The 72,089-nt window shown below is 36.4% G+C and overlaps 1 protein-coding gene across 1 annotated transcript; it reads left to right on the top strand.

Moving 5' to 3' along the window:
• The first annotated feature begins 12,730 nt into the window (after positions 1-12,730).
• On the top strand, positions 12,731-63,997 carry LOC124354296 (neprilysin-2-like). The gene is made up of 14 exons (XM_046804639.1): positions 12,731-12,827; positions 13,147-13,194; positions 14,252-14,358; positions 34,686-34,824; positions 35,018-35,223; positions 36,223-36,399; positions 38,006-38,223; positions 42,855-43,010; positions 43,253-43,396; positions 43,878-43,974; positions 49,914-50,082; positions 55,657-55,775; positions 57,344-57,475; positions 60,685-63,997. The coding sequence occupies exons 1-14, from the start codon at positions 12,776-12,778 to the stop codon at positions 60,928-60,930; spliced, it is 2,010 nt and encodes a 669-aa protein (XP_046660595.1). The 5' UTR covers positions 12,731-12,775; the 3' UTR covers positions 60,931-63,997.
• The last annotated feature ends 8,092 nt before the right edge of the window (positions 63,998-72,089 follow it).

Below are 72,089 nucleotides of genomic sequence, written 5' to 3'. Positions count from 1 at the left end.
CCTCTGACAGTCTCCCTCGTACTGGGATTGACCCTCGGCTGGACACAGGCTGCGGTGGGTAGACTCCTCCAACTAGACATCAAAGGAATTTTCGATATAAATATCATTTCAACTCGGAATTAACTTCTCCCCTCTTCCTTTAAAATGAGGCTAAAGAAGGAAAACAATAAGAAGGGGGAGATGCAGAAAAGTAAAGAAAAGTACTCCAGCACCGAGATACTACGAAATAAAATAGTAAGGTAAAGGTCAACCAGCGATGTATTCAGAAAAGGTCATAGGACACATTTACATTGGTTATTTTCACCTAACCTCTAAACTCTACACTTGGATACACCTTTGATGCAGCGGCACAATATGGTATGATTTTTGTATTATTTATATCAAGGTAGTTGTGTGATGCATACATTTGACTGTTTGGCTAGCTTATATTAATGTTATGAAATACGTGTTAATTATTACAAAAACATTTATAAAAATAAAATTAATAATATTTTAACATTTATCACCTGCTTGACTAGAAATTCTTAACTTAAATTTGTTTAGCTTTAACATAAATTTTCTTAGGTATTTTCAGAGTTTTTGAATTAGATATAATTACCACCAAAATCAAAGTTAACAGATAAGCGTACGTAGAAAAAAATTGATATTGTATAGCACAGAGAGCTGCTTGATATAAAATAGAAACGTTTTATATACAAATTATATAGGATATTAAGAGAAAAAGGAAAGTTTTGTTTAATGCACTTGTTCTATTTCATGAAGTCCACATTTGCCAAAACTATGTTCATTAAATATATAACTAGTACTTAACAAAGAAGTAAATGGCATTGAACACGCGGTTCCACACCTTCCAAAATAACATAAGAGATTTACGTTACCAAAGTAACTGAGACCGGGTGGCCAGAAGGGGACATTAGATAAGGAGTTGTAAAACAAAACGAGATGTGAGAAAATTATGTAAAAGTAATTAAATAATAAAAGTAAATATACAGTAGTAGAATACATAAGAGAGAAACAAAATCAGAACAAGGAAATAGCAACGAACGAAATAAAAAGATACTAAATTATGAAAAAGTTACCTAGGAAAAAATAACGAAATAACTATGGGGAAAATTTTACAGGAAAATGAAGATAATATTGACTAATAAAGTAGAAACGTACAGATTATTGATCCACAATTGGCAGTTGTCAAAAGAAAGACAGCAGATGTTGCAAAATGTTAATGCCATTTATATTTCCAAATGTAAATAATGTAAACAAAAGTAGTTTGACAGGTATTTGGTCTTCCGATCATGTGTTAGTTTAGTTATTTAATCGCATATGTGACAGATACGGCCAAATACAATATAATTGAATCGTAAAAAGTAAGGGCTCTGTGGTGTAATGGTAGCACATTCTCCCGGCAAGTGAGAGATCCCGATTCGAGTCCCGGCCGAGCAAGTACTTTTTGTGACAAAATAAGTATTTGAAGTACAATATTACATATATCCTATTCAACTGACACACCTTGGAACGACAGATTAACGTATTTTTAATATGAAGGCTTGTGTATTATAACGCATTATTGTACTCCTTTTTTCAATAGCCTACTTACAGGAGGTATAGATCCATCTTCCAGCCGCCTCGTGTTCCTGCTAGCCGCCATAGAGCCTTGGCAGGGCGCCGCCTCTTCTGTAAAAGAGATCGAAGGATTAGATATAACATTTAAATTTATATTTCAAATACAAATTTATAAACATCACGCCTTCAGTAATATAATGCAGAACCTTGCCGACTCAAACGTGTCAGAAAGCATTGACTTTTAGAAGGCGTCAATCTGCAACCTCTACATTGTAAAAATATTATGGAGTTGTTCAGACTGTTTTTGTAATGGTCAAAACAATTAACTTAAACGAGGTTCTAATAAAATAAACACAAAAATAAAAACATATATAATTAAAAAAAATTGTGAATTTTAATGTTATGTACGTAGTTTTTTATCTCAACCGAGCCTTATTACCTAATTACAGAGTGTGCCTGTATCTTCTAAACAAATTAACTACAAGTGAAAGGTGTTCCATCAGAATATTTAATTAAATAGTTATTATTCAAAAATATATAACTTATTTGAAACTATATAGTTTTTTGAATTATATGATTAAAAGCAAACTAATTGAAGAAAGAAAATTACATATTATATTCCTTATATTTACTAAATTAAATTTTCCTAAAAACTTATACCTTTACCATTATTTGTAAGAACTATAGGATCAGAATATCGTGGTATGCATGAAGCTTTGTCAATATTCGAACTAAATTAAAAAATCTTCCGGACGAACATTCAAAAACGCACTTAGAACGCATTTATCAAATATATTCTTCTCTAAAAGGAAGTTTATTACAACATTTTTAATGAAAAATATAGTTTTATTCCTATAAAGTAAAAAAATAAATATCACGAATAGGGAAATTTCATGGTTTTATTCATCAAGGTGTAGTTGAAGGTTGTCTACAGAAGTTGGAAACTTCGTCTTCCTCCGTTGACCCAACAATGGGCAAAATTTCAACATTACCATAAAATTTGCGAGTGTCACAATGATTGGACCGTAATGGATTTGGAAAATTAACGCCTTTTTAATCAGATAAATATATACTTCACAGTGAAAAATTGCTGATACGGTCCAAAAAGTACCCGAGAGTCATTGTGGAAGTTTTCACATTAGAATTGTCCTAGAAAATAAGATCAAAACAGTACCGTATTGCTATAATAATGAAGTAAATCTGATATATTAGATGAATTAAATAAACTTGAAACTTTGACGTATAAATAGAAGATGATTACACTGTCACAAAATGTAAGAAAATAACTAAAAATATTAATTCTAAAATTGTTCAAACTCATAGTGGATTGTATAGAATTGCTGCAAAATATTCAAAATGTAAGACAAACAAGAGTAAATTTATAAATCCTAGTGAAAAACCTGTTAAGAAAGAATTGAAGAATAAAGAATAGAAAGAGATTGAAGCTAAAGAAATTCATGCGGTAGTATGAAATAAATTTAAAAAGAGTAAAATTATAAACCCGTAATATATAAATTAATATATAAATAAATTATATTATGTACCCGTTGTAAAGAAATTAAGAATATTTCTAAATTTCCCAATGGGCATTATAGTAAGGATAAAAAGGAAGCATATTGTAAAGATTGTATAAGAGTAATTTTTTTAAACCCTTTGAATGTGAATGTGGAAGAACTATTCAAATTTTCAAAAACATTTACAAACAAAATATCATATTTCGAGAGTTAACAGATAATTTTTAAAGGAATTTTTTTATTTGATGGAAGGTATAATATCTTTTATTTAAACCATAATATTTTGTTATGTTCTTTTCAATAAATCCTATACAATAAGGAGAACTTTCACTAATATTTATTACAAAATTATCAGAATAAAAAACCACGTAAACCAATAAAATAATTTGATTCTTCACCTAAATGAACATAGTTTTCTAAGTTTAAAACTAATTTAGAGCTTTCTGAAGTCAATTTAAAACAGTTTCATTTTCGCTATCTAAATGGAGAAATTTTTAAAGCAAAAAGATCAGATAAAAAAGCTACAAACGTTTGAAGAAAATAAGAAAGATCAACCAATCATATTGTTAATTGTTGGTTCAAGTGGATGAAGAAAAAAACTTTATTATTGAATTTCATCTACAATAGGTTGATTCCTTATTAAAATTTTTTTGTAATTTAGTAAATATTTGGAACAAGACGCGTATAAAAATTTGCAAGAAAGATTTGAAAATATTGAGAAAAACCTAAGAAAAAAGGTATCTCATTTTTGTAATGCTTCGGAGGATATAGTTTCATTAAGCGAATGTAAACCAATTCTTTCATCCTTTTTGTTGACTGTAATTTAGAAAATCCAGACGTTATTAAGGAATATTTCATAATGTCTCGTCAAAAAATATCTCTTGTATGTATCTTTCTCAATGCTTTTCAAAGGTTGATAAACAAGTTATAAGAAATAATTTGAATATGTTGTGTGTTTTTAAACAAGATGATCACTATACTAGAAACATTTACAATAATTATGTTGGATCTGATATGCGTTTTGGTTACTTTAACGAGTTATGTGATGAAATTTGGAAAGAAGACTATGGATATTTAACAATTAATCTAACTTTGGTGCCTAAAAATGGTAAATATAAATGTTGTTCTGGTGTCTACTGGATAAAATACTTGTTATAATTATTTTTACATTATCTTTAATTTTTTATTTACATTATGAAATTAACAGAAAAACGACAAATCTGTGGTTAGTTGCAAGTTCATGTTTCACGTTTCACGTTCATGTTTTCACGTTCCATGTTCTCGTTTCAAAAATTTTCTAAATAAATGGCGAACGTAACTTCTGAATAAGGAAAAAAAACTTTATCAAATCAAAAAGAAATGAATCAAAGAATATAAAAAATAGATTAGAATTAATGAAAAGGAACAAGAATTTATTCAAAAAATTAATCAACCTGTAATTTCTGAAATTAAAAATGTTGAGGGTAAAACTGTAAACGTTTTAAGTGATAATCGAAATTTGATGATTTTGGTTGCAGTTGTACGACAATTAGCCGATATTTCAATTCTCGAATCTAAGGAAGAAGAGTTTGAACCATGTTCAAAACCATTTAGACCTCGAATCATTGAAGAATCTACTATAGTTGAACCCATAAGTCCGGGAACAATGGATATAATAATTGGTGAAATTGGTAAAAAAGTCCTTCCTAGAGCAAAGGATGAGAAATTTGGTTTGTATTGGGATAGAAAAAAAAGTTTTATGATTTGAAATTTACCCTTAATTTTGTACATAATGATATAGTTATTAATGAAAAAACGTCTGAAGGCACTCAAGGTTTATGGAGATTATCAACAGACAATGATGTTCCTAGAGATGATTTATATTCTGAAGAAGATTTGAAAAAGTATAATGAAATTTCATGGAAATCTGACTCAATTTATAAAAATAAAAAACCAAAATCAAGTAAATGTAAAAAATGTATGAATTTAATTAAACCAATTTGGGAAAAAACGAATCCAAGTTTCTGGTGTAAGAAAATACAGTGATGATAAGATTGAATACGGATATATAGACGATTTTACAAAATTTGATGGAATTATTAATAATATTTATGCTTAAAAAAATGCTAAAAAAAACAATGTTTTGAACCAAAAGAAAGCAATTAAAGATTTTATTACGAACAAACTTGATGAATTGAGTGAAAACCTGATGGAATTAAATAATTGAAACGAATCTAGCCTCAAATAAGTTCTTCATTATTGGGTAGTGGACTTTTAAACGATTTTATCAATCATTTACCTTTTGAATTACATGTTCCAGGCTCTCAATATTTGGGACCAGGCATAAAGCTTGAACAAATACTAAGAAGAGGAGATCTCGGTGTGAATAAATTAGATAAAGCTGCAATAGAACACGATATTTTTTTATGCAAAACATAGAGACACAAATTCTAGGCATATTGCAGATAACATTTTACAAGATAAGGAAATAGATCGATTGTTATCAATGCTAGTTTATGTGAGAGATTAGTCGCAATTCCAACAGCTGGAGCAATGTTTTTGAAAAGAAAACTAGGAATGGGAATCGAAGAGAACTTGAAATTTTAGCTATATAAATGGAGAAACAATCTGTGAACGTAAAATTTAGTACAATTCAGAAAGAAAAAAAATAAAATCTGCCTTTAAAATGAAAATGCCTGTTAGTATTCAATTTAAAATATATCAACTAAAGAATGGCGAGGATAAAATATTTTAAACTAATAAACAATACAATAAACTTGAAAAACACAAGAAAAACGATGAAAGCATCACAATAGAATTTTCGTAAAATCAATTAAAGAAATTAAAAATTGTGGATGTTGAAAGATTTATTAGATTTTGGAGAAAATATTCCAGTTGTTAAAAATGTTATTCCATATGTTAGAAAAGCTGATCCAATTGTAAAAAGTCGTGATTCCTATTGTTCGATACATTTAAAATTGGTTAGATAAAGAGTTAGAAGATGTTACAGGGTCGGGATTAGATGAAAAATTTTTGAATTATGTGAAATCAAACATGAAAAAAATTTGAGATCAAAACATTAACATTCGGAGAATTGGTAGAAGTATGTAAAAATATTAAAAATTTTAGAGGAATTTTTATGCGTGATACATTACCTGAAAAATTTAAGAAATTTGAATGTGGAATTGTGAATTTAGACTCGATTATGGGATGTGAAACGCATTGGATTTGTTTTTATAAAAATGATAAGAATACATATTATTTTGATTTATATGGAAGAATTTAGGACAAACCACCGAAAGAATTAATCATATATTTGAAAAAATCAAACGTCTACTTCAATGACTCTCAGATTCAAGACTGTAAAGATCCCCCAATTTGTGGTCATTTGTGTGTTTTTGTTTTGAATGAACTGGCTAATGGTAAAGATTTTAGAGAAGTTGGCAACAAATTATTACTTAATAAATATGGATTCGTAAAATATTTTTGATGTGTTTGGAACACAAATTAAAACATAAAGTATTCAAATTCTAGATAATAGTTTGAATTTTGATAGTTTCAGAAATGAGTTTGATAACAAGTTAGAAAATTTATTACAAAACCTTCCAGATTCAGATATGTTTGCTGTCTAGATTGAAGATTTTAAAGCAGAATATGATAACAAACTTGCAAATTTCATGAGTTCAAATGAAGTTGCTGATAAGATAAAAACATTGAAAAAAGAATTTGAAGATGATGCAAAAAAAATATTTACCAATTTAATGTCTCATATCGAAAAAGCTGATAAAATTACTGAAGCGATCAAAGTTGAAAAGAATTATGTTAGTTTGGCTAATAAAAAAAGAATTGTTGGAGTAAAACCTGGTATTGACAAGCATAATGTTGTTGTCAAAGAAAAAATTTTAAAACCTCTAACATTATCAGAAAATATCAATATTGTTGATTTAAATAGTCAAAATGTTGAAAATGCCATAGATTTTAAGGGAAGAGTAATTATCGGTGTTAGTAAAGGAATTTTTCCGTTTGATGTTATCGTAAAAGAGCAATTAGATGATCATATTAAAATGTTTGATAAACTAAACAAAAATTATGAGAATCATAAACAACATGTTAAAGGTTTTACAACAACAGAAGCATATGAAAAGTGAAATCCAGAAATATCTATAGAAAATTGTGATGAAATGAGTGAAATAATTTCAAAATTTGAGCAAGATTTCAATACACATAAAGACTATATTCGTGAAACCTTTCAAAATAATGGTAAAATTGTTGATCAAATCGGTGCTTATTATTCTGACCTAGTTGATAAATTAAATAAATTAACGGAGAATTTCAATAAAATTAAACAAGATGTTAATAAACTTTTTGAAAATATTGACAACAGATTTAATGGATTAGGCGGTTATGATGACTAAATTTCCTTATATAAATGGCACTCATATATTGTGTGAGGCAAAAATTACAACAAACAATATAAAATATTATGCAAAAATCAATGGAGTTAAGAGAATTTCTGGAAAATGTGCTGAATGTAAAACTAAATAGAGCCAATTTATAAAAACTTGAAATTGTTTTCTAATAAATAAAGATGGCTAGACATTACAGTTCTTTCGATTTTTTTATAATGCAACATGAACGAGATTTAAAAAAGGAACATTGGGATGATATTTCTGCAAAATACGAATTATCTGAGGATTATGATGCGATTATACATTAATAAGTTACATTGGTATAACATTGCAAAATATCAAAATTTGTCCTCAGAACTCATTAAAGAAAATATACATTATCTTTAATGTAGTTTTTCTACATTATCAATATTTTCTACAAATATCATTTAGAAAGAGCTGACTGTTATTTGCCTTTATCAACATTTGAGCACAGGAGATTTGGAAGAATTTAAAGATTCAGTTGATTGGAACACTATTATACATAGCGGTTACTTTCCTGTGCAAATTTTGTTGAAATATGTGGCAGATATTTGGGACAGTTCGGTCATAGTTCAGTGGTTTAAGCAGTGTGTTCAATTATTTAAATAGTGTTTTTAGATTTTCAGTGTAGTGAAGTATAGTGTAGCGTTGTCTCGTGTAGTGAAGTTTAGTGTAACGTAGTTTAGTTAAGTGTAGTGTAGTGTGTAGTATAAATTAATAGTGTAAACTATTAAGTCGTCATGGTACAGTTCAATGAACCTAGTGTAAATAACCCGAGGGAAATACCACGAACACGGAACACCGGTCAAGAGGAAATCGTCTGTCCAAGGAGTAACGATGAAATACCAGTTGAGAAAATTGTTATATAAAGTATAGGAATACTTTGAAAGTGAACAATCAAACAACGGCATGTTGCTCCCTGTAAGAAATGATTTACAACGAACTGCAGATGCGTTAAGAATTTATCCTAGTTCTGTAAACGTATTACTAAAGAGAAGTTTTCTGCAATCGAGTCATCTGGAGATATATCATTATTGAACAATCCTGAAAAGAAAGACCCGCAAAAGCCCGTTGACATATTTGGACAATTTTAAGAGGATGCTATATGTTGTCATATACATGAATATTGTATAAGAAAAGAGTATCCCACATTTAGACAAATGAAAACATCTTAAGGAAAGAATATTACGTATACTACTTGTATTTACTTCAAATAACTTTATATTTATATTTCATGAAAACTTACGGCCTCACCATTATAACCAAGAACTCATAAATGGATCAAATATTATAGTATGTTAATGTTTAAAATAAATTAACAAAACTGTAGGAAGTAGTAACCACATTAATTATTAACACATTTTAGAAAATTGATATGTCTTTAAAAAGATTTTACTATAAACTTTCCGTTTAAACATATGGTTTCATTGCTATAAAGCAAAATGTAATATCATCAGTACCGAATTTTAATGGTTTTTATTCGTCAAGATGTCGTTCGCGGTCGTATAGATGATGAATAGTCTATAGAGTTCACCCAACAGTAAGCAAAACCACTATAAGCTTTGCTAGTGTCAGAATGTAAATAAATTTAAAAAATAGTGCAAAATTTGTGTCGTTCTAAATAAATTAATAAATACTTCATTATATGAAATTGCTGATACGCTCTTTCAAAAAAGCATTAAGACTGCGCTCTAGAAGTTTTCACACTAGAAATGTATCTTTAATTTCGTATATAGAAGCAATCTGAAACATGGGGATATCCTAATAAGCACTTGTAAAGTATGTAACAATATTACAGACAGTTATACTGTGACATTACTCTATTATATGTAGTGCTACATCTAATATACAGGCAAAACTCAAATTACTTGAATGTTACATGTTCGGATAAGAAAACAACTCTGTGTGTGTGTGTGTGTGTGCATACTCTTTTGTACGAAAACATACTAGACAGATTATTCTAATGTTTGAGATATTATGAACAATATTTCGCATATAACTTTATTTTCGTTTGACAATTATTTACATTTCTTATCACAGATTTATCAAGAAGTATAAGTTACAATTGTTCAAAAATGGTCTTTTAAAGTTTGAGGTGTGTTATTATTTGATTTAACAAACACAAGTACCATTACAAAATAAAATATTAAATCTTAGAAGAAATATATTTATATTTTTCTGTATCAAAGTAACTGAAAGTGATGATACTTTTTCCCTTGAGTACCGTACCATTACACTATTACAAAAGTTGTAATTTTTTAATTTTTAAGATTTTAAACACAGATACTATAAAACTACTCTTTTCTGTAAATACCTGTTGTAAAAAAACTTTGTTTTTGATAAATGTTTTACCACCTTATAGAAAACACCTTGTGATAATAGTCACACTTTTAATTTTTATTGTATATTTGTAACAAATATTAGTAATATATACGAGTTCTCAGTAACCTTACTTCATATTAAGCGCGATGGTACTTCCAGAGTTACTGATTAGTACGAGTAATTCTGTGAACAGCACGTACTTATAATTTAATTTCTAGTCCAAACCTGTTAAGTATTGATCTGTTGTAATGATTATGTCCACGTTGAACTTAACACTAGCTTTCTCTGAAGGCCGAATAAGGTTAAGAACGGATCAAACCTTTAAACCTGTGCTTGAAGTTTGTTTGTTTGAATCGAGCTGCATTTGTATCAGAACTAGTAAAATAACATGCAGAACAGCCTTGAGTTGAACACTCATATAACGCAGGACTTGGAGTAGAAAGCTGTAATGAGGTGTAAGAAACGGTCGGACAGGATCAACACTGATATCATCATTGCACATTAGCGAAGAGAGGTTTTAGAAGAATAAACCCGCTCCAGCAGTGTGCAAGTAATCGCACATAGGTGTTATCTGAAGATGTACCAGAGATCAGTTAAACTAATAATGGACATTTAAGGTTCACGAACAATTGTTGTGCAGAGAAGACCGTAAGTGATGTATTTAAAGAGTGTGTATATACAGAAATAGCACAGTCCATACAGGACCATCAACCTTCGGCAATATTAGGTCCCAAACGTCAAAATCCCTTTGCAAAACCAGTCTAACCGATTCATTAAAATGACAATCGTATAACGTCTCAGTCATTTAGTGTAATGTGGACTTTCACGCGTATGTTACTTGCTTCAGAGAAGAAATGCCTTTTGTTTATTATAGGTTTTGGCCAGAAGTTTCCATTTTCATTGGTTTCATTTTGTACTTGAGTGAGATTGAGTTTCATTAAATATATATATTCTAAAACAGTGTTTAGGATCCTCTGATAAAATTTATTGATAAATGTGTTTTATTTAAAACATTTGAAATTAGCTAAGGAATTAAGAGTTTCTTAAAGGAAAAAGCAAATTTATTTTAATGAGTTAATGTACATTATTTCTTAGCAATACCCATACTCGTATACCTATCATGAAGAATATGATCTTGATTTATAAAGTAGAATATACTTTACGTTACATTTATGGCACTTGTGTGAAACGCCAAAAAATACAAGAACCTTGTCGAATAATATAATCAATATTAATAAATAAAGTTGTTATACGCCGATGGTTTTCATACTATGGAGATAATTATTTCTTTGTTTGAAGTTCGTTTTTACGATGGAAGAAGTGTGAAGTAAACAGGGTTTCTCTTCTATCAATCTAAATGGTTTAGTTTGAAATTTTTATTTTGGTATCTTGTAATATAAAATACTGAAGAAGTTAGATTTTAATACAAAATTTTCTCATACGGATAATTACGATCTGTCGGACGTACTTCTAAGATTATTCAGGTACAGTTTTCTTAAGTGGATTATACTATACTAGTTAATTATTAAAGTATTAATTTGAAGGCAAACATTGAATCTCCTGTTCGTTATATTTTCCGCTTCGTACAAGCTACTAAAAGTTTTAACTCAATGTTTGCAAACCGTTACTTATAAAGAGCTTTTTCTTAACCTTTGAGGTTAGACGGGCTAGACTAATTTGATTTTATCTCCTATTAGTTTAACCTAATGACATAGTGCCAATTCTTATTTCTTTATATTTAAATACGTTTGTAATGATATTCTGAAAAATGAGTTTGCAATATTTCGTAAATTTCTAAAATTTACTCAGAGAAATTACATAAAGAAAGTAGAAGTATGGAAAAATATATTAAAGTACACTGTACCTATACCATAAGACATAACTTTTAATTTAACTTTATTCGCCTATAGTTGGCAATGAGAAGAGATGCTTCTAAGTTTAGGCTTAGAGTAGAAACCTAATATTAACTAATAGGAGTTTTGCATTACTCAGCTTGTTCCTTTAACTCTCGATTTCATAGTAAGTTAATCTAATACGTACTGTATAAAATCAACTCTTTTAGACCTGAAGATATTCTTTAAAAGTTCAGTTAGTGCTTTAATTTTATGAATTTGATGAAGTTTTATTACAATAATATTTAAATTGTTAAAGTAATTAAATAACTTAGCCTTTAATCGAATTCCTTTGCTTGTCTTAACCTCATATATTTTTATGGGCAATGTTCACCCTGGACCAGTGTAAGTTTGGTGGTAATAAGGACAAAACTACTCTAATACTGAACTCATCCTGACCTACTCCACTTTAGCTTCATTCAGATGTACACGAATATTGCTCCAACAAATGATATTAATGAATTTAACCTGTTTGAAATCCTATAATTTATACAACACCAATGATCTAAATTAGTACAATTACGTATTATGCTACAAAATAAAATTTATGGAATTATTATAACTAATTATATTTTTCTAATTCAAAAATACTCTTATCACAAACGTCGAAGCGATTTTCTTTTGAATATAAATTTTGGTTTTATTTTCAAGCTATTTTTAACTCATAATTTCCGTAAATAGTTTTCTAACTCCCTACTGCTACGTTGTTCTTTTTATCTTTTTGAATACGAGTTAGTTCGTTGTTCCGAGTATGTGGAAAATTGCAGTTGGAACTAAAAGTCAAAGAAGTGCTAAGTATAGTCTTTCAATTTCACGGAGAGAGTGGCTGTAAATGTAATCAGTAAATTATGGCATTTTATTGAAAAACGTTAAATAAATGTACAATAAATAAATCAAAACTTTACATAATCAACAGCTGATGTGCAATATCTGTTTAATAATAAACAATTTAACTTGCAATTTCCACATTGGTTATAAATAACCAATGCCCATAACTGTATAGTCTTTCAGTGATGTGTCAGAGAGAATGCTAGCTGAGTGCTACATACAACAATAGTTGTCTTTGTACACTCGTAACATGTCACCCAAAGGTTGGACTTTCCTCGTAATATTATTTAGCTTTGGTTCATGTAAGTAAATTATTACATATTATTATTGTACGTTTTGTACTTATAATGTATACACAAAACAATTTATTAATACACAATAATATATATATATATATAATATATGTATATATATATAATATATATATTCCAAAAAATCAATTATTTACATTTTTAGTCAGTGATTTTTTTTAGTGACTGAATGTTTTAGCAATTGCGAGTAACGGTTGTTGGTTCATTTAAGTACATTAGGTTACTATGTAAAATATTTAATTGATAAAGATACTGATGATTAAATCAGAGAGAGTACAGAACTAGCTAGAGTAACCACCATATTTTTCAGGTAAATCAATACGACCCGTATGCAAAACAGATGACTGTAAGAAAACTGGTAAGTCAAACTTTATCTGCTGTATCAAAAGTTAAAAACTGTGCTGTTTAAGGAACCACTAATTACGAATTATTGAGCCTATATTTACGAAGCATATATTAGCAACCAATTGATCGTTAATTTACCATTTCTTTACGTTACACACACACACACACACACACACACACACACACACACACACACACACACACACACACACACACACACACACACACACACACACACACACACACACACACACACACACACACTTTTAAGTACAAATAAAATATATACAGGTAACCAATTATCGACCCATTTGTTCCGTATTTGTATGCTTTTGAATATAAATAAAATGTATATGAATATAACTGTGTGAGTATAAGGGTACTTTAAAAGGATATGTTAAGAATAAAAATTAGTAAAATATTTATTCAGAAATATGTGTATGTATCGAAACAAGAAATACGTAAAATATTGCGGAGTTTATTCATATGAACTTAACTGTAAAAACACCAATACCGATTTCTTTCTTAGACCAAGAGGAACTTATTTATAAAGTTTATACAATTTATAAAGTTTCCATAGGACCTTTATATCAAGATTTATCACAGGACTCGACATGATTTTAAGAAGGACCTGTTGGGTATTCAACAAGGAGGGCTTTTTGATGTCCAGTTTGCCATGAAAAGTAGACATAAAGCACAAAGGAGCTTTAAGTTATTGGTAAAGTTTAATAAGATTTAACACTAAAATTACATCATGAGGACATATGATTTTATTCTTTCATAGCTCTCTCCATGCTCATGAACTTGGTTTACAAATAAAGGCTGGAAAAAATATATACTATGTCAAGATTAAATAGTGACACAATTCTACTTAGGACAGAAACCATATATGATAAAATAACATAACATAAACAAAAAAATATATAATTCGTACAGGTTTTTAAGTAAGGTTTGCAAAAACAAGTTTATTTGGTTTATCTAAATTGTAACATTTATGTATCTAACTGTATATAATTTATAAATATATACAATACAATTATTATAACAAGCTTTTCATTGCTTTTTGCCAGCCGATAGAATCCTGAACTACATGGATCCGTCTGTTAGGCCCTGCGATGACTTCTACAAATTTACTTGCGGGAAATTCTTGGAATCTGCAGAAATCCGAGATGATATGGTACGTCCAGTTTGTAAGCTAATGTTAAAAAGTTTTAATACACAGTTTTATATGTTTTTTATTGAATTATTGTTAACTATTTTTGTTATAAACTGTTAAGCTAAAACCTACGTATGGCTATTATTTAGATTAAATTTAAATAAATTATACACATCAATCATTTTAAACTTTAATGTAAAAAATGTAAGTAGAACGGGCGCCACTTTGGCGCTAACATGGGCTCTTATGGAGTTATTCTGGACCAATGAGAAAGCAGCAATGGCGGCTAGGCCACGCCCCCTGCCCCCTCCCCTCCCCCCTCCAACACCCCCCGCCCCCTCCTAGACCCCCTGCGACGACCCCCCAGCCAATGGGAGAGCAGCAAGCCCCCCACCTTACGAGAGCGATGGCGGACGAGCGATGGCGGACGGTGTCATGGCGGATGAACAAAAATTTGTGTCTCCGGCGGCCGGTATCCGAACCTGGGCCCCTACGAATGCGAGACTGTCGCGCTGACCACTGGACCACGGAGACGAGTTGTGCGTGGCGGCGCGATATGGCTGTACGTGCGGCGCGGGGCGCCCGGCGTTATCGGCGATCAGCTGTAGTTTCTTAGCTTTGCGACTGCGGTGCTGCTATCTGGTAGAGACGGCTCACAACATACTGGTAGCGGCAAGTGAGGACGTAAAAAAAAAGTATGCCTACTGTAACACTATTGTTCTTAGCGTACGTGTGCGACTGCGGTGCTGCTATCTGGTAGAGACGGCTTACAACATAATGGTAACGGCAAGTGAGGCCGCAAAAAAAAAGTATGCCAAGCCATCCAGGATTTGAACCCTGGTCCCGCGGAACGTAAGACGAGCGCTTAGACCACTCGGTTGGCATACCTTAAGAGCTCTCTCGTGTAGGCGAGCATAACCTCGTTACAGCACATGGTGACAGAGCGGATACAGCTGTGCATTCCAATGACTACAACTACGCATGTGTGTACCAGACCATCTTACTCTGTAACATTGTGACAAAGCGAATGAAGCTACACAACACACATGTAGACACTTACGTAAATCCCACCCCGGACAGGGTTTGGGACTGTCCGGGTGCGTACACCCCCAGGTTAAGGCATCATATGGTGCACAAAGTCGGTCCAGAGATACTGGTTGTTACACTGCGTACCACATAATGCCTCCCTCCCTTTTTAGGTGGGATTCACTTACCTGTATTGACGTCCATCGTCTGCTTGTATATGGCGAGCCACTGTAGACAGAAAGAACAAAAACACATTGCCGACCGCGATGTAAAAATAGCCGGGAGGCGGGGGCGTTGCAGAAATAACACACGTGTTGACGACCGTACTACATTTATTAAAAGCGTTCTGATTACATACATTTCCAAATCTTAACATCTACCAAAAGTCCGTTAACACCCGTACATCTAACTTTATACCTTTTAGACGACGTCATTTCTTGTAGATCACTGTCATCTAAAGTCTTTTCAAATCTCACTGGTAGAAATGTGACGACTGTTTTGGTGCTGTCCACTTCTACGAGTAACATCACTGCCTTCCGGTCAAATTTAGTGTCCACCTTCTTTGCCTCCAGGATCCTGTAGCCAGCTTTCCGTGTCAACTCTTTTATCGCCATCTTTGGTGTGGGTTCACCATGCTTCTCCAGGGACGAAAGCTTTGTAGAAAGTTCCATTTTTCAATCTGTAAAGGAAAACCGACAATCTGTATAGCGAATAATCTTAACAACGAGTTCATCGTAAAACTGTTAACTTGGCTAGCGGATTGAGAATAACTATGCGTGAGCAACACACCGCAAATAGAGAGCGCAGTCGAATATCTTAAAGAAAACAGTTAAATGTGTAGTGTAGTCACTTACCTGTAATGAGAGCGTCGACACGTAGACGAAGAGTGACTGTGACGATCACCTTGCCACAGGTAGTATATATACCTTGGAATGAAAGTGGAGGTAGTCGCGGCTGTGGTCGTGGCAAACTGCCAAGCTGAATATAGACAGGAATGCAGCGTAGTTGACCCACGTTTCCATCACCACGGTAGGCTTTGAGCCAGGCCGTAGGGGTCTCGGCGCGTTTTTTATTATAGTGAGTTTCCCCAGGAGGCCTAATCTCACTTAACAAAGAACACTGAACACGTTCAAGTTCTCAACTCAATGCCGAACCTCTCCGTGTCACCTCTCTTTGCGAGTGGGCCCCAACCATCGCCCACTCTGTCGTGATGGCCACTCCATAACAAATTTGCCACCTCCGAAAAAGTAAACTTTTTTTTTTTGGTGTCCTTGCGAGACCGTTTAGCGAGTCCGTTAAAGTTCTCAACTAAATGCCGAACCTTTCCGTCTCACTGTCAAGTACTCGCAAAAACTTTTGTATTTTGCAAGTGTTTTTCTGCCCCACGTGAGCTTTGAAGTTTTCAACTTAATGCCAAACTCCTTAGCTCTCGCAAAGACATTTTTTCCAGGAGTAGTTCTCAACTCAATGCCGAACTCCTCCTCCTTCCGAGAAGGACATTTTTGTACTAATCTACATTATACTACTAGGCGGACGCGACAAGTCACTTTACTTGGTGAAGCCTTTCAATATGACTTGTCTCATCCAGGTGAAGCTGAAGCATCTCTCAGTCGGTTTCATACAAGCCACTTTACTTGGAGAAGCCTTTCAATGTGACTCGTTGTAACTTACAGAGGATGAGCGAGATCCGATTCTCAGCAAGATTCCTACAAGTCACTTTACTCAGAGAGGCCTTTCAATGTGACTCGTGAAACACAAGCAGAGAATCGGTTGTTGACCACTTTACTCGGTGAAGCCTTTCAATGTGGTCTATCGTAAAACTGGAGTTTTTCTACGGGACACATTACGCTTCATCACTATAATAATTACAATGGTCCTGAAGAAACTTTCCACTAAGGTTTTGGTACAATAGTATGTAATCCCAGTCCAGCTGTTCAGCAAAATCGTGTATAAACTGCTCCGATAGAACCTGGTGACGACTTATTACTATCCAACAGTAAGTGTCAAAGTTCGGCATCATTTCACGTAAAATGAATTCAGGAAGGCGAGCATTTTCCAAAATCGTGGTCCAAATTACTTTATGCTGAAATATTCTCAACATGTCAAACGAAAAAGTATAATTTGCCGATAAAAGCTTCCAATTCAGAAAGCGACTAAATTTCAAAATGAACGCATCAGTGAGCACACCGACAGGCACTTTGGGCTCTCGAGAAATGAGGTCCCATACAGCAGCGGTAGCAGCAGCAGCTGTACTCGCCATGCTGACACGATGTAATCTCAACAGTGACCGTGAACAGAATGACTACTAAGTGGACTGGTGAGTCTGTTTATTCAGGATTTCAAAACGACATCTAGCAGCGTGCATTGCACACCGTACATCTTCATCACGGCCGCTGTGTTGCGGTAGGGAGCAGGAAAACCGATGCGTTCCTTTACAACTGCATAATGTACTACTGTCATAACATGCCAGGTTGTCCAGCTCACAAACGTTAGAGTGAAACCGTCTTAAAAAATTCGCTTTCTCATGACCACGTGTATAAATTATGGTAAACGGCTTGCACAGGTTGCGAATGACACTTCCACTGTAAGGGAAATCGCCTTCTTCCCACAAGATCTTGTGGTAGTTCTTCTCTAACCACAGAGCTGTTGTACGCATTTTCTTGTTTAATCTCTCCCTAGGAAACGGAGGTTTGAAAACAATTTGACATTGAAATGAATTAGCCACAATGGCAAACTCTTTGATTATAAACGGTTTTTTGTTACCTTGAAAAGCTTGAAATTCAACTACTGCCACATTCATCGCCGCTGGAATGTGGCCAACGTTTGTAGCACTGGACGTCATCAAAAAGTCTGTCGCAAAGGTGACGTGGTAAAGCCTCAGGCGGATCAACGTAACCCTCGTCCGGACTTCCGTTGTTAGGCAATGCTAACACATCACTGACGTAAGATCTCAATAGATCCTCCGTTAAAAACAACTCGTTGATTTGACGTGTTACGCAGGGCAGACAGTTGGTGAACTGAGTCCACTCGTCTACGGACAGAGTTAATGTATTCTTTCCGTCGTACAGTACAACGTACTGCTGACCAAATACTCTACGTACCACCATATTCTCTCCACTTTCGCTTTTAGAACTACTGAATCTATGCACGCCTGTCGATTCCAAGAGTCCGGTGATTTGGTTCGCGCACCCTAATAGAATGTTGAACATTTCAGGTTTCCAAAACGCAAACGTTCCCCTTTTACCTTTCATCAAGATACCGACACCGTTGTCGTGATCAACAAACAATCCTACAATCAAGTATTTGGAACAATCAGGATTCAAAAAGTAAAGAGACTTTAGAAACACACCGGTAACTAGATTCGGGAGATTTCGTTTTGAGCTTTTACGGACTGATTTAACCTTGTCTATTTCCATTGGTTGACTCACCAGCTGGTCCTCCTCCTCCTCCTCTTCCTTGAACACAGCATCAGCGACAGTAGCCAGTATGTCTTCACTCTTTCGCTCCATGATCACGAATGACTCTGTACACCTTGAGCAAACCATTAAGTACCTGACGTATTAGTCACTGGCTTATACAATTACATACCTCCTCCTCCTCCTCTCCCTCTTCCATAGAGGATATCGTATAGTCACTATCATCTTCTATGACATCGTCGTCGTCGTTTTGCACAGTGTTATCGTAAATTTCATTTAACAGTCTGAATATTTCATCTTTCCGCCTGTCAATCATTACACATACACAAGTGTCTGGTACATCTTGACAATCCGGTGCGGTATACGCACATTCGCAATAATGCATGTAGCCATCACTCGTCCGTTTCATTGTTGTTAACTGGTGATTGCGGATTAGTCTACGGATTTCACCGACCAAATCAAGGACAATATTTATCTTCCGTGAACCTTCCATCGTGGCGTCCAATTTGAAACTGAAAGATTCTGTCATTTGCATCGTGTTTTATTCACGTTACATCATCTTCTTTACCGTGCCCTTGAGCATTGTGTAAACGAAATACGAGTCATGAAGCAGTAGACAGTAGGCTGTGGTGTTGGCCTTGAACGCTTCCGTAGCCTCAAATTCTAGCCGTACATCGACAGGTCCAGACTTGACCGAATCATTTTGGCGTGAACAATCAATCACATACAGAGGTGTTTTATTTTTAAACGTGTCCAGACTGACGTCAGGCCACCGACGACCACCTAAATCGCCATAATAGGAGTTTTGAAATCTTACAAACATTTCGTAGAATATAGCGGTGTCTCCGTGAATGTTGTCATAAGGGAAATATTGTGTATTTAAATACAGACGGATGTTCGATAACTTACAACTGTCAAAACATGACATGTCTTTCTTTAAGTTGTTTTTCCTTTCTGTCTGGAAAGCTACAATCACGTATCGTGGTTTCTCCAATTGAGAAGAAGTTTTTATAGTCCATGATTGACGTTCAGTTTGCGGCAGTACAGGGTATTCGTGCAACTCCCACGATCTAAACGGTATATGTATTGGAGTATCTTTTTCAACTAGACGTAGGATTTTAGCACGAAACAAGTCGGATACAGAGATGTGAGGCACCCGCCAGTACAGATTGGTGATCTTCAACGTGTGGGTCGCTGCGTCATCGCTAATAATAGCGTTGGCATCTGTCGCCGACCGCAGCAGTATCAACTCTTGTTTTACATTCACAATTATTCGCTTGTAATCCTCTGCGAATCCCAACAACAACCTTAAAGGCACAGAAAATGAGAATTTGTTCATTTCTTTCTTTCCACCGGGGCCGAACCAGCATGCATTTTCCAGATTATTTTCATCTTCCGCACGAGCTGATAATATATTTTTTAACGAACTGGCTATACCTACATTCTTTGTGCGATCAATTTCCACACCGCCAATCTCGTATCGGATATCATCAAAGAGAAAAGCGATCGCGTTGTTAACCAGAGACACTTTAGCATCTGTTGTACCGTCAGCTTTCTTACCGCTTACTGTACCCACAACGTGTAGTGTGCTTTCAAAAGGAGCTGTTATTAAATCCTGATAACTGATTGGTATCCTTATTTCATCGTTATTATTAAACGTGGTTGAAGCATACGGATTATGTGTGTGATATTCCAGTCCGGTAATGATTTCATTGTACTCAGCGGGACTCTCTATATCGAGCATTTTCACGAATTGCGCCGGTGTTAACTTTAAAGCCAAGAGAGCGCAAGAAATTTGCGTTAGCAGAAGTTACCACTATCAGGCGCGACGGTCTAATGACCTGAATTATGTTCACACCCTCCTTAAATACTAGACCCATGAGCACCCACTTTCTTTATATGCAACCTCAAAGATAACGTTTCACCTCTGAGATTCACAGGATTGTTGTCTTGATCTTTAAGCTCGACAGTTATGGTGTGCACCTTCTGAACGTTGAGCGGTAAATAAATCACTGTACCAGGTGTCTCGACTATTTTATACCCCGGCTCTACTTGTGGAAAGAACTCGTGAATAACGTGACTCTCTACACCGTTATCAAACGAGCCGCGAACAACGTTGCACTCAACTCTTATGCTGTTCACCTTGAGAATATTCACAGGCAGGTCTGAAGTGTGTACTTTATTAGCTTGCAGCACCTTTTTGCTGAAGCCCAATATCGATGCAATTGTGCCTTTCTTGCTGAAATCAATCTGCACGTTGCTTTTAATCTCGGTCTTAAGAGTATTGTTATTTGCATTCAAGCGGACTGTGATCCCCTCCGGTAGTCTCCCCTGTATATAATTCGCAATGTCTTCTACTTCGTAAGAACCTTCCTCAAACGTTATCACTTCATCATGGTTTCCGTAATAAAATTTATCGTTTACATTCTTTTCAATATTGGGAATAGAATTGAATGTGCTCAGATCTATCAATCCAATTACGTAATCGCCATCACTGGTGTCGTATGGAGGAAATACGTCACAAGTTATTCTTGAACCTTTCCCGCTCAAGCAAAACATTCTTTCCGCTGAGAAACTCTAAGCACAGATGTCCACATACAACTGAATCAAACCCCTGACGACTTTGATAATTATACTGTATGTCAGCGGTGGGTCCGAAATAGTATATGAGTTCCCAAGGAGGGCGAAGATTTCCGAAACTGTCAAAATAGCTTACATTATGCCGGCGTTTTCTGTAGCAAACCCAATGAGTACCGTCACCGTAACTTGAGTCCAGATTAACTATAGCTGACTCGTATTTTCTGGGCCCTGTTTGAGGTAACGTGTCACGCATAAACACCCCTCTAAAATTGGGAATGCTTAGTTGTTTAGCGTAGTGGATCAACTCGAAATTTGTCAACGGTCTTATCGGGATCGAGATTTTTTTTTACAACAACTCCTCTTCTTCTTTCTAACACCAGCTCCCCTCTTTGGATAAGGTTTTAGGTAAAGGCCCCTACCTTTCGTCTTTCCGCTCTTCTTCTTAACAACTTTCCTTCGTCTCTTCCCACCACCACCACCACCGAAAGCCGTTTTAGCTTTCATCGCACCAGTTACCGCTAAAGCAGCTGCTCTTTCACCTAAAGTCGCGTCTGACGCTTTTACTCTATCCCAAGCCCGCTTTGCCAACTCTTTGTCTGCTTGATTGCGATGCTCCGAGTCACTGTATTTATCGTAAGCTATATCGTGAATACGGCAGGCATCATCCAATAAATTCACCCCCTTCTCACCCCTAGCGATTCTTTTTTTCAAAAATGTGCCAGGTCCGCAGAAAGAATAGCCAGGGATGTGTGCTTCAAAAGGTAGAAGGTCAATCGCCTTGTTAATAACACTAGAGATAATACCTCCTGCTCCTCCGATGGTTCGCTTTCGTCTGACGGACGACCCTTTGCGCTTTGCCATTTTATCCGCGCCGTGGCCAAAACCAGACTGCAGTGTATGGCTTGCAATCACAGTTTATATAATTAGTCTTCCGATCTCATTATTTTCGTTTTGGCGTTTAAGAAAAACGGATCAACAACGTTTGAACGAATCCACTGGTCTTTAGCGACCGATCTAACACTATCACCAGGAGGAGCGAGACGTATATAGAAACTGTAAAACACTTCACTTAAGACACGAACGAGATAGTTCATTGTCACAGCATCCTGCATTTCGGTAGGGTCTGCAACTAACCCTAACTTTTTGTTTGCAAACTCCCAACCGTCTTGCTTCTTTGTAACTGTGTTTGCGTTGAAATAGTTGAGCGTCACAGCGTCACGAAGCTCGACAGGATCGGCCACTAGCTTTAGCCTTTTGTTTCCAAGCTCCCAACCATCCTGCCTTTTTTTGATAGTGTTATTTTTGAAGTAACCGAGTGTTAACGCGTCATCGTTTTGTTTAGGCTCCCCAATTTGATGTAATCTAAAGCGCTGGAACTTGTAAGATTTATCCTTTAAATCTTTTGACGGTATGTGTTCGGCCAGTTGAGCGAGTGGTAGAGCATCGTATGGTCTTGTAGCTTTACTTATATTGCTCAATCTCTGTTTCCGACAGTCAATTCCATCTTTCCCGATTATCACCGATTTACTGGTCAGCGTTTGTAGATTTACGGCGTCGAGATCATCTTCTGGACTTTTTACATGTCTTAGACGCTTCCCGTTAATGTCGTAGTCACCTTCGGCCGTTAGCTTGAATCCATCTCCTTTTGGTCCCCTTAACCCGCCTTTTCCAAACTGCCTGGATCGCCGTCCAAACTTGTCAACACTCATTGTGCAAGTGATGGCGAGTCACGAACTTTACTCTTTATAAATATCTTATCCCAGTCGATATATGTATGTGCATCAACGTTAAAGTGTGCTTGAAACCTACCAACAGCTACGGTACTGTGTACTCTATTGATCCAATGGAACAATTGAACCGCTAAAAGCTTCATAGAATTTTCTTGTGAATCTTTCAAGCTGTTTAACTTGTCGGTTAAAGTAATCATTTCGGTCTGCAGATCTCCTAACTTACTGATCAACGTCTGTAGATTAACAGCGTCTAGTTCATCTTCAGGGTTCCCTAGATTTCTCAGACGTTTTCTCTGCACGTCATAGTCACCTTCGGCAGTCACATTGAATCCCTCGCCTTTCGGACCTTGTTTAGCCTTTGTACGCTTGAAGCGTCGTCCAAACTTGTCCACACTCATTTTACAAGTGATGAAGACTCCTCCTGTACATTGCTCTTTATAAATATCTTATCCCAGTCAATATATGAGTTTTCATCAGCATCTAAGACGGCGTGGAAGCGACCTGGAGGTACGGTAGTGTGTATCTTGTTGATCCAGTGAAATAGTTGAACTGCTAGACGTCTTATAGCTTCTTCATTTGTATTTTGTAAGCTGTTTATTTGATCCTGCTGAATAAGCGCTTGATTCTGAAGGATTGCAATTTGAGAGTACAATCTTCTTACATCTTTCTTTAGCTTTTTGTTTACAGTATTCATAACTCTCTGGATGTCTTGCTTCTTCAGAGATTGTGGCCTCTGACCAAACTTATTGACGGTCATCTCATCAATGATCTGAATCTCGCGTTACCATCACCTGATATAGTCTTTGATTCTTTCAATTCTTCAATGATATTTATAATCTCGTTCTTGTGGTTCGTGTTTCCAGCTTCAGCGGATGCCACCAACAGCCTAAGACGGTCGCACAACTCATTTGGATCGTTCCAGTAAACCGTATCGGGATCTGATAGTGATTTAGTCACACTATGAGCTTTCCTGTCAGCTCCAGAACCCTTAACTACTTTTGGAAATAAGTCTGAAATTACATACTTATACTTGAGCGACGTGTTGCGATTGATAACTCCATTTGGGTTATAGTTTCTTTTATGAGCGCTAGTTTTCTTCAGTATATCTTTGTAAGCGATTTTGTCTTCGTCATTGTAGATTTCATCATCCGGTATTCGCTTGAAAATCAACTCGTACAGACCCTCTTGTGGCTTATACGCCACATCATCTATTCGAATACTACCGTCCTCATCAAACTGCAATTCCTTATTGCCAACCATTAAAGTATTTTTTTCGTAACGAGGACCGTAAAGATGGTCAATTTTAGATGAACGCCCACCCAAATCCTTCATAAGCTCTTGCATGTACTTTCTGGTCAACGGATGAGCAAAGCTGTCGGCGATATATTGGGACGCCGTCTGTAGACCCGTAGGTGTTGAGAGCATTTTTGTAATTTCGTTGTTTCCACCATCACCTTGGTCGTCTGTCTCAAACACTTCTTCTGCTCCAGAATCAAGTCTAGTGGAGACCGATGGTTTTAAATGGGGAAGATTAGGCGAAGAAAATACATTTGGTAGAAACTCTGAGTTTTCATCATCGTCATCATCTGCATCATCTTCCTCTTTCTTGATTTCCTTCTTGACATCGGTGTGTAAAGTGCGGGTCTCCTTGGTGTCACGCAATTCCTTGATCAACGGCTGGTATTGCTTTTCAAACATCTCCTCGGACTCCAATTCACCCCGCTTAAACCGATTATACTTTTGTTTTATAGCTTTCTTTAATTTTGATATCTCCGTCATAAGCTGCTTCTTGTTTCGCGCCATGATTGACACTGAACCCACAGCCTGCTATCTGTTTATTTATATAGGATTTCCTCATCTGTTCGAAAAATGATGAAGTATCGAATAATCTGCACTCGTCATACCGCGGAACTAGCCTTACCTCCACTCTATCGTCAAACCTTACCCTCTTCATGGCAGTTCTACTTGTCTAAAAAACAATGCCCGCTTCTTGTGTTTTCTAATGTAACGAATCACTTCTTTAAGTGAAACACCAGAGGTCAATGGTAGGCCGTAGTAATATCTGTCTGTCTCAGGATTGAATCTGGGTATGCGTTCTCGTAGCGTCATATCTCTAAAAATAAATGTTCTTTTAATACCGTGCCGCCACTGAGGGATCTCAGCGACCGTATACTGATCGTTTGACACTGTTCTGTCCATATATTCCTTCAAACGTTGAATAGGTCGATCAACGTTAGTGTTGTGCAACAGATATGAGTTTAGAAGAAGAAACTCATCCGAGTTTGCGCCGGTAAATTCATGCCAGCTTCTAAACAGGTTTGGTTGCGTTATTTTATACTCACCGGTTTTCGTTACCAAAGAGATGCCAAATTTTTCGCACTGCAGTGGTACTGTGGGTAATGCAAGTTTCAAGAAATCTGCTGTGTACAGTCCTTGACATATGTTGTTCACTGCAGCAAACGGTTTACCCCGCCTTCCCATTACACTACTAGGCATTGGGCCGTAACTTACATTGTAACTTATGTTTAAGTAACACCGCGACCGCAGTGCACGTCTATAGAGTGTAACGGGGGATCTAACTGGTATACTGCGCTCAGTCAACACTATACACTTAGTGGCATAAGGTATATCACAAGCATACTTCAACATCCTTAAGTATATCTGAGTAAAGTTCAAACTACCATGACTGTTACTGAGTTTCAATATCGGCTTGCCAAAGAGGTCGGGGAACGGTCTAAACCGAGACAGTAGGTTCATGGGTTCACGCACCGTACCGTTTAGCATGTCCTCATGGTAAATTACCAATTCAATAGGTACATTCTTCTCCTGACACTCGGCTATAAACGCTATCCACCTATCTCTGTTGTATATACGCTGGCTAGATGAAATCATCAACAGCACTATTGGCGGTAAGCTCCTGCTATAGCAACCTGGTCTTCTATGACGCCAACAAAGTCTATTATACGCATGACCGTGTGCACCACGTCTACTGCAATAGTTACCGCAAAACCTTTTCTTATCTGCGTAATACCACGTGCAAAGATTAGAGCTTACCTTTGTAGGTCTCTTGATACCACCGCAACCGGCATCTGCATACCTTCTAACGTCGTTGTAGTAATAGATCCGCGTACTCATAGTGACTCAAGGAAAGTGTCAATCCCAACGCGGTATCTGCCCTTATAAAGGTCGCGATCCTTGTCTATGACAAGAAATCCATGCTTGTCATTCCACGCTAGAGTGCATAGTTTTTTCAAAGAGTCATACGGCATGTCTGTATTGATGTGATCAGCGTACACGTGTTTAAGATTCATGTCATCCTGTTTAAAGAGTATTAAAAAATTTGCATTGTCTCGTATCAGTTGTTTGGGGATCCTGCTGTACGTTTGGCCAAGATAGAAAACATCGATATTGTTGTGACGGCCCATAGTGAAATAAGCGCGGATGTTGTCATGCTTTTCACACGCTATGTCGTCGAAAACCATAATGGAATGCGGTTTGGCTTCGCTAGGACTTATAACGGTGTTATTATCATCTGAAGGAAAGTAACCAATCTCTTTAGGCAATACCTTTGCAAGAAATTGGTATTTGGGTTGATAAAGTGATTTAGAAAAAACGTACACGTTCTCGTAAACAAGGCCGTTTGGATCAAACAAGAGGTTGAACAGCACGTTGGTTTTACCGCAATTAGAAGGGCCTGCAATAATACAGCGTATAGAGTTTGGTAGGAGAAGACCGTGCTTGCTTTTTTCCAAGTCTCCCCCTCCACCCACATACCGGTCAAAATTAGACACGGGTAGCTCCAGAGACTGCTTCACGACACGCATTCCAGCTGTTACTGACTGCGCATCGTAAATATCTATGTTTAAATATAGCTTGCACCAGCAGTCGCTCTCTCTCTCTTGGACGGAACATTAAGTCCTCAGATAATATGCTTCTTGTCTATCCACGTATCACTTGTTTTATCGAAACCTGTCCATCTAACAAGTACTTTATCTTTTTTTCTTTTTAATACTTTTTCAATTAGATAAACGTCACCAGTTTTTGCTTTGGCTAGTTCTTCTTTGTAAAAACCACCTTTTAACACAGTCCCGCTAGAGTCCATCAGAATGTATGTCTTTGGATTGCTCGGTTTCACGGCGAACACTGTGAATATTTCATTCGTCCAGTTCGGCATGTAACCTTTTTTAAAAACACGCTTGTACTTGCTAATTCTTACTTTATCGTTCACGTTGAACTTTGACTCGATCTGTTTTTTTCCTTTATTTCTTCTCGATTTTTCGATACGCGTCAGAATAAGCTTTACGTGTTTTTCCCTCACATCCTTCGGTTTCATACCGATGCTCCTGTGAACGGACGCGTTGTACTCCTTAACTATTCTCGGTAACATGGAGAGCCACTCGTAATTACCTCTAGCAGTAAACAGTTTCCACATTTTTTCTTTTAGCGTCCGATTGAGCCGTTCTACTATACTTGCTTTAAGCTCTGAGTAAGTGTTATAGTGATTTATTTCGTACGCCGTCATCAGTTTGTTAACATGAATGTTGAACCATTCTTTACCCTGATCGGTCTGAAAGTTCTTCATCTTATGCTTCTTCAAAATTGGTTCTAACGCTCTCGCTACCTCTAATCCGGTTTTACTCTTTAGCGGTACAGCAAAAGCAAACTTTGTTAAGCAATTTATCATCGTAAGTATGTATTTCATACCTTTGTTTTCACCAGCGTACGGTAGCATCTCTACAAGATCCGCTTGGTACAAATCGTCTTTACCTTTCAAGGTGACGCCACGCCTCTTGAAATTGCGACGAGCCGGTCTGTGTAGCTCGTTAGCTATTGCTTGACGCTTGTCCATTACGCAAATGATGAATATCTAAGTAATCTTTTATATTTAACCCCCTAAATTCTACAGCCCCTCCACCGCTGTAGACCGTGGCATGCTCCAAAAGACGCTAGTTCATGCCTCCGTTATCCCCCTGGCATTACCGATGGTTGTCAACACTCTGATCGACTGTCAACACGCCGACCGGGAATACCCATACAGCCCCAACCAACGCTGTATGCTGTGATGGGACAACGAGTTCCCACCTCCCTTCCTTGTCCGTTGAACAAGGGTATTCTCTCGAGCAGCGATAAAGACCGAGAGTATGATACTATATTCCCTTTAGTAGTGGTAGTAGGATTGTGGAAAGAGTTTATATAATCTAGAGTCTGCAGAGGCATAAATCGGATTAGTGGCTGAAATTAGCCTTATTGCATACTTCATATTATTATACACCTGCTGACGTAAACACGGGTTTCCGAGCGCTTTAACAGGGTGGTGGACGCTAGAGGTGCCCGTCCAGTGAAGGTTTCACCCATCTACATGCGTGAGTCCTCGCACCTTACATGGTCACACCTCGTAACGACCGAAGGAAAAGTTTGTTTCTACGGTGTTTAGACCAACCTCCTCGTCACCCCGGCTCTGGAACCGCGAATACAACAGCGCAGGAAGTGCGTCACAACATGTGTTGACCACATGTGCTAGTAGAGGCGCCGTTCTGCCACGTATCCCGCTCTCAGTACTGAGTTCGGCTCCGTGCAGAGTGCTACCAATTATTCTTGGTGCGTATTACCTTTACTCGTTTCTCGTTGATACGTTTTTAATAATACCACTATCACGATCATCCTCTGCGTCATCCTTGGTCTCCAGTGCTAGTGATTAGTAGTTTTTTGCGGAATTCGCAATCAGGATATTCGGGTGAGGAAGATGAAGAACCAGAATATTTCCGGTGTCGTGGTGATGGTGGATGGAGTACGACTAAAGGGAATACAGTACAGAGGTAAATTTATTCATTATTTTCTCATTTTCGCTCCAAACTCAATTCGACTGTGACAATAGACTCATTACTTGTTAACATAATTCTGTATTGTCAGCATAAGGTACCATCTAACTGGTTTTTGACATTTTACAATAACCATAAGGCAGGGTTCCATACTCACCTTCGCGTCTGCGTTTTGGGCCTGTAATTTTGAAAACCTTTGTCTCTTTGACAGTAACTATTTGCCTGGACTTTGTTCTCCTAATTCTGTTTTCTTCAATATCGAGTGTTACCCAGGTTTCACTAAGAACCATTTCTTTAAGTTTTTCAAAATTTAGATTTTTTGAAGTTTTTAGGTTAAGAGTGAGACCCTTGATTTTGCAGACAGATACAAAATCGTTTTTGCTTGTGGAAAAAAACGCGATAAGCATACGTCTTTGGACCACCGGAAACAAATTCTACAATATGAGATCCGGGACCGTAGTCTTTAGCCAGCTCGTCTGTCATCTGCCCTAGGTAGTCGCCGGTATTTACTCTGTACAAACCATTTTTGTATACGTACACAACACTGTCTGTATCGTAGTACAATACTTGTTTACCCAGTGCCTCCAGATGATCATAAAGCTTTAAACGGGCTTGACTTGTAGTGTAGGCAGCTAGGACAACGTTTACAGTGGCTAATGACTCGCCCACTTCTTCTAAATGTTGCCAGCTTACCAGGACAACGTCATCGTTGATTTCCTGTATTCTGTTTACGGCAACGCTAGAATCCATACACAGCTTAAACAGTTCCTCAGGGTCTCTGGTGATGAGCGTTTTTGTCTGGTTTTCTCTCTGCCCAAACTTACCCCAGAACGAGTTAAGCATTAACTTTGCTAGAGAGCGGAGGCCTTCGTTTTTCTCTATCTTTGACGGATCGAGCTTTATTCCCTCGTGGTCGTAATAATCCTGCACATATTTTTCCTTTTCTTCGTCTGTCTGACACCATGATGGATAGCCAGACGCCTCTTGTTTTATCTTTAGAAATTTGTCGATAAAATCTGTAAACAATCCGCCCGTTTCGAAAGTGGCTACGTTGTACTCCCACAGCTCGTACATTTCAACAACTCTATAGCCTTTTTCAACTGCTTTCCGTACTTCATCCATCGTCCATGTGCCAATCAACGCCCTTTCCTCGTCACTGTGTTGACAGTCATCGTTGTTGAGCTCTTCGCCACAGACATTGCACAGTACAAACATTAATTTGTCATTCATTCTAGCTGGAAGCACTGGATGATAAAGATCTTTTGGAGGTACCATTTTGCACTTTAGCAAGCCCTCAACCTGCATTCCCCTCTCTCTGCACTCTTTGTCACCAATGTAGATGGTAGGATGGGATATCGGATATTTACCGTGTTTACAAACGTAGGGATATAAGGAGCATACGTCCACATACTGTATTGTCTCATCTTCCGTACACTTGTAATACGTCATGGCATTTCCGGTTCTTCCTCCGAAAAATGCGTCTCGTGGATTGAGCGGTAAGGTGTTCAACACGGGATGGTTTTCCAAATATGTTAGCTCCTTTTCTGATTTTAGTTTATTAAAGTCACACTGCCACATCTCTACCACCTCATAAGGTGTACGTGACAGCTTCTCGATTTTGGCTCTTGTCCTCTCGTATCTGAGTTCGAGGGTGTCAGAAGGATCTTCTTTCAACGGTTCACCTCTTTTGTACGGGAAACACTTTGGACATCCGTGATAGTAACAACCTTGAAATTCATATATTCTGTCTCCATCAAATCCATCCACCTTCATTCCCTCAATGTTGACCTCTCGCTCTCTTCCTGCGTGCTGTATTCTAACACCTCGCCGCTCTTCTTCCCACGTCAACCATTGTAAAGAAATGCCAGAATGATTGTCCACTAATCTGTATCCTTTCTTTGGCAATATTCCGATTGTTTCAGGCTTTAAGAAATTACGCCTAAACGCCAGGTTACATGCGCTAGCTATGGTGACAGCTTCCAGAAACGGGTCGACATTGCATTCGGCTAAAAATAGAGATCTAAATTTAATACACGCCTTTGCCAGTATGTCAACGTCAGAGATGCAATATTCTATCAGTTCTTTCTGAAAGTCAAACACATAGTTATTGCATACCTGTTCATTGTGCCATTTCTCGAAGTCTTTGTAGTTCTTTTCAAACATTGACTCTGGGCAATAGAATACTTTTGCTGGTATCGGTCCCACGTAGTTTTGGTTTGCGATCGTGTTGAACAGATGAGGGAAGTAGCCTTTCTTCATTTCGGGACCAAGATCAAAGGCTTTAGGAAGAGCGGACAGTGACATGGGAAAGTAGTTGAGAGAGTCAATGAAACGTACGTTGTCAAACTCCAGCAAAATTACTTTTGTCCCACGAGTAATGACTTCCGGTGTGAATTTGGTCTCTTCCAGAATATATCTCAAGATGAATTGGAAGTCGAATCCTTGTCCGTTATGAGCTATGACGCACACGTCTTTGTATGGTTTGCGAATTTCCATTACATAGTTCATAAAACTGGATATTGGGTCTTCCTGAAAGATTTTTCTGCGTTGGAGGCAGTTTTCACAAAACTCGTTATTATTTATACATTGGCTACAGAACTGTTCTGAGACGCACAAGTTAGCTTTGTGAACCTTGACGTCAGGCTCGTTCTCTAAACATTCGTCCTGACGAGTCTCCAGGTCAAAGAATATGTACAGAAAGTTATCATTCTTAGTGGGTACTTTGTTTTGGCGCATGTAACATTGATGATTAGCGGGTTTAAATTCTGCGCAAGTGCTACAATATACTTCACCGCATTCATGTTGTGTTTTTCTATGTTTCTTGTATATGTTTTTCTCACAGTCGAGACACTTCTGTACGTTTTTGCAGAGATCACCTTGGTGGGCAGCAAAGCAGCGCTGGTTTTTAAAGTGACGATTACACTCAGGGCAAGTTATTCCTGAATGCTCGAGCTTGCAGGGAGGTGAGATTGTGCTACAAGCAGAGCAGACATTAGAACATCGGTGATCACCTCTGTGGTCATACGGCACATGACAAGCTTCACAATAGAAATGGCAAGCGAAAGCTGCTGTCAAATTAGTTATCACGTTGAAGTGACCTTTGTGAAACAACAAGTTTATTTTATAAGAGGCTTCCGTATTGTTACCACTGAAGTATACGTCCCGCCCTTTTGCATTATAGCTGAATACTGTTATGTTATATTTCTTCAAGTGGTCTTGAAACTTTTCAAGTTCAGCTATACCAGCCCCCTCTTCTGAAATATTAACTCTTGCCTTTGCCATTAGTTTCTGTGCTCTAAATTTTTGTCTCTTAGCCTTGTCTTCTCGTATAGCTTTAAGTTGAGGATCTTTTTTGGCATAGGCTTTTGCTACCACTATAGCTCGGGGCAGACACAGATTATCGCTATTCTTAATGACTACGATACCTTTTCGTCCTTTGCACTCTTCGCTGAAGCTATTGTATTTACCGGGCCTATTTCTACCTCTACCTACGGGCAGATTGACAACCGTACAAGACACTTGAAACGTATCACTAGAAGTGACAGATTCAGCGTTACTCTGTACAATACCTCCAAAGATTTTCCATAACACGTCAAGGTTAACTTCATCAGCTGGTCTAAAGGCTACGTATCCCGGATCTTTATTCTTGAAATTTAAACTGTTCAAAGTGAAACCTAGGTAATCTGTATCTGAAGCTTTAGCTTTCATTTGCTCTACAACTTCTCCGAACCCCCGCTTAATCCAATCCAGTTCAGATATTCCTTCAGGAGGACTGTTGAATTTAAACGTTGTTCTCATACCGTAAAGTCTAAACTTTTTGACATACGTTTCACTGGTGTTTACTAAATATACAGGCTCTAGCATATTTACCGACATGATATATGGCTTATTGAGAAATGTAGTTGAGGTTTATGTTAAACAAATATGACAATGTTATTTTAAATTTGTTTAAATGAACGGCTATCGTTGAGATGGTACAATGTAGCTATACACAATGACAATGACAGAATAGTGTTAAGTGAACAAGTAAGAAGCAGGCTTACCACAGTGAAGAGCAGCACGGTTAATGACTGGCCATCGGTCGGCCGCTCTATTTATATAGCGCTCCGGTAATGTTCGGTAACCTGAGCACCTATAAATAGCTGACTCACCGGTATGGACTGAAGACTAATGATCTGCACGTGGCTCACGTAGCTCCCAGGCTGACGCAATATGATTTAATGTTTCATGTTGGTTACTGTGGAATGCACATCTGTGTAGTTATTATTGGAGTCGTTGGAATGTGCACCTGCATCCGTCACCGAGAGAGGGAGAAGAGCCGTTGGAATGCACATCTGTGTAGTTATTATTGGAGTCGTTTAACGCCGGGCGCCCCGCGCCGCACGTACAGCCATATCGCGCCGCCACGCACAACTCGTCTCCGTGGTCCAGTGGTCAGCGCGACAGTCTCGCATTCGTAGGGGCCCAGGTTCGGATACCGGCCGCCGGAGACACAAATTTTTGTTCATCCGCCATGACACCGTCCGCCATCGCTCGTCCGCCATCGCTCTCGTAAGGTGGGGGGCTTGCTGCTCTCCCATTGGCTGGGGGGTCGTCGCAGGGGGTCTAGGAGGGGGCGGGGGGTGTTGGAGGGGGGAGGGGAGGGGGGCAGGGGGCGTGGCCTAGCCGCCATTGCTGCTTTCTCATTGGTCCAGAATAACTCCATAAGAGCCCATGTTAGCGCCAAAGTGGCGCCCGTTCTACTAATGTACTTATTCAACTCATACTACTTTCGTCCAGTTGAATTTTGTCATAGTCCACCGATAAGGTGACCATGGCCTTGTTAAGTTCGTACGGCGACTATCGCGTAGAATTAGATAACCGAGTCAAGCAACGACGTGTGGGTCTGTCCTCCTCTGTAGACTAATGGATATAGTCTCGGCTCTCTAACTGAGAGATCACGGGTTCAAATCCCGGGGAGGTCCAATCAGGAATAAACATGTTAACCAGTGTTCAATGAAGCCGTCATAGCTTAAAGCTAGGCTTAAAAAAGAGGAAAAAAGACTTGCGGGGCTGCTCGTTGGATGTTCGGCCGCTGAGCGACCCCGTAAGTAGTCCTACTCAAATATTAGTGGTGGTTCGAAAAACACCCTCTGGAGAAATTTCATCTATTAAATCATTGACTTTAATTTCAGTAATGAAACATATAGTATTTTGTTGTAAAAATATTTGCTGTTTTGACAAATATTATGTCGGTTTTGGTTAATTTATGCTATACAACAGATTATAGATTATCTCACTTGTCCAACGGAACAGTGATCAATTAATCAACCAAAAAAGGCCTAGGATTAGTTTGATTTAAATTTCATATCATATTTAGTTTGAAGAAAAGCGCATGCGATTATTAATTGCCCTGCCACGACTGTATGCACGAGCTGAGGTTTCATATTTTAAAATAACAAAGGCTCTCGCAATTATCTTGGAAATGTCATAAAGTACGAGTAACACAAGGTGTAAATGATTGTTTACGTCCTTTGAATGACAAGTTTAATCTACGAATTTAACAAGACTTCCTTCATCACATTAGATTTATATCATTTTTATAGATCTATCTGTTATGATAACGCTTGAAAGTTATAATCAACGCCAAATTTGCACGTTTCCAGCATCTATAATAAATATTTCAGTTGTGTTTGAGATAATATACATCTGATAGTTCGGATATCAAAACCTATAAATTAGACATTTGGTACCTATTACTTAATAGTTTTGGTATAATGATTAAAATATGATTTCAGACACAAAACTCTTCGTTTAGCCAAGTTAATGATATACTGGAAGATCAGTTGAAGGCTATAGTTTTCGAAGAATCAAGACCTGATGAACCTTACCCATACCAGACAATGAAACATTTGTTTGACCTCTGTTTAGATGAAGGTAAATGTACACTAAATTGCAACGAATTCATTGACAAGCGTGCATGACCGTTTGTTGATCTACATTTGCAGCTATAATGAAATATTTTTATGAAAAAATACTTATATAAATATGTTTATTAAAATATTATAATCTTGTAGACTGGAATACTGGAATAAATAACACCAAATAATGAATAATTCTCCGTGATTAGACAAGATAGATGCCAGAGGAGTAAGTCCAGCGGTCTCCAGGCTGGCAGTTGCTGGAGGCTGGCCGGTACTGGGAAACTGGAGCGAGTTTGGCTGGAGCTTTCTGGACACTGAAATACGACTGAGAAACCTCTCTATCGGTGGCGGAAGTCTCTTCCAGATATCCGTATCCATTGATGCCAAGAATACCAGCAAACCTGTCATCAAGGTGTGTTTTTGTGTGTATTGCCATAGCTAAGGATGATAATACATGAGAAGGAAAGACGAGCTTATCCTTCTTTTGTCATTAATTTTACATGAAGTACAGAAAGGAATATAAAGTCCTAGAGTTTAAAGGGTGAAAGAACTAATAGAAATGGCTGTAGTATTTTTGAATTATTGAAAATAAAGCATCGCGTGGTGTGTTATTTTCCGTTTAAAACCTTTAGCTTTGATAAGCTCGAACTATCAGATACAGATGAGTTGAAATTTGAAGTGATATTTTAGAGTCCAAATTTTTAAAGTGGTAATAACTTTAGTATTTTCAATGGTTTTCCCATGATGTTTATAGAGTATAGTCTTGAACATAACATTGAAGTCTGTTAACAACATAAAGTTTCAAGCTAACTAATACAAATATGAAACATGAGTGGATACCAAATATTCCTTAGTGAAAATAAAAACGACAGACAATTGTATTTTATATAAAATAAAACTTGATTGCTAGACACGCGGAAAATACTCTCATCTTTAATTTTGAAATCGTTAAGTATAAGGTTAGTAAAGATTAGAGGTGCGAAAACAATAAACTGAGTATGCTTAAACCAATTCCACCACCGCAAAAAAAACAAAAAAAAAAAATGGAAAGTGTCATTTACCAGAAGCTAAATACAAAAAATAATTTTAAAAAATCAAAGATCGTTGCCCACGTTGTAACAGAGTTCAAACCCCTAAATGTCTGATTAATCATTTACTTAGTGTTTAATAGCCGAAGAAGAGAGCAAATCTTTCTTGTTGAAACGTTGTGTTTAATTTTTTGAGACACACCGATGTGGTAATCATCTGTAATCCTGGACTGGTTTAAAACGATCCATTATCAATGTTGAACTTCAAATTATTGAGCTCGGTTTGAAACTACATAGCTTATTGGAATTGCTGAAATAATAAGATAAAAGTTATTTGAAATGAATTGAAATTACCACTTTTTAATGCAGATATATTTATACAGATTGACCAGGCCGGCTTGGGACTGTCACGGGAGTTTCTAGTCAAGGGACTGAGCGACCCCATAGTCCAGGAGTACTACAGTTACATGGTGGACATAGCGGAGATGTACGGGGCAGATAGGCGACTGGCACAAGTGAAACTCAACGAGAGTTTGATGTTCGAGATAGAGCTAGCAAAGGTAGGTTAAACAGTGCCATTTTACTTCAAAGTACTCTCCAATATTAGATTAGTGCATACTGAGGCTGAATAGGAAATTCAATATTTAACTGGAGATAAATTAATGGATGGAAAATTGTCATAAGTAAGGATTAATGTTGACATCAGAGAGCCAATATAAATGCTATAAGGCTATAAATGGTTGATCCCGCATGAAAAGGCGTGCATGCAAACAAATTTTATCACCAGCAAATGATAGGGAATTCTTATATAAATAAGTTTATGGTTTTATGGTTAAATTATGGTTGAAGATAACATTTTAAGAGTATTGCAAAGTAAAAATTTTAAAATCTTTCTGTCATACTTTATTAAAAATATATGATCACAATCAGTGATTGAAACTTTTGAAGTCCTATTAATTTATACTTACTGGTCTAAGAACTATTGTTGGAGCATTAGCTAATTATACTATTTAAGTAGTAGTTATCTGTGACCATTTATTTTCATTAGATTAATTTATAAATGCTACGTAGACATATAAAGATAATCTCCTGGAAAACTTGCACATAAATCGTACGCATACATACATATATTGATGCGTTTGGCTGTAGCGTGCTGTCACACAGACAGACAGGCACGCAGGAAAAAACATTCTTTTTAAACTCTTATTCATGGGAAGGAGATACTTTTGGCGAGAAGCCCGAGGCCCTGAAGACATTCTACATGCCATTGAAATAAATTAGCTTCATGGACTTTAATGGTGTTTGCAGAGTTTTATCCGACTCAGACCGGGCAGTTGGTATGTTCATAAGGGAAATTCGTACCAACATTAATTGATTGTTATAGATTAATTAACAGGCGTTTGACTGTAATATTGTGGGATAGATAGGCAAAGTTACGACTGCTTACAATTCTGTCCGAATAATGGCGTGACACACAGTAAATAGGTTTCCCTGGTATTTTACATTTTTAGTCATTTATAGTTTTTAGTTTTATTTATTTAGTTTTGTAGTGGTGTTACTAGACATCAGTTTCAAACCGAAACTTATTACACTGTATATTATTTATTCGTGTTAATACGTTAAACATCCATTACTGATAATATTGCTGAGAACATAAAGTAATGCCTAAAACAAATATATAATAGAGTGCACAACTGACACTAACTTTTAAGATAAAATTAATCCCCAAGAATGAGTTTATATGTAGTGGACAGATTATATGGTGATCACACTCGGTTGTTATAATAACATAAGTAGGTTTAAAGAAATGTTTCCTCAAGTTTTGTTAGGTTTGAATGAGTCATAATTCTTTGTTTGAAGGTTCTTTTTGACGATGGAAGGAAACCTATTTTAACCTAGTTTGTAATTATGTATTAGGTTAGTTATTCACCTGAAGAAGAGATCAGATTGCAGATCTCGAAACGTACAGGTGTACTGTAGTGTTACTGATTTCTTGTTTCACTGATCGATGGCAAATGTCCGGAAAAGCGAGTCATAATCAATTGAGAATATTCGTAAAATCGATGATCCCTTCTAGTTATTTTACGACAATACCCCCAAATTCTGTAATCTAATCAACTGAAGCACAACTGCTACAAACTCACTTAATAGTACTATATTTTCTAGATAACAGTACCTCGAGAACAAAGGCGGGACTTTGAACGCATGTATAATCCCTACGGGCTGGAAGATCTGATGGCAGAGTTTGGCTGGGTCAACTGGACAGCACTTCTGGAAAGCATGCTGCCAGCGTCAGTGCAGCTCAGAAAAAACGAGCTGATTATCGTCAGCGAAATGGAGTTCCTCAAGAAGCTTGAGGTGTTCCTACAGAAGTACTCCGATGAGTAAGTGGTAACATGTGTTAGAACGAGGTACCGTTCTGGAACCATCTAGATTTTATGGATCGAGAAGACATGTTCGGGTTAACAGATTTTCAGTTTTCTGCAGTTTCGAAGTGATTATTTTAACTCTGTTAAAAGATCAAGCTGCAAGTTAAAGATTGTATATTGTATAAGTTTTAATATGTGCTTGTACGAGGTGTGTTCTAGAACCATCTTGGTTTTATCGATGAAAAAGGCGTTTTCGGGTAAACAGATGTTCAATTCTCTGCAGTTTCTGACTATTTATATCTTTCTAAAAAAAGCAAGTTGCAAAGTAAAGAAAGTATATTGGATAATTTAATATATTATTAAATATAATTATTGAAAATAAAATAGCAGTGTCTCAAAACTGATAGTTACTTTAAAAAGTAGATTTTAAGTGTAGTTATGACGTATCAAGTTTTATTGCGTTATTGTAATCGTTAAGAAAATATTAGCCACTGCAGAACATTTGGACAATCCTGACTTTGGTTAGTCGAATATTTGTGTAGTTTAATAGTAGTAAGCTCAGTAGCTAAACAGTATATTTTGTTTCAACACGTTATCTGTGTTTATAAACTTCTTTACTATAGTATTACACACTTATAATGTACAAAATGAGAAGTAGCGAAATATTATGTAGAGTGAAAATAAATAATTTACATGAATGAACTAATTTATTTTGGCAAATACAGCTACGTCTTACCTTGGAATATTAATGGTCAAAGTCTTTGTCAAATACAGTATGTAGTGCATTTATTGTTGTTTTTATTTGGATTTTTTAGTTAATATATAAAATAAATTTTAGAAGACTTTATTCCTAATCTAGAAGTGTTTTTTAAAAATATTAACGAATTATGCGATTATGATTCAAAATCAATGAAAAACACATTTTTTCAATAAAAATAAAACTGTTAATTGTACGAATTTGTAAAAATTAATGTAAGGCAGTTTTAAACATAAATTTGAAAGTATCAGAATAATTATTATGTAACCTCACCCGGGATGGTGTGCACTTCTCCAGAAGAGGTGTTACTCGCTTGGGATCTCTATTTGTGAACGCTATTACTGCGGGTTTGCGGTATCTGGATGCAGCACCAGCCAATGACCTGGGTGAGGACATGTCTAGTCTCGGTTTGAGTCCCGGGCCTGGGAATACCATCAGCAGTGACCATGACCCCTCTGGGAGCTGCGATGTTTCTCTGGTCCCGGGAAACTAACTGGGATGGGGGGCACGGGGCGTCTCAAAGTCGCGCACCTCAACATTAGATCCCTCAATACAGGGTTTGAGGAAATGTGCTCATTTGTGCGTGACTTTGACTTTGATGCAATTGGGATATCTGAGACATGGCTTCACCCCGGCACCCCATCAGACAATTATCAGATGACTGGGTACACACTTCTGCGATGTGATCGGCGTGCTGACTTACACGGCATTGCAGACGCGGTGACAGGTGGTGGCGTTGCCTTGTATATGAAGGAGGGAATCTCCTTCGAGCAGCACACACTTACTGAGGATGTGGGCCCTGGTATCGAGTCTCTTTGTGTTGTCCTGAGGATAAGGGGAGTAAGGCTTGGTTTATGTGTGGTATACAGGCCACCACATGTAAGGTACACCTCACTGTCAGCTTTGTTTCACTCTATCTTTGTTAACTTGGCTATCGGATCGAACTCCATTATGTACTTGGGCGACAAGAACATAGATTTATTGTCAAATAGTTGTAATGAAGCCAAGTACTTACGCCGACTCTTGAAAGAATACAATGCAATACAATTAGTAAAGGAACCAACAAGAGTGACAGCAACCTCTTCCACCTTGTTAGACCACATAATAGTGGACAGGTCGGTCTAGGTCGAGAGGACCGGCGTCATCGATGCAGCAGGCATTAGGGACCATAGAGGGGTGAAGATAACGGACCACAAGTTGATATATTGTTGCGTAAAAGTTAAGAAAGAGAAAAAAGGGCCAAAAATGATAACCTATAGAGATTTTTCAAAATTCAACCCAGAAAGTGCTGTCAAAGCAGTCGCGGAGATTGACTGGGAGAGAGCAATGCACATTGACGGGGTTGACAATATTGAGCACTTCATCACTACCCATGTTATAAGTGTATTTGATTCACATGCTCCAATTGTATGCAAGAGAGTGACAAAAAAGAAAGCCCCGTGGAGGAACGATGTCATAAACAAGCAGACTAAACTAAAAAACGAACTCCGTAAGATATATTGGAAAACCAGGGACAGTAAAGATTGTGGGAGATGTATAAAAGAACACGCAATGAATTGAATGGGATGGTGTGGAGAGCAAAGAGAGATTTTTTCACTGAGAAATTATCCACTAACAAGGATCTCAAAGATTTTTGGACTTGTTTGAAACAGTGTAATATAGTTATGAAAAACAGAAATGAAAACATTCCACACCAACTGAAGCTTGATGACATCAATCAGTATTTTGTCAATATGGGGAATGGAAATGAAGCCAGAGTTGAAGAAATCGATGTCTTCAGAACTAGTAAGAGAATTGAATCGATGAATCGTTTTAGCTTTTCTGCTGTCACTGAAGATGATGTAAAAAAAGCACTAAATGAAATAAAATCTAGAGCTGTTGGTAGTGATGAAATATCCATCCAAATGATTAAGGCCGTGAGTCCGTATGCTTTGGGTGCAATTACTCATCTCATTAACAAATCATTGATGAGCGGTGTGTTCCCGCAGAGATGGAAAATGAGTGTTGTTCATCCATTGCCAAAAGTAACGTCCCCTAAAAGTGTCCAACAACTGAGACCCATCTCGATTTTACCAGCAATATCAAAGATTATGGAAAAGATAGTAACACGTCAAATAGCACAGTATATGAACGAAGTAAACATATTGCCAAAAACACAATCTGGATTTAGAAAAAAAGCATAGCACATGCACTGCCCTGGTAAGTCTGTTCAGTGACTTAATTGATGCGAAAGATAAAGGGATGTGTAGTTCACTAGTGATACTGGACTACTCAAAAGCATTTGATTCCCTTAACCATGAACTTTTGTACGCTAAGATGCATTTTTATGGCTTTGGCAAAAATTCAATCGAGTGGGTAAAATCACACCTAGGAGACAGAAGTCAGGTTACAAAGATGGGAAGTGAGACGTCAACTTCACTTGTCAAAAGGCGAGGTGTTCCTCAAGGAAGTTGTCTTGGACCTATATTGTTCAACTTATATACGTCTGACTTCCCAAGTTGTGTTAAAAGCTGTGCAGCTCACCTGTACGCAGATGATTGTCAGTTGCGCTTGTCATACGAGCCTGGCTCCATTGATGAGGCTATTGAGAAAATAAATTCCGACCTAGTGAACATCAACACTTGGTCGGTTAACAATGGCCTTAAACTCAATATAGGTAAGTGCATTGTCCTTCATCTTGCCCCACACAATCTGGTGCAGGCCCTTGGTCAGAGAGGAGTGAGAGTAAGGCTCAGTGGGGAGAGCCTGTCTGTCTCTGAGTCAGTCAAGACTCTCGGAGTTGTGCTTGACAGTAAGCTCACCTTTTCTGATCATGTCACTCATGCTATCCAGCGTGCCCTTGGTAGGCTGAGGGGTCTGTACAGGTTTAGAAGTCTGCTGCCAGAATCCGCTAAGCTCCGGCTTATGAGTTCTCTTGTTCTGTCTGTATTTTATTACTGCTATCCTGCATACGGCAACAGTATCTCTAGGGGAGACACAGATCGGATTCAAAGACTGCAAAACTCTGCAGTTCGATTCATTTTCAATTTGAGGCGCTTTGATCATGTGTCACCCTTCCGAGATGCTGTCAGTTTGTCCCCCATGGAAAATGTATGCAGGATCCTGACATGTGGCATGATCCACAAGGTGCTTGCGCTGGGTGAGCCACGGTACCTGATCGAGAAGCTCCAATTTCGGGAGGAGGTCTCTCAACGCAGTGTCCGCCATGGTGACCTGCTTCACTTTCCCAGAGTCAAGCATGAGTTTGGGAGGAGGAGCTTTTCTTACTTTGGCCCAAAGTTGTACAATGACCTCCCCCAGAACCTTAAACAGACTTCTGTTACTGTTTTTAAAAGTAAACTAAGAAAAATGATTGTACAGTATTGTCTTGTTTGGGTGTTTTGTGCTAATAGAACCAGCTTAAAATGAAATTTTTGTTTTATTTAATTGAACATTAAAAAAATGCTAAAAAATTAGTGTAACACATTTTGTGGCAAGAACCATGTTAAAATTACATTGTTGAACATCAGTAAATTTTCAATACTAAAAATGCTCTATTTTCTGATAGAATAATTCCTTTGAGATGCGGTTTGTGGCATTCAATTCAGTAAGCTATTACCTTTAAAATTATGTATCACAAGGTATAGGCTTCCATTAAGAATATTCACGATACCCTCGGCAGGACGTCCCCCGTTGGTGTGACATAACAAAACATTGTTCCAAAAAGTAGATGCCCAATCTCTATCACGATTGTAAGAGGTTTCAAATTTATATTTAAATTATTAAAGGATATATTTGGGTGTTTCCAGACATAATATACACCCTGTATATATATATATATATATATATATATATATATATATATATATATATAAATAATATAAAATAATATATTTGTTACTTTGGCCAGAGTGATTGCCAACTACATGATGTGGCAAGCAGCTAGTAGTATGACGGAAATTCTTACCACCCAGATGAGGAATAGAGATATGGAATATAGCCGAGCGACTGTAGGAATAGCTGCGCGAGAGCCACGGTGGAAGGAGTGTATCGGAGTCGCTTCAAGGTCAGTATGTAACATAACCTTCAATGTTTGAACAATTCTAATCGAATTGACCTGAAATCATCGTTTTACAAACTGATGCTCAAGTAATAGCATTATGTAGATCTGTATTCCCTAACGTAAAATATATAATGGCCTTTCCAAATAGTTGTTTTTGAGATTGACGTTGGACCATTGCAAATGGTCAACCGATAAATTCAAAAATAAAGAAATTATTGTTAACTCAGCTGATTCATCATTTTTAGCCTTTCACTGGCTCTTTCTTCGCTCTACGTTGAGAGATACTTTGATGAGACCTCCAAAAAGGCAGCTCTGAATATGACCAATATGATACGTGAAGAAATCGTCCGTAACATTCAAGAACTGGACTGGATGGATGAAGAAACCAAGTAAGTAATTAGCTGGATAAGGCTTTCGAGATGGTATCCTCAAATATGACCAACGTATTATACTTTAATATTGAAGAAATCACCCATGACATTTAAGAGCAAGATTAGGAAAAAAAATCCAGCAATATCTATAGCTTTATGTGTGTGCTTCATATATATCATGTAAAATTCGGCCAAAAAGTAAACAAAAACATATTTTTAGAGGTGGTCCATGAGGCACTATCACAGGTCCGTTGCTCTTTAGATACTATGTTCTGTACTCGTACATGGATTACGCTGATGAGATGTGCTGTCTTACTTGCAATAACATACATTTCTAAAACCAACAACGTTATCTTATAAATGTTATGGGATTATAAATAATGCCAATCGATTTATTATTTGAATTATATTGATGAGTTAACATTTTAGTGTTTGATTACAGATTAATTAAATCCAAACCACTAATGCACAACTCACAAGATGATTTACAAATTTCCAGAAAACGAGCGGTGTACAAGGCGTCTCAAGTTGTTCAACATATTGGTTATCCTGATGAGCTAAATGATATGGACAAAATTGAAGAATACTATAAACGGGTAAGCAATAGACTATAAGTAGCATAGTTTGTTGGTAGAGACTACTCTAGATAACCCGTATTTTCCATTGTACTACTGTTAGTTTGCGTGTGCCCTCCATAGATAGCGCTAGGTGATTACACATATCTAGATCTCTATCACTTTACTTACTTTAACCCTTTAGAACATATAATGTGATCCTAAAATAGGGAGCAAAACTTCGGCAAATAGTTAAACACACTAACAATAATGGTAATAAAGGTCCCTATAAATAAATGTCTGAGAAAACTTAATTTTTATTTTCTGTCCATCTCTCTGTTTGTGTTTCTTACTTTATGCTTTTCTAAGTAACAGCTACAGCTATAAAGTTTTTACATTTCGAACATACGAACCTGAGCCTTCCTGAGGAATATTTTGCCGTTTCTTACCCATAAATATGAATAATTCTTTTTATGTTTCACTGATGGAGCAGCAGCTAGTAGTTTCCTCTTGGTAGGACTGAGACTCTCGTTCACGTAGACGGGAGTAGCAGTGGTCGAAGCGTAACCAACGGCAGACGTCGATAGCTTCTCTGGAATTGTTTATATCGAGAGCAACGCCAACCTTTTTCACAACTTTGTACACGTCTTCGTTGTTGCTTTCAGGCATCCCTTGAATCTCGAATGTGTTCTGCACATATATTGTTCATTGTCCTCAATCCTGAGCTCAAAATCAGTAACTTTCCTTTGAAGATGGATATTTTTCATCCTTAAATCTTCAATAAGTAGAAGGAACTCAGTTAACTTTGCACTTTGACTTTTGATTACGTTGTTTTGTTCATAATTTTTTCAGTAACAAGCTCAAACGATTTGTTAGTTTAAAATTTTATTCACTTACGGACATCGGAAGTTTCATTGTGCTTTTTTAGCACGTCAGATAAAGCTGTTCTATATCAGACTCCGGGCCACAAAATTCAAATTCAAATTCCTTTTATGTCGTAAGACAACTTTTGTTGTATGACAGAGTCAAGTACATGCTGTATATACATATCTTATAAAGTAAAACAATAAAAATACAATGGTTATACAACAGTAAATATTATACTAAATTTTTTTTTATTAGTCTACATAATTATAATTATTGTCACAAAAAACTAAAAATGTAAAACGAGTCACAACTTTACAATTGTTAGTTTATGCCCGATTAAAAAGAAGTTTACAATTCCAACAAATAATGCAAGAAAAACAAAACAATAAAACAAAAACATTATTATACTAGAAACTCTCCCACCGTGTAAAAACAACCCGCCACTAAATGCTCCTTTAGTTTTCTTTTAAATTCTTCCTTATTTTGGATGCACTTCAGCGGTTCAGGAAGTCTCCAAAAGCACCTGACACCGACATTGTGCGGTAAACTCGCCGCCCAAACTGTCTGGTGTGCAGTTTGGCGGAGGTTTACTCGAGCCCGGGTGTTGTGCTCATGTACTGCGGATCCATCAGTAACTGCTACACTGTTAAATTTTGCAAACATTATTGTTTCAAATATATACAATGACGGTAGCGTTAAGGTTCAATTCTTTAAAAGCAATTTTGCATGATTCTCGTTTTTTCAGTCCAGCGAGTACACGAACAGCACGCTTTTGCAACACAAACACTCTATTAATTTGTGCTAGTGTAGCTGAGCCCCAGACCAGCAGGCCATATCTCAAGCGAGACTCAACGAGAGAGCAGTATACAAGTTTAAGAAGAAACTCGTTACGGTATTTGGCAAGTTGGAACATTAGGAATACAGTCGAAGACAGCGACTGGCATACACAGTTGATATGAGTACGCCAGCTGAGGTCATCATCTATTTGTACCCCCAAATACTTGACACACCTTCTTTGTTGTACTACTGAATTATTAATTAGAATAATAGGTGAATTATCTTTCATACGTTTTGAAAATTCCAAAAAAATTGTTTGAAGTTCAAATGCAAATTTAAATTATTTAAAAATTGGTACAGCTGTGTCAAAACTATATGACTATTACTTTCTAAGTCCTCGACTGTCCCGCTAGAAAACCCGAGGGCTATGTCGTCAGCGTACATAACAAGCTGGTTATCTGGGATCGTCTGGTGTAAGTTGTTTACATATAGGTTGTAGAGTACTGGTCCCAAGATCGAACCCTGAGGGACACCAAAATTGACTGGAGCCCACGATGAACGACTACCCTCAACCTGCACACACTGCTCTCTCTGAGTTAGGTAAGAGCTCAGCCACTGTGGAGCCAAGCGCCCCAGACCGAGACACCTTAGACACTCCAGAAGCTGTGGGTGACCGACACAGTCGAACGCTTTTGTCAAATCCATCATCACCCCCACAGCCCGCCGATTTTGATCCAGCTCGGTCACAATATCCGACACGAAAAAACTTATTGCCTCTCCGGTACTTTTACCCGTCGTGAATCCGAATTGTCTCTTATGTAGAAGTTCATTCGAACTCAAGAAAAAATGTAATCGGCCAAGAAAAATTAGCTCGAAGACCTTACTAAAGGTAGACATTTGAGAGATGGGACGATAAGAATCCAGAGTATTACAATGCCCCCCTTGTGTATTGGAATCGCAACTGTGCTCTTCAGTGCCCGAGGGAACCGGCCCTGTCCGAAAGAAGCTGAAACTATGTTAGACAAAGGTTGGCTTATGGTTTGAATGCAAGATTCTACTACTTTACTTGGTATACCGTCAATACCAGAGGATGTTTTGTTTTTCAACCTCTTCACAGCAGAGACCACCTCCCCCGGGGTCACCGGGTGCATCGATACTGGATTATCATGCAGGTAGTTCTGCACCTGGAACTGTAAAGGAGGTTCGTGCCGATTTTTATTCAAATTTTCACTCACTGTCGTGAAATGCCTATTAAATGAGTCACAAATTTCTTGCTTGTTCTTTACAATACGTCCCTCAATCTCAATTTCAAATTCAGAATTCGAACTCAAGCCTTTTCTTACATTCGGCTTGATGAGTTTCCAAGCGTCTTTGCTTTTATTGGAAGATAATGAGACCGTTTCAAACATATATTTGGACTTAGCATTTTTTATAACTTTAGAATAAAGCTTCTTATAGCATTTATAATGATTCTTTTTCTCTTGTGTTGGGCTTATTCTTAAATTGAAATGTAAAGATTTTAATGTTTTGCTTGAAGTTACTATACCTTTTGTAATACACTTTTTATTATTGTGATTATGTTTTAATTTAACTAATTTCTTAGGACAAGCGACTTCAAAATTATAACTAAAAGTTTGTAAAAATCTATCAAATGTATTATCTGCTGGCAGGAACTGATTTATGTCATTCCACGGTTCCCTGGATAACATGAGGTTCAACAAGCAAATGTTATTTGAGGTTAACTGACGGTTAGGACGTGTGTTGGCAACGATTGACCCGACGGCGTCAAATACAGAGACGAGCTGAGCGAAGTGGTCAGAAAGTCCTGTTCCGAACACCTCAACAGCCACCCTCCCCTCCGGCATGTCAGTCACCACCCAGTCCAGCAATGACTGCCTGCTAGAGACCAAGTCCTCACGAGTGGGAGAGCTTACTAGTTGTCTCAGACCGTAACAGGGTAAGAGGTCTTTCATGTCCTGGAGAGCTACTGAATGGTCCAACCAATCAATATTGAAGTCTCCAAGGATCATCAGATTGTTCTTTTTACTTAGTTGCTCAAAAAGTTCTACCGATTTGTTAAAAAAGACATTTTTGCTACCGTTAGGGGAGCGATATAATCCAATAATATTGAAAGTAAAAGATTGTTTCAAAGTGAATTTAGCCCCACAAACATCCATGTTCATGTCTTCTGAAAGATGAGAGAGATCGATTACTTCAAAGGATATGCCACGTTTACAAAATATAACAACACCTCCTGATTTACGAACTCCTCTACAAATATGAGCATACCAGCGGTTAATTATCAAAACTCACATTTTTTATTTCATCGGTTTTCAGACCATGTTCGGTAAATGAAACAATATCCGGATTTTCGGTAGCCAATAATACCTCCACTTCATCGATTTTTTGACGTAAATATTGAATATTTAGGTGAAGAATTTTTGAGTTGGTTGTTTTGAACATTCCTATGGACTGAGAACATTAATTCCAGAAAATTAACAATCTAGAATCGGGACATTAACTAAACAAGGTTGGTTACCTCTAACTTGCTGGCTTACATCTAAAAAACGTTCGTTAACGAGAACTGGTATCCTCTTGTCAGTACCATACTCCGAGTCAGCATCACCAAGGCTCCCCGTCCCCGACATCGATCTCCTACCGGGCTGCAGGGGAGGAAACTCCGACAAGGAATCCAGAGGCGGCGACGCTGTCCCAGTGGTTGGCTCAACTAGGGCTCGAATGCGGTCGAAAGAATCAAACTGAATGCCAGATGAAGGCCATGTCGTGTAAAATGCTTTCGTTCCAGCCGACGAGAGTCGATAACTTTGATCCCCTCCTTAGTTAGGCTCTTAAGTCGGTGATTAACCTGGTTCACTAGTTTGTTGGTGTAGCATCTCGGAGGGAGGTCAAAACGGTGTGGTAAGGAGACGACGACCCAGTTGGTGTATTGGTTGGCCCTTATAAATCTCAATAGATGTCCTGGCAGAGTAATAGCAGGTCGGTCATGCCTGGGGGTACAGTTTGACACATCATTAGTGCCAACAATTAGAACTGCTTGTATCGTTCTTTGTCAATGATTCTGCCATACTGTTAGCGTTCTTCAGTATGTATTCAGAGGAAGCATTGGAATTGGAAGCACAAACAAAAACACTATGCGACACCTTTCCTTGCAATATACCAGAGATGTTTCTAGCGTGACTGTCTCCAAACACGTAGACTCACAAGGTGACTCACAAGACGTACTCTTCTTTCTAATCACAGCACAAGATGGACAGCGCCAAATTTGCTTCTCATTAGTTATATAGCCAACATCTTCTTTAGATAAACTAACACATGAGTATGGCATGGGTTTCTTGCAGTCCGAGCAACAACTTTTATGCTAGGTTGACCTTTTTTGCAAAAACAGAGCATGATTTTAAAAAAATACACACGGTCACTAAATTGAAGAATCGGCAGTGGCAGATAATATAAGGGTAACAATAAGTCAGATAATAAGGTGCTATAAAGCATTTAAACACGTAGAATATAGGCATGATTTACTGTACAAAGGAGAGCGAGAGCGCCAGGTAAACCGGTCTGCACTGCTCAGCGTCTGACTCATAACTGATCAATTGAGTGTAAGATATTAAAGGCATTTTGAATGGAATATAATCTAATTCATAATACAATAAATCACAAATAGGGACATTATTTTTACGTAGTTTACAATTTTAAAAAGTCAAAAGTGAGTTGAATAACAATTGACATAATCCATTATCAACTTTTTACCAAACTCGAATTTAACCTTTGCGACGTGATAATGGCTGTCAATAAAGTTCAACTATCGGTATTATAAGATACAAATTGCTTAAAATTGTATTTTGCGAATTATAACACACAATAATGTTAAATTTCACCAGAAAATATTTATGAGAAGTTACAATTATCGAGTTTAAAACGACTCCTATGAAAGGTGGATTTAATAAATAATTATTATAGTGAAACCGTAAGTAGCACAGAAACTTATCAACGACAAGTAAATTTTTAACTCTGTTTATCCTTAAATTCATTAAATATTTTTTTAACAGTTTATAATACGTTATAAACTGACATGCTATTTGGATTAATTGTATATATATTTATTTTATATTATATATTAATTGTATATATATATATATATATATATATAACAATAAAATTAATGAACTAATAATCTTTTTTAATATAGTTGTCTGGATTTCCCCATTTATCACAGAATAGAAAATGCAACTTTTTAACCCTTTAAAGATGTAAAAATGAGATTACGGATTGGAAATGTGATGTTTTGTGAACTATGCTGTAAAAGTTTTGTTTCCCAGCTGGACATTGACAAAGACCAGTACTTCGAGGCATTCATCGATCTGTCTCGTTGGGAGAACGACTACACGTTCCGCCAACTTCGAGAGGAGGTAAACAGGACAGACTGGAGGTCGCACGGTACTGTCACTATGGTAAACGCCTTCTATAACCCTATGGAGAACTCAATGCGTAAGTAGACAGTATTCATCCTTGATTATGATGATATTCTTACAGAAAAATGCACTGATACTTCACGCTAAATAACCTAGGTTTAGAACATTCAATGGACACATCAATATTTTTTTGTATCTACTTCCATTATTTTCGTAACTATAACTTAACCAACTTATATATCTATAACAAACTAAAGAATCGATATATTCATTAAACTTACAAAATTATAAGTTCTATGCGTTTCATACGTATATCTCAAAATAATTGTGTAATGTTTGTTCAATTTATAACTTTTACAGCTGAGGTAGTTTAATCCATAGGCAGCCTTTAATCTGACTAGTATAATACGCTGGTTGTTTCATTCAAACATGGTAATTGCTGCAGTATAATAAAAGGCCACTACCACAATGAATCATAGTGTCTCATTAAAATTAATAAAAAGTATGTAAATGTTAAACTGTTTTGGTTGTTACAGTTTGTATGTACACACAACAGATAGGTTTTATATAACGTAATTTGTGCCAACATTTTTTATATAGTTTAGATAATCATAAATATGAATCTATTGTGGTGGTGGCCTCTTAATATACTGCAGCCCTGTTAATTATTTTGTGATAAAATAGCAAGGGAAAACAAGATATGCTATTAATTACGTATATGAAATCACGTATATGCTATTTCAGTTGGGTATCGAAACAAAACCAAGATTTCATATGCAGAACAATTTTTGATGTTTATATTTTTTATAAACTAGCTGTAATAAAAAATATGAACTATACTAAGAGTCTTCTAATTTGAATTTCTGATTATCTCTTTCAGGAAAAAAGAACCACTGCTGACACAACACAATAATTTACATTGATGCGTGAAAACGTTAAAATGTTAAACTATTTATAAAGAGTTTTCCAAAAGTCCAACCTTTTGTATAGTTGATATTATTAAAAATTCGTTTTTTTAGTGCCCTGTATTTTTGAATTCTTACTATAAGCTTGCAAACTCTCTTTTCGTGTTTATCGTCATGACATTAAAATACATGAATTAAATTAAAGCACTTTCTATTACTCTATCGCACTGAAGTTTTGCTAACATCGTATCCAGTGACATGTTATTAAAAAATAGAAGAAATACATTAATCGAGTTCCACACTATTGGCCTCAAAAATGGAAGAAATATCAGCAAGAAATACATTGGTAAATAAATATTCTATATTTTAAAAACATGTTCAAAGTAAACTTTACATCACTGCAGTGGTTTCATTAACAGTTAGCAACGGCTTCACACACGATGGTTAAATTAATAAAAAATAATAGCTGTGTTGTCATAAACAATGAGTACACAGAATATTAGATTAAATTTAACAGACTCTTCCAAGTAATACACTTTTTCTGAAGAGACCAAAATGGGATTTTTCGCAACTTCAGAGACCAGTGGGGAGTAGCCGGGAGGGATATTTGAAATAAGGATAGGCCTATATATTACCAGGAACACTAAGAATGACCATTTAAAATTGAACTACAATCAGCCAGTAGACCACACACACACATACACAAAAAATTGCGATCGCGCGCACATAAAAATCAATTGATAAATATTTATTACGGAAACGTGATTTACATGTATAGCAAAAATATAGTTCAGAGTTAACATTATGTATATTCTCATCACATCATGATCACACTCAAACATACAATTCAGCATTCATGTTGCATGTGTTCATGAAAATTCTTCATCCATTTTCCACCTACAACCCCGAAGTCAATCTTTTGATTGAGTGATCTTCCAGTCAAAAACTCGGTAACATTATAAAATGCTTGTGACGTTAAAAAGCGTTTCAATGGAGTTTTAGTACAAAGGGTGCTACGCCATTCTTTATCCCATTGGACAGTGTACCGTTAATTAGTTAATTATATTTCATAAAATGTAAATTTCACAACCTCGTCAGCCAGTATAATTTAGTTTTATTATGTTCCGGAACTAAATTATTGGGCGGAGTAACTACCTAATTGGCACGCGTATGAATATTTTCTTCTAACCCTTAATAGCAGCCCAACTACGTGACCGATCAGACCTCGCGCGCTTTGTCCGCGAGTTCACGTAGTTCACGTAGTTCACGTACTTATGTGTTTCACGTCTCTCACGTATTATTTGAGGAGTTGGCTACCACTTCCATAACTTGGACACCTCTTCTAGTAACTAGCGACTAGAAATAACCGTTCTTAGACTACAGCTTCAATGTCTCGTGCCAAGACGCCGACACCCGGTTTGTGAGTCTACATATTGCGAAGGGAAGTGAAATCTTAATGTTTTATAAAGTAAAACATCCTAGGCATAATTCCATAGAACATTGGATATTTTAGGCCCACCTAGCAGATATACATTTTTGGTTCTTATACTCTAATTGGCAGCAACGTGGCAATACATACATTTAATTTACCATCTAAAAGTGGTGCTTGTAAGTTTTAGTAAATTAAATTGAACTTATGAGTAAACTTTGCAATTCGAGTATTTATTACTACGACCTCAGAAGTCACCACCCCCATGTGTTATCGTCATTCGGTACAACAGCATGTTGATTAAGCGAACACCTGTCTGAGAGAGCAGATATTCATAAACTACCGTTCTGTGTTTACCAGTTCGGTAGCTTCCTCTGCCTCTTGTCTCGTACGAATAAATGTCTTGGCCAATAGTCATGGTACATGTAGAAAACATTAAAGAGTTGTTTTATAAATATAGAGACTTGGCAGAGTAAACAGCCGAAGTTTGTTTAAGGTTTCTTTAGAAGACTCTCTGAAATTCAAATGAGAGATTATTCGAGTCGTTTGATTGTGCAATTTGTACACTCTCGTCAACTGTTAGTCACAGTTACCCACAATACCACTCCTTTGGCAAAGGTGGGGGTAAATTAAGCCATAATCCGCCGTTATCACAACCTGAGTTGTGTAATACTTGGCTAAAAACCTCAAAATATAAATGCCTAAGTATAATGTGGCCTAAACATAGTCAATGTAGTCATTCCAGGTGTATGCCAAGGAATTTAGTGCTGTAGACTTCTTCCAGAATTGAATCTGCTAACATCTGTAGCAGAAAAAAGTTCATGACATTGGATTTGGATGTGTGTTTGCTTTAAGATTGTGGCTGTTAAAATGCTGAACATAATTATTAATTTTAACAAAAGTCTGTTCTTCCAAATAGATTTTGATTTTCCATTGAAACAGAGAGCCGTATCATCAGCATACTGCACGACTTTTCCATTCACTAGTGATGTCCCAACGTCATTGACATATATGAGAAACAGAATTGATTTCTGCGGGACCTCATAGCTGAACTGGATTGGATTTGAAAATTTATTTGAGATTTTAACAACTTGAGTTCTGTCACTCAGAAACTATGTAACAAAAGAATGTCACGCCTCGGATGCCATGTGATTCCAGTTTTTCGAGCAGAGTTTTGTGGTAAAGACAGTCGAATGTCTTTGATAAGTCAAGAAACGCAACTAGGGTAGTATTTAGATTTTATAATACGACAACCAAGTCGACCAGACTCACAACAGCGTCTTTAGTCGATTTACCATTCCTGAACCCAAACTGTTCATCTGGAAGTTGGTTTGTTTATCCAAATACTGCAGCATTCTTGTCAAAATTATTTTTTCATAGACCTTACTCAAAATTGGTAAAGTTGAGACAGGCTTGTAGTTGGTTGTGGAACTGAGATCGTCCTGTAAATTCACCTCCTTTTAATCACTCTCAATTTAACCTAGATTTTACTTTATTGTTGATGATGCTCCAAAAGTTTTAAGAACACTTTTTGGAGTAATTATAGATTTACAGACATCATATGTTTTCACTGCTTGGATTACTTTTTCTTAGGGTTTTCAATACTTATTGTAAAAGATTTGAATTTTTTGTTAGAGGTATTTTTTTCGGAGAAATATTTGTGTTTTCTTTATAGAAATCAATAGACTTATAGTGATGCACTTGTTTGCCCTTTTAGAACAAACTCTGATGATTTTTGTAGGACAGCATATATTTAGGTGAAAATCAGGAAATTGTAAAACGTGTTAATTTGCTTTGCTATGGATTGAGGTAAATTTGGAAAATTCCATTTTTCTTTGGAGAGGAACGTGTTGAGAAGAGCGATGTTTTCAGGCCTTAGGTCTCTTACTGTTTTGGTATTTTGGACTCAATTTCAATTCTCTTTCCATTAATCATAGCCTCTTGGCCATAGTGGCCTGAGATTGCTGTGTTAACCACGGGCACTGCGATGTTTGGAAATGACGTTGTCTATGGCTGTTTGAGTAGTTACGCGTCGGAGTTGTGATCAACAACTTTAAACACCATTAGATTCTTGCTCATGAGAACAAACTCTTATGTAACCACTGGGTATATTATTATTTATTATTTTACTAGTATACTATTCTGTTTGAAATGGGTAGAACACGAAGAGAAGCTTGCAAATAATACATAACAGAATAAGCGTTTATGCTTAGTTAAAAGTAAAATGCGCTTTACAAAACTAACCACAAGAGGAAAGCGAAGCGCGATTAAAAGCTTATCATGAGCACTCACAGGAAACACTTCTTTGACAAAGTGAGAATGTATTATACAGGGTGTTTCCTAAACGTGTTCCAATATTGTGGTATTTTGTTCTAGACGTGAAAATGAGCAAAAAACTTCATATGGAGGTATATTCTAAAACTTTTATTTTTCCGTCTATCTGTCTGTATGTGATTTGTACCAAAAAAGTTATATCTTTTATACAGGAGAAGATAAAGTTATGAAACTTTGAAGTTGAAGTGTTGACCTTTTGTATGCCCATTTGAGAAAAAATTATGAACTAAGTATCTTTACCCGTTTCAAAATGGCATCCAATCATAAATTTTGACGTATTTGAATAAATATATTCCTCAATATCGATAACCTATACGAAAATTTTATAAGAATATTAAAATGTTTTAAACTTTATTCTAAATCTAACAGTGGTTGTTTCATTAAAATCGAATAAAAAACAACTGATTATTACTACCAAACATAATACCATGTTTTACACATTACATAACAGGAAGTGTGGTTTTCTAAACTGTTTTACTCTGAACAGCTGATTCAAAGTCGCTATTAAAAGTTGTTTGTGTTTTCTGGCATTGTTTGCATTTTACTCATAACTAACTTAACCTATATACCTACATATGGCGTTTTTTGCTCATTTTCACGTCTAGAACAAAATACCACAATATTGGAACACATTTAGGAAACACCCTGTGTATATATATATATATATATATATATATATATATATATATATAGTTTTCTCAGTTTTCATTCTTTAATCAAAGTCTTCAGAATGAGGTATACACGGTGTGATTACTGTTATTATTCTACACTTCTTAACTATGAGTAATAAAAATAAAAACCTTCTCTTTTGAGGATAGGCAAAACGTTTACTCAACGATATTGATACAACAAACATATGCTGTTTTCATTGTGTGTGAATTACTTCAGTCATTAACTGATTGAATAATCTCTGGAGTCGTACATTATATGCAGAGGCGAAATTAATGGCAGCAATAATAAAGCCGATATATGCTTGTTCCAGAATTTCCAGCTGGAATTCTCCAGCAGCCGTTCTTCAGCGCTCGGGTTCCTCAGTATGTGAACTACGCTACGATAGGGTTTGTTATCGGTCACGAGTTTACGCATGGCTTTGATGATAAGGTAAATGTCAGATTGTGGAACAAACTGTGTATTTAGGCCTTTTTTTGATAAATATTTAATAATAAATAGGGTATAGCAGCTCTGATCGTTCGTTGAGTGCACGGCCGATCACTGATGAAGGTGTAGTCCGAAGAGTGAAGGTTGTTTTGTTAAAAAATAAATTTAGATTTTGTTGCAAGAAACCCCATTTTTGTCCTTCTGACTCTAAATATAGGTCTTAACTACTAAACAAAACTTGTGTGATTTAATATATTTGAGCTATCTTTTTGGTCTACAATTTTCCACACATAGCTCAAATACAATTTCGTGTAGTTATGTGAACGTTTCAGAAAATGTTCCCAGTTCGAAGGCTACTTTTAATTGGCAGAGTGTTAACGAAGTATATGATTCAAGTTTTGTATCCACATACAACCAACAATGCTAGTTGACATTATTGCTTTCTGTAAGTATATAAAGTATTCATAATTTGTAAGTTATTTCACTAAATATGTTTATTCTTGATCATGATATGTTTTTATACTTGTAATTTCCCCATTATTTATCACATTGAACACAAAAATGAAGAGTGGTAGATATAACCAATTTAATCACATTTTGTAAATAGGTTGAAAGATAACATTTAAGGCTATACGTCACAAATTCAGCGCGTTAACTTTCATTTAGTGCTGTAGAGTAAATATGCAACTGTTTTCTATACTAAGTCAATGATTTTGTTTGCTCTAATTTAATTAAAATGGGTGCCAAATATTTGTTTGTAAAGTTTTCACACGGAATTTTAGGTCTTTCTTTATCTATTTATTCTCAATTTTGTGACCACATAACATGGATCTTGCAGTTAAATTATCTTGTTTTTGTAAGGTTAAAATGTAACACGCTAAGAATGTATATACTGAACTGACGTATTCATACAGGCAGGAAGTCCTAATGATTTCACCTTTTCTAAAACCAAGTAAATGAATGATGTGTGAAATAGAAAATAATATGAAGCAATAATAAAAAACATAGGTTTTTTTATTCAAATATTAAGACATAAACGAAAAGTAATAAATAAAGTGAAGGCCTAACAAAAAGGATAAGTCAAATAAAATGAGTTTGATGAATAATGAAAGCCGACTACCAACCCGATTCATTTAAAATATTTTTCATAAAACCCATTACTTCAACTTTTTTAAATATTCCAAGTGGCCTAAGTCATAATCAGCTTTGATTATAATGTACGAGATGTAAGTTGGGGATTTTATTGGAAGTAAGATTAGACTACGTTTGGTACAGTTTTATATTAGTTTTTAGTTGTAGTGCAAAATTTTCCGTGCTAATCGGCAATAATACATATTGTGGTATTATATTTTATTGTGTCACTGAAAGTACTACAAGATATTTACATCCATAATTTCAAAAATAATTTTCATGAAGTCCTGCCATGAGATGAATTTCTCAATGCAACAGTGTGAGGATTATTTTTGAAGATTGGTGTATTTCGGAAGTTTCCTGTAGAAAATAGACGTTGTAGCGTCATGAATTATAAATGGAAGGATTATGAAGTTTACAGTACGGTCTCTTTATTGCAGGGCAGCCAGTTTGATTACAAGGGTGACCTTAACGAATGGTGGGGGAAGGAAAGTAAGGATAATTTCAATAAGAAGAAGATGTGTATAATAGACCAATACGCCAGCTACAAAGACAGTCAGACTCAATTAAACGTAAGTAAACTACTGAAACCGCTGCGATTGGTTCTGGTTTTATAACATATTATATTCAGGATTAGTTTGAAATTCTGCACTGTCTTAAATTTGATGTAGACACTGGTCAGACCGCTGATCATTGTTGATTAATAAGTACTTCATTTCGATTAAGTCCACGTTTTTTGCAGTCATCTTGGATCCACCATATTTAAATTGGATAACTTTTTAAGCGTAAAGGTGGTATTTAGATACACGATTTATATGTTTTTTACATCGAAGACGATGTGACAATTCGTTTTTAAATTACTTTATTCTTTCTTGAGATATTTGTACTTTTAGATACCACAAAAGGTGTTTTGGTCAGCATATTATTATGTCAAATGATTTCTCGTATTCAAACAATTATAATCTATAAAAGCTTACCTCTAAATGTAAAGGATAAATAATTTACTTTGATTAATGAAGTAGGCGTTTGAACTTGTAATCTCCTATATACGACAGTAGTACATTAATTAAATATTTTTCTCTAATTCAATTAGGACGGGCGCGAAGTATTTTTTTTAGATGTCACACGCATAACGACCACTTAACATCTTGGCAGTATGTAGAAGTGACAATTTTACAAAGTACATATAATAAAATAAATAATTTTCTCGATTTGAATAACATTTTTTTTCAAAGATTTAAGCAATTTTTTAATTTAAACGTTATTTTATGTCTTTTGCGAACCTATATGTTAAGAAACTTTAATTATAAAATGTTTTTCTTCCGGTATTTTTATTGATTATCAAGAAAACCCTGGAACTCTGTTCTACTTTATCAATGAAATATTCAAAAGTATTTTGCCTCTCATAATTAAATGACAAAAGCTAGTTAAAGTGTTTGTAAATGAAGCCTCTATTACTGGCATTACAGCAGTTGAAGCCATGTCCGCCATCTTGTTGCAGGCAAGAAACTCCAAATCACGTTCAGAATAGTGAATAATATCAATGCTTGTCAAATTACTCATGATGTAGCCTATTTAGAATTAAGATAACATTTTGAAACTTTGCATGAAAAAAGCTGGCGAGTCAAGGACATTAATGGTGCTATCCAAACAGTAAATAGTAATATTTTATATATACAAATAAAGGCAAAACTCATATATGCGTTTTTAAAGGTGATATAGAAAGGTTAGTCACTTGCCATATTTGTTTTGTTTTTGGCATGTGAGTTTAAAAACGGAGGAATTTGTAGTCAGAGAGTACAACTGTCTGACTTGTATATTTTACAATATCTAAGCAACATATTAGGTCATACTTACACTTTAATAAGCTAAATGATGTAATATCAAACATTTCTAGGGTTTATGGGAAATCAACTAAGGCATTGAGCAGGAAACTTTGTCCTGTAAGAATTCATGAAACTTTAATTTTACAAAAATCTTATGTGAAATAAAGTTTTTGCATTTATTAAACATGTGTAAACAAGTATATTAAGAGATGTCACATCAACAAAATTAAAATATTCACAATACATTTCCAAAATATTTTGATTGTTTATGATAAAACTAAGGAACCTAGTATCTCTTTCCGATGAAAATATTGATTTGCCATTTATTTATCTTAATTTAAAATATATTTTGTAGCTTTAGGATAAAATCTGAATTAAGATAAATGAAATGCTTAGGCCTAAAACAAGGATTTTCGAACAAAAATCTTTGAAAAATCAACCAAAAATATTTCTAATTAGATTAATGATTGGGATTTTGTAATTCTATATAAACTTTTAATAGTCCTAAATAAACTTTTAAATAATTATGTATCTCAATTTATTTGATTGCAATATATATTCTATAGGTGGTCTTAAAACACCATCAATCGAGTAAACTTGTTTTCAGTTATTTGTAAGGATTCATTGAACAAGTTTATTTCGTTCGCTTTATTGATGTTATTTGGTAATACTATAGTGACATTGTAATTTTTGCGACATAAATGAAATAAAATTGTAAAATAATATATTCATAATTTAACTTCGTGATAATTTAACTGTGCTATAGTAATTTAACGTTACTCTTATCAATAATGAGATGTATTTGATAGATATAGACAAATAACCCATTGTAGGGAATTCTTTCTATTTCTCCTCTATTCACACAGCTGATCGAGGAATGCTGGTCTTACGCCCACCACTAGGATTACTCATCGCCGGCTACCGCCATCTTGTTGTAGGCGCGCGAGTTTCTTGGTTTCACGTCGTATTTACTTATGCTACATCTTTTAGTCTTATGTGGTCTATGGGTAAATTTCAAGGCCACTTCACTACAGCCAGTATTTAAGCTTTTTTGTACACTGTAATCATATAAAAACTAAAATATCCCATTTTGAAATAGATTCCTCTAGGACGTGCACCTGTGAACCTGAAATAAGACAGACTCTTAATTATAATGATATAATCATGGAACGGATATACATTCACTACTGCGATTCAAATCCCACCATAAACAGCATGTACAGCATTGAATACTTTTGTGCGCGGGGATCGTTGTTCTGGAATTTTCAATGTCATTTGGTATCGTTGTTAAATTGTGCCTTGTTGTTTGGTTTCAGGTTTGATACTATTATATCTATAATGTAAACTAGAAGTTTAGTGCCACAGCACCATTTTTAATGTATTAATGTAGGCTTTAGCTATTCCGTTTTAACTTGAATTTTCACTTGTAATGAAATGTAATTTTCTTAATCTCATTAGAAGACCACTTTCATTAGCAGTACTGTTAATTTTTCTACGCAATATTATTAAACACGGATGCTCTTTAATGTAGTATTTTAATGCTATTATTTGTATACGCCTAATATTCATCTTTCGTAGCTAATATAAGAAATTATGAAGATTTCATCCTTCATTTTCTAATACAATCTAGCTAGAAGATATTAGGCTGTTAATCTCAACCAATATAATTTCCTAATTCAGACAGGATTCGTTTTTCCCATAGACCAGAATTTCTTGTATAAAATCATCATTGATTATTTTGAAATCGCCTGGGAGAAGGGTATTTTTATTTATTTAAAACTTTACACCCTTTATTTTCTTATTACAATATGGCTGTGTAATATCTGATCTCACCTGTTAAACATAACAATAACCTTGCTGTAAGGTATAAATTATTAACAGAAATAATACCTGATTATGTGAGCTGTGAAAACCGATTTTCAGCTGTGACTTATACTAACCCCCATATTTTTCAGCTGAACGGCATCAACACACAGGGAGAAAACGTGGCGGACAACGGTGGATTCAAGTTGGCCTATCATGCGTACCATCGGATGGCAAATCAACTGGTGGAACCGGAACCAGGGTTGCCAAACTTGGAACAATACAGCAACGATCAGCTGTTTATGATCAGTACTGCCAACCTATGGTGCACGCGGTATCGCCCTGAGGCTCTCAGACTGCGGATCACTACAGACGAACATTCGCCCGGCAGAGTTTAGAGTTAACGGAGTCATGAAGAACTTCCCGGAGTTTAGTAAGGTGTTCCAGTGTGGCCCTGGGGATGCTATGAATCCGGAGAATAAGTGTGCTGTTTGGTAATCCCAGTAAAGATTGCTGGGATTATTGATAACTGTGTTTCAAAATGAATTAATTTCTAATAGTTTGCTTTGTAATATGGATTTTTGTCATGTAGGTTTGCAAATAATTAGGAAATTGAATCTTAATTAGGGAGTAGTAAAAGTAGATTGTAACATTAAATCTGTAATATTGTTAGAATATTGTTAAATAACTAGATTTAAACATGAAGAGTGGCAAAAAGTGGTTTTAGGATTGAATGAATGAATATGAATGAAAAATGCCTTTATTAAAGAGGCGGAGTTAGGGCTATTAAGCCCTCTCTGCCACTCCACCACCACGTTACGGTAGGATTGTACCGTTATTTAGTTGTATTGTATAAAATACATATTTTCCCAACCCTGTTACTCATTAGTGGTTAATATAAGTTACATCCGATGTTCTTGGAACTAAATTCTTGGTGGATTAATAACCTAATTGGCACGCGTTTTAACTTTGTCTCTTGTTAACTTTGCAGCTTGCCATTCCTGCTGCCAAGCAACATGTCGTGTGCCATGTCCGTAGGTAAAATTTATATTTTCGTATTATAAATTAGCCCTTTCAAGCGAGACATCTAATTTGGCATGTTTAAAAGTAAAGTTATAAATAGTAAAGTAACTTACTTTTGTTGCTGTTTTATTTAGAAGATTAATATGGATAATAGAGTGGTGATGTCCTTCTGACGAGACCACGTTGTCATGAATCTTAAATTGTCTCGATACATGGCTAATACGTCGTGATTTTGTTGTAGGCGAGTTCAACCGAGTCTCTAATTTCAACTTCGAGTCTCTGATTACAACTTCGAGTGCTTTTAGAATTGTAGTTTAATAATCTTCACTTTTTCCGACTGCAGGGGCAATGTCGAGCCAAGATGCTGACGTCCGCGCTTGTGAGTCCACATCTACGTGAAGGGAAGCCAATTTTAAAGTTTTGAATAATAAACCATTTAATATAATAATGAACAATGAATCATTTAGTTCATTATCACTCTATTTGGCAGCAACGTGGAAATATGTTATTTTATTTTTAATATCTAGAAATGGTGTTTTTATGTTTATTTGCCACCATTAAACATATAAATAAACTTTACAATTCGAGTATTTATTACTAAGACCTCAGCGGTATCCATCCCCATGGGTTTCGTCCATACGGTACAGGATAAATGGAAAAGGTTTCTAAATATACTATGTTGTTCTACGGAGCAAATATACAATGAATTTGTTTCAATGTATTCTTGCTCAACTTGTTATTAGAAATGCGGTTTCTAATAAATTAGTCCCAATATTATTAAAATCAATTCGCAAAGTAAATAAATAAATAAATTGAATTCACGATATGTCATGGGAATATTCATTATATGTGATATTCGGTTCGTTTAAATTCTTATATATTTTAATAATATGATTAAATCATAATTATAGTTTTAATTAGTGTACTAGTCTTTTACCAATAGTAAGAAACGTGTATATTCATTCATTCCCTCCTATACCTTACACAAGAAATCAGGACATTGTGCCGTTTGAGCAAAGATTTAAATTAAGTATTGGTATTTAAAATACATAATAACTTTAAATATGTTTTTAAATGGGAGAAGAAACATTTGTTGAGGTGTAGGTTTTAATTAAATGTAACGTTGATTTTAGTTTTTCTTATATATTTCTTTAATTGTAGATATCATTCTCTTGTATGTTAATGTGTTTTTAGAATGTTTTACTATTTCCCCCATTGCTATAATTTATGGATAGACGTTGCTAATTTGCTGCTAATTTCAAAATTTTATATTATTCTTGAGTTAGCCTAAACCAAGCATTACAACTTTAAATATGTGTTTACGAATAATATATATTTATAACAATTTTGCAATGGTATTTACGGCACTCTACAGTTTGGATATATCCGTTGTAGTAAATAAATTGTATGAAATCATCATCTATTTGTCCAATTTTTAACACCACGTTAAAAATTTCTTATATTTTTGAAATATTTTCGCCGTAGCCGTGGATAGCCACATTCAGGAAACAGTTGTTAAACCGGAACGCGATGTGAACCGTACAACCTATATGTTCGTTATGGTGTACATGTAATTTATTTTACAAAATTACAATACGTAGTCGGAGTATCAACATTACATTACACTAGCAGTTACACACGTCTTCGCACGCAATGCAGTAGGTTTTGCACGTGTATGAGCACATGGTTTAAGTGAGTTATATTTCTGCCACGATAAACGTAGTACGTCAAAAAGTGTATAATTTATTACTATTCTAATTTATTTCGGTATTAATATTTGTTTTCAATACAGAATTTTGCTTTGTTTTCCGAGTAAGAAAATATACATCATAGATCATAAAAACCTACTTCTTTCAAAAGACAACTAAGATGGGTTTTATAACAGTTATTAAGTTTATTGTAAAAGTTAGATAGTAATTTTGTTTTAAATCTATATCTAATACATATTTGCTAAAAATGTACAGTGAAAAGTGCATTAACATCGACACTATTTACGTGTTTGTTTTTTATAAACTGAAAAATATTTGTAATATTTTAGAACACTTAGACCTACAATTGGTACATTAGATCGAAAGCATAGTCCAGCAAAATTTGCTCTAGCATATTTCTTGCCGACTGCTTCTAAGAGAGTTTTTGGAGTCAAGTTCTAACTATTAGGATTAGAATGGTATATTAGCAAACTAATAACCTTATTCAGTGAGTTGTAAGTATAAAAATGCATATTGAAAACAAAATGTAAAATATTGTGAAGTATATAATAAAGTTTTGTTATTTAGAATTTTTAGATGTAAGTTAAGTGAGGGTGATGGAATAAAAATATATAACGCATAAATAACCTGCATTGGTCACGCTGTAGATTATTCCAATTAATTAGAAAAGGATGAATATTTTAAGTAAAATATCTTTTCAGAGATAAATTGCAAAGAAAAGGTTACGACAATACTATTTTGTTTTATTGCAGCCTCTCTCTACAATATTCTACGTAAAAACGGAGTAAAAATAAAAAGTACAAAGAATGGAAAGAAAACTAACATATGTATTAAAATATAAATTCAAATTGGTAAATTATGGTACCCTTCACGCCATTTCTAGACGAAGTAGTTAAGCAGGTAGGCCTACTTTACAGTCTGGGAGAACGCTAAGGGAGAGTCTCGATACAATCCACCACGCAAAGGATCAGAGCCTTTCTTACCACATTTGGCTGCTGTCTCCGGTGTTAGGTGCAAGTAACATTTAAAATCAGCACCGCTCTAACAGTTCATTCTATAAATTAACAAAAAAACTCTACATATAATTATTGCACCTTTTTTGTTTGAAATGCTTGTTTTATGTTTCAATCTTTCAAAAAGAAGAAAATGCTCCAGGACTGTCTCAGTAAATTGACTTAACAGGTGCAGCTAATGTGGTGTTGTGGAAAGGTCTCACAAAGTGGAACTTAAATAAAAGCAAAGTTTTGGTGGTTAATAAATCGTAACGGGATGATCTGTACATAAAAAAATCTCTTCCTTAACTAAACTAATTTTTCAAAAGCATGGAATTTTCGGAATGACACTTTCTCACATAATGTTTTCTCAAAAATACTCCTTTTTCAAAGGAGTATCTGTATAGCAAGATAAAATTATTAGAATTAATTTAGTTCACTAACACTAGATCATAGCTAATAAATAAAAATACTAGTAGTTTTTTGCAAAACAAATTTTTCCGTCCAAATCTATATCGTTTTAAGGTATTTTATGTATCTCCAATTCACTTACCGTTAAATGGGGTACGTTTTCATACCTCTCATTATTTGATTAGAGATAGATTTTAGTCTGAGTTTTGCAGAAGGTAATTAATATACACAAATTACATTGGTTTGTTCTATGAATCTGTATATTCTACTTGTAGTTCTTGTTATTGAACTACCACTAACGTGGTTTACACACACTTTCAGGATAATTCGTTAATACTTTCATTTAATGTTTTAAACTGTTAGTTTATGTTAGATTGTTAAATTGATTTGTTGGCTCAATTTTTAGATTGTGAAAGTGGTCATTTGTAACATCCTGTAAACCAATTTGTCCATTATTTACCTAATAAGAAATAACTTTATCATTTTCTCTTTAGGTTCAAGTTAGTTTTTATTCTTTTTAATTCACGAGAAACTACTTTTGCCATTCTTAAACGTTTATAATAAAGTTATAAATAAGTATACAATTTGCAGAGTTTTTGACCACGCAGACCATCAATGGAAGTGTCATTGAATTTAAGGACGGTATAAATTATGTCCACATTGAAATGAGAAAAGTCACACTAAATCAATTGAACAGTACAATATAATTTGTGTATAAAACTGAGCAAATCTCGTATTAGAAATTCGACAAGTAATTTGATTGAACCTAATTGTAGCTGTATAAAATATAATCGTTCAATATTTTCATAAAACTTAATGACAGGTTTAAGCGTACTTAGGTAGTTTGAGCAGGCCTACAATTCACCAACAGTAACTGTTTTAAAATTAGGAGAAATTACTAAAGTTTTGTGTAAATGAATCGTCTAAGTCAAGATTTAGTAACTTATCACCCTTGAGGAGGAAGACGGAAACAGAACGAATGGAACTATCGACATTGTTGGAGGTATAATAGATGTCTGTACTGAACGAGGCAGAATTGAGGGTTGAGTAGAGGAGACATTTAATCAACCCAATTAACATTATTAAGGTATCATTACCTTGTCTATGTACGTTGACAATTGACTCAGGTGCGGTAATTGTGTGTGCATAGGTTTTGTGAAGTGTCCAAGATTATCGGTACAATACATATAAACTTCCTTCACTAGGCTACTGTTCCAAGCCGGTATTATTTCTATTGTTGATTTAATTCATCTCTCATATTAAAAGCAAATCTAATTATGGCAACCATCTGGTTTCTCAGAATCAATAAAAACAACTATCGTATTGTACAGAGTGTTTTGTTGTTTGGGATGTTTAACTCAGTTCAATTTTGTTCCATCAAGATCTTAAAAGGGGATTTTGTCCATTCCGTTAAATTCTATAGCTGAATAAAGTTTATATCTATCATTTAAATACTAACTTCAATCACTAAAAATAAAGATAAATGCCTTTTTTGGGACTGTTTAGCATCAGTGAGGCTTGACCTCACTCCTATATTACGGTTCCGGCTCCCAGAAGCAACGCATATCGTATATGCACACTAAAAGACGAGTTAGCACTCTTACATAGGAAAATTAGTAAACTATCAGAAAATAATTGACAGTTATGTGACATTGCTAATAGAAATGACTAAACTGTCGTATAATATTAAATATATTTAATTATATTGAGAATAACATTTATTTTCGCTCGATCAGATGCTCGCTAAAATATTCTCCCCCTCTCTCTCATCTTCCTCCCTCTCCATCAAAATCTCTCTCACCCTCTCCCTCCGTCCCTCTTTCTCTCACTACAACGTGTCTTCTACTGTATGGTTTGTAAATGTGGGTTATACAGGTAACCTACTCAAATAACCTATAGGGAATGATATGTTACTAAATAATTCCCTAATTAAGAAATTAAAGATATGTAATTAGTCAAAAATAATAGTATTATATTTACAGAGAGAGATGATAACTCTTTATAATAATGACCAAAACAAAACAGGTGGTCTATATCTTTTACAATACTAAAATAAATTATATTTTTAAATCACCTGACCAGCTGACACTACATGAGCCCCCTAGGGAGACTGGAAGTCAGGGAGCAAGCCGTAAACGCACATTGCGACCAAATCTGGTAGCGTACTCTGGTGTTGCGTTGTCCGGGTCTGCAGCAGGTGTACCGATGCTGGGTGCCGGTGTGTGGGCGCTTCTTGGTTGAGGCTGTGGGGAAGGGTCAGGTAGGATGTAAGCAGGCTTCACTCTGTCAATGCTTACTTTAGAGCTTCTATCTGCGATCTGGATGGTCATAGTTTTGTCGTCACGGCTGAGCACTTTGTGAGGTCCGCTGTAGGGAGGTTGCAGGGCTCGACGCACAGTATCGTTCACGTAAGAAAAACATGAGTGCATGTTGATAATTCCTGGAGACAAATGTCTGAGGTTTGCTGTGAGCTGAGCCAGAGACAGGTTGAAGGCGAAGATGTTTGACGTTGCAGCCCTGGCAACAAGGTCAGAGATGTCTTCACTGCGTCCCCAACCCCCGGAGGGCTGGCAAGGAGTGATCCAGGTAACGTAAGGGTTCTCCGTATACTAGTTCAGCAGAGGACGTTGTTAAATCTTCTCTGTATACGTTTCGGATACCAAGCAGAACTAGAGGGAGGGCTTGGAACCAGCTTGATTCCGGGTGACCAGATGATGGCCGCTTTTAGATGACGGTGAAAACGTTCGACCATACCATTGGGTTGTGGGTGATAACTGGTGGTCCGTAGACGTTCAATCCCAAATGTAGAGGTGAGACGTTTGAAAAGTCCAGATTCGAATTGACGACCTTGATCCGTTGTGATTGTTTGGGCATCCAAAACGGGATATCCAACAGTTCACCAAAGCTTCGGCGACTTCCTCAGCAGTGATTTGCTGAAGTGGGTGAACTTCTGGCCATCTGGTAAACCTGTCAATAACGGTCAAACAGTATCGGTACGGGCCAGCTGGTGGGAGTGGTCAGTTATGTCTACATGAATGTGACGAAAACGAGCAGATGGTGGATTGACTGTTCCAAGTGGACTGTGAACGTGGCGTGAAAACTTTGGCACGTTGGCAGAGCTGACAAGTTTGGGCCCAAGTGCGGCAATCTCGCTGAATATTTAGGCCAAACAAAACGTTGAGATATGAGGCGAGCTGAAGCTTTGATGCTGGGATGACTTAAGTTGTGTAGAGAGTCAAAAACCAGTCGTCTGAGAGGAGCAGGTACAAATGGTCGGAGTGAAGGATTAGAAGTGTCACAGAAGAGGTCAACGTTTGAACCAGGGACTGTGATTCTCTTGAGCCTCAATGCTGTGTCACGGTTCAAAAGATCTTGAAGTTCAGTGTCCTCTCGTGAGCCTGCGAAAGAGTACAGTGGTCGACAGTTGTGATTCCTGAAATGGCATCGACACGTGAGAAAGTATCGGCAACGATGTTTGCAGATCCAGATATGTGCTGAATGTCAGTAGTGAATTGGGGCAATAAATGATAGTTGATTGACTTGAACAGGAGGAAGTTTATCCTTTCTCTGTTGGAAAGCAAATGTCAATGGTTTATGATCAGTGAATATAGTACAACGTTGAGCTTCTAAAATGTGTCTAAAATGATGTACTGATGAGTAGAGACGGCATAGAGTTCACGGTAGTAGGCGGGCCACTCTATTTGTCTTGCAGTAAGTTTTTGAAGAAAAGAAAAGCAAGTGGTTTGCCATTCATTCTTGACGAGTTGTTGAAGGCATGCCCCAACAGATGAGGTGCTGGCGTCAGTGAAAAGTCCGAGTGGAGCGTTTGGGTCAGGGTGATTGAGCAGAGTTTTTGCTTGAGAGAGATTCTCCTTGCAATTGATGAAGGCTGTTCTAACTCGGTGGTCCAGGTTATCTTCTGATTTCCTTTGAGACCTGCAAGAGCAGAGTGAAGTGGTGCTTGGTGTTGAGATGCAGAAGGAATGAATCTTCTATAAAAATTAATCATGCCCAGAAAACGACGTAGTCCCTTGGCAGTTTCCGGGCGAGCGAAGTTCTGAAGAGCGGTGATACGATCGGGGAAGAGGTCTAGTACCACTGGCAGATACTTCGTAGCCTAGAAAGGTAAAACTATTGGAAAATCCAAGGACACATTTGTTAGCGTTGACAAGGATTCCATAGTCTGTGAGTCTTTGAAAAAGGATACGGAGGTGATCTTGATAGTTGTTCGGATGTTTGTGGAGAAAATAAGTATGTCATCAATGTATGGGAAACAAAAATCAAGTCCTGAAACCACTTCGTCGATAAATCTCTGAAATGTCTGTCCAGCATTTTCTGAGTCCAAACCCCATGAAGGGAAATTCCAAACAAACCGAAAGGTGTGGTTATGGCCGTCTTAGGAATGTCGTCAGGGTTTTACTTGGTATTTGGGTTGTAAGCTTTTTACTAGATCAATGACCGAAAATGTTGTGCACCCACGAATTTGATGATTGAAGTCATGAATGTGACGTACCGGATAGCTGTCAGGAATGGTTCTAGCGTTTAGAGCACGGTAGTCACCACAACGGTCGCCAACCATCAGTCTTCTTAGGAACTAAGTGCAGAGGAGACGACCAAGGTCCATCAGAGCGTCGGGCAGTCCCTTCTTGGACCATACTATCGAATTCGGCTTTGGCGATTTTAAGGCGATCAGGTGCAAGACGGCGAGGTCGGCAAGAGATTGGAGGGCCAGGCGTCGTCTTGATGAAGTGTAATGTATTATGCTTCACCTCACGAGGTGTTCCAGCCGGACGAGTGAGGGTAGGAAACTCAGCAAGCACAGCGTGGAATAGAGAAGACTCGGTGAGGGTCTTCACACTAGGAACAGAGGCATCAGAAGTTTGACATCATACTGTTTAAATTAGTTGTTGAGTCAATCAAGCGTTGATTGCGACAGTCAGGAAGAAGTCCGTAGTGAGCAAGAAAATCAGATCCAATGATGGGCATGGTGACATCAGCGATGATGAATTTCCATGCAAAGATGCGTCGCAAACCTAGATTTAGACCAAAATTTCTAAAACCGTAGGTGTGAGTTTGTGATGAGTTTCGCTGCAACCAAGTCGTAGTCCACGCGTTTGTGGTCTGTTTTGTAAGTAGGTGACGTGGGTAGCAGCAGAGATCACAACCAGTGTCTATGAGAAATTTAGTACCAGTAACCCGGTTCACTGATGAGAAGGCGTCGTCCCTCCAGTTGAGCAGCCAGTAGACGCCATTATTGACTGCTGTTGGAGTTTAAAGAAAATTTACAGGGCTTGATACATTTATTAGCTTTTTTACCATATTTAAAATGATACCAACATATATCGGAGGAGCTAGATAATGATTTAGAACCATCCTGGCCGTGTAAGTCTGAGCGAGATCCAGGATGATGAGCTGAGAGTGCTGTCTCGATCTGAGAAATCCTATCCGTCAATTCCTTTATGACCCAAGGTGAGTTCTGAGTCAATATTTACAGTTTTACGGTTGAGAGAACACACTGTAGATGGCAAAGTAAATACACTTACATTCGGAGTTGCGGTGCTTTGAAACTGTACTCAAAGGGATTGATGGGCTTACCTCAAATATCTTGTCAGCAACATGAGCTAGTTGCTCTAGTGACTGTTCTTGAGGTTGTGCCTGCAGTATTGCTTGGACTTGGCATGGTAGGCGAGTGATCCATAGTTGACGAATAAGATCCTCATGTACTGGAGTGTTACCGGAAAGCGATAGTAGATGACGAAGGAATTGAGATGATTTACGAGATCCATTTCTTCCTCCGTCAGAATTTGTTTTTAGTCGTTGATTGGTACTGAGAGGAGAGCCTTTGGATAAGTTCGGTTTTTGAGACGCGTGTAAGGGTTGGCTACAGGAGGAGCTTTAATTATATCCCCTTACCTCATGAGCGTAGCGACCTTCTAGCTGACTTACAGCGTATGCAAATCTTGTATTCTCCTGTGTAACATTGGCGATGGTAAACTGAGCTTCGACTTGTGCAATACCATAGTTCCACATCTTCGGGCCAAAAGGGTGGAAGTTTGACACTTACCCGATTGACGACACGTTGGGGAGAGTCTGCAGTTTGTATATCAGGTTCCGCATGTTCATTGTCCCTGGTTATCAGGATGGTGAATCTCTTCAGCGATTGTTTTCTTGCTGACCTTGAAGATGACGTTGCAGATCTTCAACTTGAGTCCGCAAAATGTCGTTTTGCCTTTGCAAAATCTTCCATTGAATGTGAATAAAAGCGGTCTTGAATAATATGTCCTTTTTTTTCGGGGTCACCAATATAGGGAATGATATGTTACTAAATAGTTCCCTAATTAAGAAATTAAAGATATGTAATTTGTCAAAAATAATGTATTATATTTACAGAGAGAGGATGATAACTCTTTATAATAATGACCAAAACAAAAACAGGTGGTCTATATCTTTTACAATAATACTAAAATAAAATTATATTTTTAAATCAGCTGACCAGCTGACACTACAAACCTATCACCGAAAACTCCGACAAAAACCGAGTAAATTCTACTATATCTCGCACAAGTTAGTAACTCATAATTCCTCATTTGTTCAAATATAGTTTCAGCAGCACCTGGTACTTTGATATTAATATTGATATTCCTAAGTATAATGTATAGGCAGAGGTTGTATAAGGAACGTCAATACCCATCTTCCGCACGGATTGAGTTATGGATAATATAGAGTTTCATAGATGTTATATATCTATCAAATGAATATCTACCATTTGAGTTTACTACTAACAATGATTAGACAAAGCTGTATTAAACTTTCCAGGTGCTGTTTCTAAATAGATGTAATACAACCTTAAAGAAAGTAAATACAGTTATAAAATTAACAATGGTATCCTGTTGCTCTACTCAAAGTCACGCATCACACTGTCCTGAAGATTATGTTTCTGCAGCACATATTTATTTATCCTGACTGCATATGTGGTAGATACATCACTATAAATAAAACTTCTAGGAGTAGTCTGAAACTAAAATGATAGGATTGTATTCTACATCTACATATACATCTGATTGTATAAAACCGAAGGTTAAATTAATTGCATGGGTAGCAATTACATGTAGCGGTCTCCGTCAATTTGTCAGGTTGACGGCTAGTATGTAATTAATATCAGTATGTCTTTTATAAACCTTGTATTATCACATTTGTAAATAGAACAGTAAAACATATCCTATAGAAGTTTTAATGTTGGCAGTAATAAAAATGAACAGAACTGTAATTTCTCAAGTGCTACTTTAAAAATAATCAAACGTTTTCCGAATTATTCAAATGTGTTAGATTTTCAAGTGTATGTGCTGAGAAACGAAATTGTCGAAAATATATCCATCGACATTATTATATAGTATGTTTTCTTACCATACTTAGTACTGCCTG

Source organism: Homalodisca vitripennis, chromosome 2 (assembly GCF_021130785.1).
Source record: "Homalodisca vitripennis isolate AUS2020 chromosome 2, UT_GWSS_2.1, whole genome shotgun sequence".
Classification (NCBI taxonomy): Eukaryota; Metazoa; Arthropoda; class Insecta; order Hemiptera; family Cicadellidae; genus Homalodisca; species Homalodisca vitripennis.
Note: the sequence above shows the minus strand (reverse complement) of the source record. Positions and strands in the feature narration are given on the sequence as shown.

What these genes read in the sequence shown, in the direction of transcription:
- LOC124354296 (XM_046804639.1), top strand. Translation starts at nt 12,776, where the DNA reads ATGTCACCCAAAGGTTGGACTTTCCTCGTAATATTATTTAGCTTTGGT. An exon ending in TGGATGGATGAAGAAACCAA is followed by an intron (nt 43,397 to 43,877) that starts GTAAGTAATTAG and finishes ACAAATTTCCAG; the next exon opens with AAAACGAGCGGTGTACAAGG. An exon ending in ACAGTCAGACTCAATTAAAC is followed by an intron (nt 57,476 to 60,684) that starts GTAAGTAAACTA and finishes CATATTTTTCAG; the next exon opens with CTGAACGGCATCAACACACA.